Below are 68735 nucleotides of genomic sequence, written 5' to 3' on the forward strand. Positions count from 1 at the left end.
GGACGACAAGGGCCGCTCGTGTCACTTCTTGGGGTGACGCCCAAGCTGCCGGGGAGCAAGGTCCTTGTAAAGGGGGATGGGCCTCCTGGGAGCTGGGCTATGACCCGTTAGCCCTTCTATTGGGCCCACACAAAGCGTGCAAGGGAAAGGCGACCTTGAGAAGGACCGTACCGCTCCCAGCGGTTTCGGTAGACCCAGTACCCGCCCTGGTCCCGCATGCTTGCCCTGCTTCTGCCCACAGCCTCCACGGAGCCACCGCGGGGTGAGCGCTGGTGAGGGGGGTCCGGTTCGTCCGTGTGCGGGCTCCCCGAACCTCACACACGCCGGAGGGGAGCCCCTGTTGTCTCATCTTGCAGACGAGGAACATCCCAAGGTGGCCCGTGAGACGCTGACCCCCGGCCCCCACCCCCTGCTCCCCGTGTCTGTGGGTTCGCCTCCTCTGCATCCTTCACATGTTTGGAATGGAAGCCGACTTATTTCGCTCAGCGCCGTGTTGAACCTCCTCCCAAGGCTCATCCACGTGGTTCCGTGGCACAGTGACGTTCCGTGGCGTGGACGGACGACGTGGGACTGATCGGTCACCCGCCACAGGACACCGGATGGCGTCTACCTTCTCGCTGGTGCGAACCCTGCGGCTGAGAACGTGAGTGTGCCAGGGTCTGCTCGTGACGCTGCCACGACTCTGCTGGGGACACTCCCAGTTGGGGACACTCCTGGACGCAGGATGACAGGCCCGTGTGATGGCAGTTCTGCTGCTCTGAGGGAGCCCGGTGCTGATCTCCAGAGCGGCCGCAGCGCACGGGCCAGGTGCCCCGGGTCCTTGCCACCTCCTTTTCCTGCCTCTGTGTGTGTGTGTGTGACAACAGCTCTCCCGCCGTCCCGGGTGGCCTTCTGGACATTGTCCCTTTGTTTGGCAGGTGTCCCGTCTGCGGGCGAGGACACTTGGGTCAGAGGGGCTAGGAGCGTCCCATGTCACGCGGCCAGTGAGCTCCCGGTGGGCCCCAAGCCAGGCCCCAGCCTCCGGCCCAGCGGGGACCCTTCAATTTCCCCCCAAGAACACCCTCAGTATTGTCTTGTCCGATGAGCACGGCCGTGAACAGATGAATGAATCGTGGATGAGTGAGCACCACAGCGTGTGTGGGACCAGCCAGTGGCCACCACCGAGGGTGGCCTGGGTCTGCCCGGGGGAGGTCAGGCTGATAAGATGGGACAGCCAGCGGCGGGGGCTCGGGGGGCACCCTCAGGCGTGGAGCCCCGGGAAGGCAGGGTGCAGACAGAGGGAAGGAGGGGCGAGAACGCACGTCCGGGCTGCGGGCCGTCAGATCGAGGCCCCAGCAAGGCGGGTGAGGAGCCCGGGCAGAGGCCAGGGGATCGAGCCCCAGGTCGGCGAGGGCCAGTGGGCAGCGTGGAAACCCATTTCCCCAGAGACCCTGGCGGACATTTTAGGGCCAAGAAAGGGAAGGATCTTTGAGGAGAAGGAGAGGGAAAGGCAGTTCTCCGGTCAATGAACGAGTTAGCGACCTCCATCTGCAAGCCACTCAGCCTGCCCGCGCCTGGCCTACCTTGGCGAGCTGGCGGCTGTGTCCGGAACTCGTCAGCGCGGCCCGGGTCAGGGTGAGGTGTCGCTGGGGGGACCGTGGGACGTCTCCCGTCCCTGGAGCGGGGTGTGCCCCCAAGCCGTGCACGTGCACCCCTGTGTCTGGGGGAGGCCAGCCCAGGAAGGAGCATTTGGGGCCCACGCGTTGGGCAACCTGTCCTGGCCAAAATAGTCATCACAGGAGCCTCAGCTGGCCAGGGACTTGCCAGGAGGGGGGCCGGTTTCCAGGGGAAGGACGGTGGGAGGGAACCTCTGTGGCTAAGAGCTTGGTTCACCCGTCCCGAGTGTCAGGCATCACCTGGGGGTCTGTCCCACCGACCTCGGGAAAGGATGGGGTGAGAGGGGCCAGAGGATCTCAAGCTGATCCCAGCGCCTGAGCCAACCCCTCCCTGGCTGCACTGCCAGCAAGGCTTCGGGCCGGAGTGGCGTCCCACACCCTCCTCTGTCCCTGGGGAGACGTGCACTTACATATCCAGGCGTGTCCTTGCACACGGACACACACACACATCTTGAATCCCCTCCCTGGGCCCCAATAGCACCTGCCTTGAAACCCTCAGGGCTGACGGTCCTACGCCCTCTGAGGCCGGCCAGTCTTCGGCGGCCCAGATACATGACTGCCGCTTCCCCCGAAAAACGAGACCCCACAAGACTTCCCGTCACGTCTTGTCATGCCCGTGCATGGACCCCTGGGCCCGGGAAGTGCTGCGTCCCCTTCAGGGGAAGCCCACGGGGCGGGAGGCAGGACGCTGAGGACAGGGTTCTAGCCGCGGGGAGAAGGGGTCTGCTGACCAGCTTCCTCCCCGCCCCAGGCCACACTGTGCAGATGGCATCTGCTTGGGGTCCCGGGGGGCCCAGGCCGGGGAGGGGACGGGCGGGAGGCAGTCAGGGTTGTGCACGCGTGGCCCAGGCACCTGGTCTGTGCTAGAGTCTCAGAGGGTAGTCCTCGGCGAGCCCGCCTCTGTGCCAGCAACGGCTCCAGGTGCTTTGTTAGCCTTAAGTCACCAAGAAGCTGGAGACGAGCTCTGGATACTCAGGTGGTGTCGCCCCTCGAGGCCACGGAACGGTCAGTGGTCGGGATTTGGAGTCAGAGCTGCTGGAAAGGGAAGGGGCCTCTGCTGTCCGCCGCGTTGGAGGGGGAACCCAGGACGGGCCAGCTCACAGGGGCTCCGCGCACGGCTGGGCGTCCAACCCCCACAGCCATCTGATTGACGGTGCTCACGTTGACCGTGGTTTCCGAACCTTCTCTGCAGCGCGCGAGCTTGAATTAGGCTCCGAAGCCCACACAACTGCCACTTGTCGGCAGGTTTCCCGGGGGCTCCTTCAGCCCACAGGAGTTCCAGGCGGACCGTTCGTGCCCCCCCCCACCTGATTCGTATACTGAAGCCCCGGCCCCCGACGTGATGGCGTTAGGAGGTGGGACCCTGGGAGGTGATTAGTGTTTGATGAGGTCCTGAGGGCGGGGCCCCCGTGATGGGATCCGTGCCCTCATGAGAAGAGACGCCAGAGAACTCGCTCTCTCGCTTACTGTCCTCCAGGTGCGGACACGGGCCCAGAGGACACGCCGCACGCTGCCGTTCAGGCCGCCCCCGGCCAGCGGTGTCCCCGCCCCACGCCGGGTAGCATTCTCGCCTTTCTCTTGGGTCAGAGGAATGGGATCTCTTGTCCCCGGGGGTCCCCCACAGTCCAGAGTCTGCCGACCGCATCTTAGGCACCTCTGTCCCCGTCCTCCCTGTGGCGTCCTCTGACCTGAGTCTTGACGAGAGCCCTCTGCCACGGCTGTCATCCTCCGGCACCGTCCCCAGGAGGCTCCGTCCCCACAGGAAAGGCCAGAGGGACGTGTGGCTCTCCCCGGTGCTCCCGCGTGTCCAGAAGGACCGGGATGGCCTTCCTGAGCTGAGTTCTGAGCTCATAGATGCCCACGTACTTGGTGTGTTTCAGTCTTACTACAGCTGTTATTTTGGGGCCCAAATGTCTCATCACCCACGTAGTGGGTGTACCTACAAGCTGTGTCCTTTTCAAAAAAGGTTTTCTTTGTTTAAAAAAAGCCCGTACCACTCTCTTACAAATGACTTTCCAGTTTGCACAAAGCCAGCGTCGAGGGGGACGCACGGCTCTTGATTCCCGCGGTCCCTCTGCCTCTTCCGCATCTCCAACCCGATCCGTGGACGCCGCGTCCCCCTGAACGTCTCTGGCTCCTCGGTGCTTCCCCCGTTTGCCGGGGACCCGGCCTTCACCACCTTCTCAAGGGCTGAGCTGAGACGATCTGAGCCAGGCTGTCCCAGGAGCGGCTCCACGGTCCCCAGGACGTGGCCTCTGGGCGATATGCAAGGCCCAGCGGTTATGGTTAAGCCGGGTCTCACAAGAAGGATATAACACAACCTCTCCTGGGGTTTCGTTAACAGAACAAGATATGGGACATCTACTCGGCTTTGTAAACATCTGCTCATATCAGGAGAGTCCCGGGTGTCCGTCCCCTTGCTGACCTTTGTCCCCCTGAGGGGATTGGGGTCAACCTGCAGGGACTGTAGCTTTCTTGGGACAGGTCTTCAGAGGCTCCGCAGACCCACCTTCCTCTGGGGCCCCCGGGCAGAGGAGGGGACGACGCAGATCGCCAGCATGGACACAAGAATGTTCACTGATGGGGCCACGCCACTGCCACCCCAAGGCCACGGCCCGGCAGCGTCCCGCCTGCGGCTTCCGGTTCCCACGGAGAACAGGAACGGCTGGGAGATGACAGTGACTTCACTCCCCGTCAGACTCACAACCCAGAGCCAAGGTTGGAAGGTTCTAGAAAAGCGGTTGAAGACATGGAGTTTCCCCATACACCCTGCAGCCCGTCCCGCTTCTGCTTCCCCAGGTGGCAGCCGGAGGCCAAGGGCAGGGAACTCAGGACACCCGGTGCACAGGTGCACGTCTCAGGGTCCAGCTGCACACCGGACACGCCCTGCAACGTGCCACAGGTCAGCGGGCAGCATATGGAAGCCGCCAGCCATAACTGAACGCCACGTGCCCGGGGACACACGCTAGGCCCGGGCGTGATCACTTTTCCTTTTTTTTTTAATTTTTTTATTTATTTTTTTAATTTTTTTTTTTAATATTTATTTATTTTTGAGACAGAGAGAGACAGAGCATGAGTGGGGGAGGGGCAGAGAGAGAGGGAGACACAGAATCGGAAGCAGGCTCCAGGCTCTGAGCCATCGGCCCAGAGCCCGACGCGGGGCTCGAACTCACGGAGTGTGAGATCGTGACCCGAGCTGAAGTCGGACGCTTAACCGACTGAGCCACCCAGGCGCCCCCACTTTTCTTTTTAAATGTTTGCTTTTGTTTAGTTTTGGGAGAGAGCGTGAGCACGCGAGCAGGGGAGGGGCAGAGAGCGGGAGAGAGACTCTCGAGCAGGCTCCGCACGGTGAGCACAGAGCCCGACGTGAGGCTTGACCTCACAAACTGAGATCATGACCTGAGCCAAAATCTAGAGTCCCGAATGCTTAACCGACTGAGCCCCCCGCACGCCCCCAGGCGTTGTCACTTTGACCCGGACCACCAGCCTCTGGGCCAAGCTGAGGGGTCCTCGACAGTCCCTGAGTTCGGGGGGGGAGGGTCTCACCTTCCAGGCCCAGCCCTGCACGCCTTTGCCTTGAGCCCTCCCCCCCCCCCCCCCCCCACTCAGGCAGCCAGCTCCACGGGGATCTGGAACCCACGCCAACCTCTTATTTAGAAAGCTGAGATCCCGTCTTCCACCCGCTCCTCCCCACGCCCCCCCCGCCTCCCTTGTTTGCATTTCTAGCAAAAATCCGATCAAAATAGCAGTGACAGGCTTGCTGGCCGGTGGTTTTCGGGGGCACCCATTCACCCATCACCCAAAATTCCACTCAGCCCCTGCTCCGTGCAGAAGTCTGGGTCCTGAAGCCAGCAGGAGGGACATACACACGCCAGTTAGCTTTCTTCCCTCGTAGATGAAAAGCACCGAGTTATTTCCTTTCATTTGCAGCACAGGATTTTATTTTAAGCGTGGTGAACAATATATCAAAAAGGGAACTACGAAGATGCCTATATTTTAAATTCTGTAGCACATACCAAGATTATAAAAAGAGGAGAGACCAGAAAGTATTTTCATTACATAAAACTGAAGACCTCGGCATTAATCATTCATAGGAACTTCCTGTCCCCCAAAACGTCTGCCTGTATGACACAAAGTCACAGAAACGTCAGGGTCGCGTTCTCCCGGCCTGTGCAGTGCAAGGTGGGGAGTGGGTTCCTGGTCGGTATCCTCGTATGCAGTGAAGGGAGAGGGAACCCGCTGGGGTCCTGGGCTCCCCCTTCGCTGGGGCTCTGTCCTGTTCCCTCCCCTTCACCACGTCGCTCCCGGCCCCCCGGATGGAGGGGCGCCAACGCCGAGCAGGTCCCTGGCAGCACGCCGGGAAATTGCATGGGCTCCATGGACTCCTCCCTTGTCTATCTGGGCAGCCCCTTTTCTCCCAGCCCCTTCCCCTAAAGGCACAAGTCCGCGCTCTCTCAGGGTCGCGTGTGCCTGTGGTTCCCCAACAGGATGGTGGGTCCACATGCTCCCCACAGAGCCTTCATCAAGAAAGGACACTTGCAGTTTTAAAATGTCCTCTTCTCTACGGGGCGCCTGGGTGGCTCAGTGGGTTGAGCGTCCGACTTCAGCTCAGGTCACCATCTTGCGGTCTGTGGGCTCGAGCCCCGCGTCGGGCTCTGTGCTGACGGCTCAGAGCCTGGAGCCTGCTTGTGGATTCGGTGTCTCCCTCTCTCTCTATCTCTGCCCCTCCCTGACTTATGTGCCCTCTCTGTCTCAAAAATAAATAAGCAGTAATGGGGCGCCTGGGTGGCTCAGTCGGTTAAGCGGCCGACTTCAGCTCAGGTCACGATCTCGCGGTCCGTGAGTTCGAGCCCCGCGTCGGGCTCTGGGCTGATGGCTCAGAGCCTGGAGCCTGCTTCCGATTCTGTGTCTCCCTCTCTCTCTGCCCCTCCCCCGTTCATGCTCTGTCTCTCTCTGTCTCAAAAATAAATAAAACGTTAAAAAAAAATTAAAAAAAAATAAATAAGCAGTAAAAAAAAAAAAAGAAAAGAAAAGAAAGAAAGAAAGAAAAAAAGAAATTATAGAAAAAAATCATGAAAAATTTCAGAACTCGGGCCACAGAGCCTGAAGCCAAGTGCAGGGCCCGGGGGCCCGCCCAGTTTGCACGCTCATGAGGCCGGCCTGGGGGGTGGGCAGCGGTGGAAGAAGCCAGATGGACACACGTATTGTGACGGGAGCATCACTGGGGTCTGCTCATGGATTGGATGTGGGAAGAGAAGCTTCTAGAACAACTCCAAGGTTTGCACTCAAACACCTGGAGGGGTGGAGCCAGTGCTCTCTGCAGGGCGTGGGGGGTGCGGCTGAGCTGGACGTCCCGCTGGGAGGGGTCACCGTGCCGGCGGTGCTGGAGGCCTGGATCGGATGGGGTGGGGGCTCAGGGGGAGGGGAAGGACAGGGAGGGGCGGGCCGGGGGCGCCCCTTGTTGGGGACGAGAGCCAGGGAGGTACGTCCCGAGGGGCCACCTCAGCGACACCGGCAGGAGACTGACCAAAGCAAAGAGTCAGTGGGCGCAGGGTCTCGGAGGGGACCCGTGAGAAGAGAGGAGGGGGCGGAGTAAGTCTTTGGACTCGGTTTGGGGTAGAAAAGGGGCAGAGGGGTAGTCTGGAGGGACAGGCTGTGGGCGGTTCCGTTTGGGATTCTCCCGGCTGGCTTTGTGACCCGGGACACTCAGCATCCTTCCGGTGCTGTGGACGGAGTAGTGGAGGCCGGGAGGGGGCATTTGCCTGCAGCCGCCTACCCTGCGCTGCCGTGAGGACCCAAGTACGTGCAGCATCGGGCGGCTGCCATCAAGGGCCACCGTAATGAGCCGATTGTCCTGTGATGTGTACGCGTGGGGTCACCTGTGTGATTCTGATCCCTGGCTCGCACGGACCCGGTGCGGGCGGGACCCTCACCACCAGAGTGCTGGTGACAACACACCCTCTTGGGCAGGACCCCGGCGGAAGGGCGTGGGCTGAGGGACCGTCCCTGCTGTCCCTCGGGTGTCCCCACCCGGGCGCTGGGCTGGCCGGCCGGACGTGCTGAAGACGAGCTGGTGCACCCGCGGCCACGCAGTGCCCGCCATCCCTGCCTGCCGCGCGGTGACGGGCAGGAGCACGCGGTCCCCACGGGTGCCCAGAGGCGCTCCTGTCCAAGCCAGACCCTCCTCTGCTGCCTGTAGGTCATCTCTGAGAAGTCCACACTCTCTTTTGAACGGAGATTTTCAGGTCACCCGAGGGCCTGGAATGTGGGACGGGCAGGCATTGAGATGGATCAAGGGTCACACCTGAGCGGAGTGGGGGACCCCGTGCCGGGCCGGAGAGCCCAGGGGACCTCGCGTGCTGGAGCTCCTCGGCGCCCACCGAGGGGCTGCGGAGGCACCTGGCTGCCCGGGGCCGGTGCCCGAGTGCGGGGTGCACAGAGCCAGGGCGCCAAGGGTGGGGCACGGCATTGGGAAGTCCTCCAAGGCAGGGGACAGTTGAGCCACGGACAACTGCCTCCTCTTTGCAGACTGATGCTGGACAGCCCAGGCAGGGGACAGAGGCGCGTCCCCTCATGCCGGGTGGACACACGGGCTGGGGATCACACAGTCACCTCCAGAGCACAGCCACATCTGTATCATGACCTTGGAGGGCAGACACCCTGAAAACCGGAGCCTGAGAAGAAAAGACGCATAAACATGCTGTCCCCAGAATGTGGTCTTTTCACACATCAAGAAAGGTCCCACGGCACCTGGTAAACTGAGAATAATGTGTCTTCAACACACGGCAAAGGGTTACTACCCGAGCGTTCAAGGCCTCTTACAAATCCATTGGGGAAGGACCAAGAAGCCCACAGAAGAAATTGGAAAAGTGCACGAATAAAGACTCAACACAAAGGACGCACAAATGGCGTTTCAATGCCAAGAAAATGATCACGAATTATATCAGAAATGTACATCAGCCACACCACGTGCTGACCGGAGCCTCGCCCGTGGAACTTTGGAGCTGGTGTGGCCCGGACGGCATTGGGTGGCTGGACAGCGGCCCTCAGAATAAGGAGGCATGAGCTTGGGGGGGGCGTGACGGGTTGGGTCCCTCCCTTCCCTGCTTCCGGGTGCCTTTCTATCTGCATCAAGGCTGGGGGAACAGGTTGAGCACCTCTGAAGGCTGGGTGGAGGCCCCACTGGAGTTTGGAGGGGGGACAGTCAGCCCCGCGGAGGGGACCCGGCCCTGTGAGTGCTGTCCCAGCCCCGGATGGGCCATGTGGCACGTCCGCAGCAAAGGGATTAACTCATGCGGGTCCCCAAAGCAGATGCCCCGGGAGTACCCCTGCTGGCCCGGGGAAGATGCCCCAACACGGGTCCTCCCTGAGAAGGGCCCTTGGCCCGGGACACCAGCTTGGGCGAGGCCCTCGCATCCCTGACCCCGCGTGACGGCTCCCGGCTCCGCGCTCCTCTCCGAAGACTCGATTTCAAGAGGAACTTGGCTGAGTGACGAATGTCTGTCTCCCCTCCTCTCTCCACACCCCCCAATGTGCCCGGGTGGGCAGTTCACACATCAATTTTCTCCGCCATTTGCAGGGCAGGGGGCTCCGAGGGGCAGGACAGGGAGGAGAGGCCTCCGACCTACAAACGCGGCGGCCGTTTAGACAGCGCCGTCCGCCGAGGGAATGAATCCTCCGTGTTGCAGAAAATGGGGCTAGATTGAGCCGCACCTGCTGGGACGATTCAGCTGTTCAATCGATACGACTCCTCCGTGACCGGACACAGTCTGTTGCAGAAGCCAGCTGTCCGCCGTGGACGTGGGCCCGGGAACGGTCGGGGTGGTGGGGGTGGGGGGGTCCTGGAACCAGAAGGGAGCCTGGGCGGCCCCACCTCGGCTGCCCTCAGGCCTGGGCGGAATCACGGTGGGGGGGTCCTGCTAATTCTGCCCCCTTTTCCAGGAATAAGTCATTCCCCGCCCCAAACCCCGCCTCCACATCACGTCCGTAACAGATCCTCCCCACGACGCAATACTCAAGGGGCGCCGCAGTCCGCCGCGGTCCTTGCGGCCTCACTGCCGGGCGCCGTGTGGCCCCGCCATCTGCAGTCCCCACCCCCCCCACCCCCCCCACCCCCCCCACCCCACTTCCCGGCTCAGGCGCAAAGCCAAAAGCTGAGCTGGGGCCCCGAGACCAGAAAGCGGGAAGCCCTCCGTCCCGGATCAGCAGTCACGGTGCGGCGGGCGATGCGGGCGTGATGCGCGGAGGGGTGGCCGCCAGACCCCGCGGGACATCCTTCCGCAGGCACGTTTGTTGACAGAGCCCCGGCCACGGAGCCAATCCCTTCCCCGCGGGGGAAGGGGGTGTCTCTCATTCACTCCGGGACACCGGCGGCGATCGGGTCCGGGTGTGGAGGGTGACCCTGACCTCGGGCGCACGGAGCGCGGGCCGGGGTTCTGAAGTAACGAGCAAGCTGTGCAAACCGGTGTGGAAGGAAGACCCTTTCCAGGCGGCCACACACCGGGGCGGGGGACAGAGAGGGGTGCAGGGAGCCGCAGGGGCTCCGGTGACCGTGCCCGGTGACCGAGGACTCCGCCCGGGTCTCGGTCTCTGGACGGGCAGGATGAGACAGACGGTGCTCCCGGTCGGCGCTGACCCAGCCCCTGCCGCGTGGGAGGAGCCTGTGGGACCATCACAGACGTCCCCCCACGCCTGCTTGGCGGTTGGGCACCTGCTCCGGACCCCAGGCACTGGCCCGCACTGAGCGCGCGGAAACAAACTGCCCTCCCGTCGCTGCGGACACGAGAAGACCCAGGTCTCTCTGGTTCTGGTCCAGAGCAGGATACAGATCCGGAAAGAATCGTCCAGACACGTTCAGCTAAATGCCCCTCCCACCCGACTCCCTTGCTCTGCCTTGCCACGGACCCTGTTCTGCCTGCCCTGAGCCCTCGCCTCCCACGGCAGATTTAAGACAGGCCTTCCCTCGGACCGTCCCCGGCTCCGGCCGTGATCTGGGCCTGGCGTACTGGGTCCTGCACACTTTGGGTCATCAGCTCGCCAGGGGTGCAGACCCTCAGGACCGCGAGGGAAAAGGAGCGTGGTGACCCAGACGCCGGCGCCGGGAAGAAGGATCCCTAGTGACGTGTGGTCGCCCATCGCCTGCCGCACGATGTGCAGACGTCACCCGCGGACCGAACGTGTGGTCCTCAGAAGGCACAGGACTAGACGAGGGAACACCCGTAAAACCCTCTCGAGGGGCCTGGCCCGCAAGGATCGCGATGCAAGCCCTGTGTCATGTAAGGACGGGTTGCTACTGGCCGTTGGAGACCAGGAACCTTGAGGGGCGCCTGGCGGACGCTGCAAATAGATTTGTTCGGACAAATGAGTGTTTTTGCACAGTCCACCCTGAGCTCTTGAAAGTGGCAGACGGGAGAGCTACTTATTCATCAATAATTATTAACATTCCCTCACTCATCAGAGAATCTCTGTGGCTGATGCTCTGCCGGATGTGATCACCTCCTACATCCCATCTCCTGTGCTCTTTCCAGACTGAGACGGCGGCCGTGCAATCGTCTCGTGGCCAGGCCGGTGTCCCCTGTCCTCAGACCCAGCACGCGTCGTGCCACCTCAACCGAGAAGGCGCAGAGGACGCGGGGCCAGGCCACGAACATGCCACGCCCTTCCTCCCACCTTCTTCTCTGGGGTGGCCTCCCCTGACACTTGCCGCCATACTGGGAGGAAGCAGCCACACGGGGAGGCCACGCGCGGGGGCTCCGGCAGACAGCCAGCATCAGTGGCCCGCGTGCGAGGGACGAGGGCTCCGGTGAGTCCGGCCCCGGGCGCTCGCGTCTTCCCCGGCCCTCAGGCCACCCCAGCCGACACTCTCTGGGGCAGACGCAAGCTGTCCCTCCGGAGCCCTGCTAAAATGGCAGCTGTGTGCGCAGAGTAAACAACGATGCTGTGCAAGCCCCGGGTCGGGGTGACGTCACGCACGGTAAGCGTGGGGCAGAGTGTGGCTCACGGACGGGGCGGCCAAAACTCAGACCTGACACATAGGAGGTCGGCTTTGGTACCAGGTGGCAAGAGGGGGCTGCAGGGGCGGGAAGCACGCGAGAACCTCGTGGGCCATAGAGTGCCGGCGGCCAGGGCGTGGGAGGTCAGTGGATGCCACGCGGTCTTTGTGACGCCCGGGCAGAAGTCTGCTACCAGTGCAGTGCCCGTGGCTCGGTGGAAAATCAGAAATACGCTCAACGACCTCCAGGAGTCTCCAGACAATACATTCCAAGTGCCACCTGGTCACTCATGCGGGCCAGCGACAAAATGCCAGAGGAGAGGGGAGAGGGGAGAGGCGAAGGTGGGCCCGTTCCACATAAGGGCCCGGGACGAGCTACATCTAAGCACACGATGAACTCTCCTTCCTGCCCCTCTGGCTGGTAAACACGTCGACAAGTAAAAAGTGGCTTCCAGGGTTCCATTTCCGGTGTAGATTACCTAACAAACCAATCTTGTCCCCCAAAGCTTCCGTGAACGCTGGCGCCCTGGGTGGGCCCCCGAAGCCACGTGCACCGGGCAGAGGGGAAGCTGATGGAGCAGAGATTTGCACCCCTGCCATTCGCGGGTGTGGCAGCCTGTGCTGCCCGCGTCCATCCAGGTAAGCTGGAGTGACGTCACAGAATCCAGAGTCTCATAAGAAAGCAGTGGTTTCCAGAAGTGTCGCACAACCGAGTCGTGAGGAGAGTGACACCCTTGCAAGGGAGAAGAACCTGAGATAAACCCAACGCTACTATGCTCCACGAAGGAAGGGAAGACAGCCTCACCGTCAATGGAGAGGCAGAAAATCAAGCAGAAAACGTCAAAAGCATCCACATGGAAACTCTAGCACTGAAAAATAAAGTATCATGAATGAAAAAATTTACCTGTGGGGCTTAATTAGCAGATTGGAGATGACGGAGGAGAGACGCAGTGAAGTAGAATACAGACTGAAAGATAGAAATCGGGGCGCCTGGGTGGCGCAGTCGGTTGGGCGTCCGACTTCAGCCAGGTCACGATCTCGCGGTCCGTGAGTTCGAGCCCCGCGTCGGGCTCTGGGCCGCCGGCTCGGAGCCCGGAGCCTGCTTCCGATTCTGTGTCTCCCTCTCTCTCTGCCCCTCCCCCGTTCGTGCTCTGTCTCTCTCTGTCCCAAAAAATAAATAAAAAGCGTTGAAAAAAAAATTAAAAAAAAAAAAGAAAAAAGATAGAAATCACCCGACGTGAAGAAGAGGGAGAAAACCCCCATGAGAAAGAGTAGCACCTTAGCAATTTGAAAGCGCTGAGGGAAAGCCTTCTCGGCCAAGAATTTTACGTCCAACGAAAGCAGTCTCCTCAACAACGAATAAACATGTTCCCGCTGAAGGAGAACCGAGAGAATCCTCCTCTAGGACCCTATGGCGCAAGAACTGTAAAGGAGGGGCTCCCTCAGGCCGAGGAGAATGATACCACGTGGAAATGTGGGTCTTCAAGAATGAGCAAAGAGCATCAGAAGTGGAAAGTACATGGATAAATACAACATGAGCATTTCCCCTCTAATTTCTTGCAAACACCTAAGACTGCCTACAGCAAAAAGTAGACGTTGTCTTGGGGGCTTATCACGCATGTGAAGTAACACATTTGATGACGATCCCACGAAGGATCAGGGTGTGAACACCCTTCTGGGCTGAAGGGACACAGCATTGACCAGGTGGACTGAAAGACTGGGGAGTGTATGCCGTATCCCGAGAATAAGCCCCAAAATAACGACGCAAGGATGTGTCACCTAAAAGTCAAGACATAGATCATGGCGGAATTAGTTGTAAAAATAGTCACGTAATCCAAAAGGAGGAGCAGTAACAGACAAAAAGAGGAAAAACTAAATACAAAACAACACACCTAAACATCGATAGAATAAGTAATGCAACTAAAAAGGCAGAGGTCATCGAATGGATAAAATGCAAAACGAGACCCGACTTCATACCGTCTGCAACAGAAGCACCTTAAGTACGAGGACAAAACAGGTTGAAAGTGGATGGATGGAACGCCTACACCATGCAGACAGTAAGGATAAGAAGTTAAGGTGGCTTTGGGGCGCCCGGGTGGCTCAGTCGGTTGAGCGTCCGACTTCGGCTCAGGTCACGATCTCACCGCTGGTGAGTCCGAGCCCCGCGTCGGGCTCTGTGCTGGCGGCTCGGAGCCTGCATCCGATTCTGTGTCTCCCTCTCTCTCTCTCTCTCTCTCTCTCTCTCTGCCCCTCCCCTGCTCATGCTCCGTCTCTGTCTCTCTCTGAAAAAGAAATAAACATTAAAATAGTTTAAAAAAAAAAAAGAAGCTAAGGTGGATTTACTCACATCAAATACAATAACTTCCAAGACACAGAATGTTGCCAAAGATAAAGACGTACATTTCATGAAGATAAGAGGGTCCATTCGCCAGGACAAGGAAACAAGCACGAACAGAGCCTCGGGGTACATGAAACGCTGGGTAGAACTGGGAGAAGAAAGCAAGTCCATAGTTGTAACAGCAAAAGGGCTGGAGAGAGAAGTCAATAGAAACATAGAGGACCTGAAAAACACCATCCATCACCTTGACAAAATTGATATCGAACACTAAACCCAGCAACTAAAAGATGCACATTCTTCCCAAGTGCAGATGGTCTGCTCACCAGACGGACCCCATTCTGAGCCACGGAGCAAATACACTAAGTGTAAAAGAATGGAAGTCAGACAGAGTGTGCTCTCTGGCCACAGAGCAATTAAACCAGAAATCAACAGTGAGAGACCTAGGAAACTCTCAAACGTACGGATGCCAACAACATCTAAGTAACGCGTGCTCAGGGAGGACATCACCATGGAAATTAGAGACTACTTCACCCCGAGGGGATAACGGAAACACAACAGGTGACAGTTTATGGGGTGCAGTTAAAGCCAGGTGCAGAGGGAAATCCGTAGCTTTAAGTGGCTTCTGTCAGAAATGAATAAAGTTCCAAAATCAAACACCAAAGTTTCTAACTCAAGATTAAAAAAAAAAAACATCAACTCAAACCAGAGAAAAGAATAAAGATAAGAAAAGATACCAGAGAAACAGGGAACCAACAAAAACCAGAAAATGGGGACAAAGCCAGACACTGATTCTTTGAAAAGATCACACAGTTGACCAAATCGGAGCCAGACTGACCGAGGGGGAAAAAAAAAAACAAAAAACAAGAAAAACACAAACGATCAATATCAGCAGTTAAAAAATTGCTATTTCAGGGGCGCCTGGGTGGCTCAGTCGGTTGAGCGTCCGACTTCGGCTCAGGTCATGATCTCATAGTCCGTGAGTTCGAGCCCCACGTCGGGCTGTGTGATGACAGCTCAGATCCTGGAGCTTGCTTCGAGTTCCGTGTCTCCCTCTCTCTCTGCCCCTCCCCCATTCATGCTCCGTCTCCAAAATAACTAAATTTTTAAAAACTTTTTTAAAAATTGCTATTTCACCACCCGTGAAATGCTTTTTTCTCAGGTTCCACTGGACTAGTGCTGTTTTCAGGCGCAATCATTTCACGGGCGGTGCCCCTCAATCCGCTGATGAGCGATCCAGTGAGTTGCCAGATCCCACAGTACCTGTGAGAGCTAAAGGCACAGAGCTTCTTTATGAAGCTTTACCTAGTTCTTGCACGGACCAGCAGCCCAAAGCCGATATGTGGCACAACTTTGCAAGAGACATTCTTACCGTCTATTTAAAGAACCTCAAAAAATACAAAACTTGTGTTAGAAGCAAAGTCACCAATCTGAAGAACCCCCCCCCCCAAAAAATTCTCACTTACAACAAAGCTTGCTCTCTGGGACCATGTCGCCGAGAGAATTTGCCGAAACGACTGTCATGGAAATGGCACATGAGGACCTGAAGCAGCTGAGAGCCGCATACACGGAATCTCGCATCCAGGAACACCACTTGCCCCGAGTGGTGGGGGGCGCACAGACAAAATAAAATGCGGAAGCTGTGAGAAGTTCAACTGCAAGGTCACCGTAATCACCAGAGGAGCACCTTTCCTTGCAGGCTGGGTGTGGAACTCAAATCCAGACGAAGACACGATGACCTCTGTGATCCGTAATGAGTGTGGGGAGCAGTGGTACCACAGCAGGTGGGTGTGCCTGTAATTGCAAATAAATGTTCTCTTCACAAAAATAAATAAATAAATAAATGAAAATTGCTATTTCAGATCTTAAGAACACAAGAAAGTGTTACAAATATCTTCATGCCAATACATTCAACAACGTTAAAAATTTGACGAGAGTTTCACTCATAACTTTACGCTGATGCTTTGACAACTCTGGTTCACGGGACAAATCTCTTGGAAGATACCAGATGCCGAAATTCACACTAGAGGAAAGAGAAAGTCTGTGTATCTCTACAGCTTTTTTTTTTTTTTTAATGAGCTTTTAAATTAAAAACAAACAAACCTTCCCACTGGGAAAATTCAAGGCCCTGACGGTCTCACTGGTGAATTCTATCAAACTGTCGAAGAAGTGACGTCAGATTTCACAAACCCTGTCGGTAACAGAGAAGAGGGCACTTCCCAACTTGTACGAGGCCAGCAAAACAAAACAAACAGCAACTGAAAACCAACATTCCTCAGGGACATGGATGCATAAGAACAGCTCAGAAAAGCCAGCAACACGGAGAAGGGGCGATGCGTTACGACCAAGGAGGGCTTCTCTCGGAAAGCAAGGACGGTTTAACATTTGAAAATCAGTTCATGCAGTTGACCCGTATTAACGGTATAAAGGAGAAAAACCAGATGCTCTTTTCAGTGGACACAGAAAAAAATTCCTGGACAGAATTAAATTTCCAATCATAATAAGACCCTCGGCCAACGAAGGATAAAGAGAACCGAGAGGGAGGCTCTGTGAACCTGCGGAAAACCTCTGCGCGCGTGAGGCTCTAGGGCCAGAGGCCTCTGCCTCGGTGGCCACAGGCCTCGCGGACCCTGGCCGCACCTCTCCTGCGCCCTCCAAGCACGCTCCTGCGGCGAGGCTGTGCTGTGCACGATCCGGTCCAGCACGGGTGGGACAGGAGCTCCCCGGTGGAAGGCCGCTCGTTTGCCCTTCCTGGAGACAGAGAGCGGCCCCAGGGTGGTCCCCGGAGCCCCGGCTGGACTGGGGGAGGGGCTCTGCTGAGAGACAGTGACAAGGGCAGGAGCATCACACCCCCACGAGGCCCCGGGGATTCCGTGGCAGGCACACTGAAGGCCTTAGCACAGGCCAGACACCCAGCAGGGCCAGGGATGGTGGCGGCAGTGTGGTCTGTGCTGCCGTGACCGGCGTCTTCCCGGTGACAGGACACCCAGTCCAGGAGGGAAGCCGGGTGGTCCTGAAGGGCCAGCCCCCTTCCCTCCCCAAAGGCCAGCAACTGGCGAGGGAAGCTGGCCCTGGGTGGTGGGTGAGAGCCCGTCACCGTGGCTCAGGGACCACACCCCGGGGAGGCCGTGGGTCTGGCCCGCCTGTCACATAGCGGGCTCTCGGTCAACACCTGTCACTCCCCGGAGTCAGATGAGGCAAAGCCATCGAGGGCCCGGAGGGGCTGGGAAGGAACGGTGGGCCCTCAGCTCCGTGCCCGGATGAAGGCGAAGCCGGGCGGCCTGCCCGCTCTGAGCACAGGCGGCCGACACCTTGCGTGGGTGCAGCCCCATTTGCTAGGAAATTCGCAGAGAGGAGAGGGGAGAGTTAGTGCCGTTGCCTTGGCAACCACTCGGTCACATTGTAATGAGCAGAAGGAGGCTTGTCTTAAAGGAGCGTGAAGCATATCGATTCGCCTTCCCGAGGGGGTCTCGGCAGGAGCTCGGGGGGCTCTCGCTGGCGGCGACAGCTCCATGGGGAGGACAGCAGCGGAGGGGGAGGTACCCGGATCCCACCGCACCCGCCAAGGAGCAGAGTGGCGCCCCCACGGCACCACAGCCCCTGGGCTCCCGGCTGGTGTGAAGGGGCAGGGCCCTCGGCGCCAGGCTCCGCCCCCACCTCCACCTGGAGCCATGGCTCTGAGGCTCCCCGCGATTCCCAAGTGGGTTGGAGGGAAGACTAGAGTCTACGCTTAGTCGGCATAGAGACGTGTGACAGCGCCGCTGGCCGTGGCCACCCTGCACCTGACTTCAGCCCCAAAGGGGAGAGTCAAAGGGAGAAGCCCAGGGGGCGCCTGGGTGGCTCGGTCGGTTACGTGTCGACTCTTCGTTTCAGCTCAGGTTCGTGGGTCCGAGCTCCAGGTCTGGCTCTGCACTGACAGCACAGAGCCTGCTTGGGATTCTCTCTCCCTCTCTCTCTGTCCCTCTCCCAGGCACATGCGATCTCTCCCCCCCCCCCCCCAATAAAATAAGTAAATATTAAAAACAAAAACCAGAGCTAGGACCAGGTCACAAGGGGACTTTGATGCAAGAGTCAACAGAAATATTATAAAACCAGGATGTGTCCGATGGGGTCACAATGGCAACGTGGGATAGAAACATGTCCAACCCAACAGCTAACAGGGATCTCTCTCTCTCTCTCTCTCTCTCTCTCTTTCTCTCTCTCTCCCGATGAGCAGGTCCTTCTGGGACACGTGTACTCGGACGGTGATGAGCGAGCTGCCAGTTCCCAGTTTCTTCTGTTCCACTTTGGTCTCCCAGCCTTCTATCAAGTTCAGGTCCGATCTGATACCTCCAGGCTGCAGAGCATGTGGGGGATGATCTCATCCTTACACATCGGTGCCTGCGTATCCCTCCTGCTTGTGTCTAGCCGCTGAGCGTGTGCGCGTGTGCCCGGCACGGTCCCGGGCGTTTCCCTCGCTGTGGCCCGCACCCTGCTGGCCGGTCGGCGCTTGGCGTTGGCACACCCGCACAGGCGGACGGCCGCCCCCGGGGACGACACTAGCGGTTCTGGGCACTGGCTTCTTGTTGTTCTGATCAGCGTGTCATCTTAAAAAAACCTGCTTTACCAACATGTACTTCCCGTAGTGTACAATTCACCCAGGGAAGCATGTGATTCGACGGGTTTTTGGTAGATTGCATCATTATTTTCAAAGCCGTGCGTGTGTCGACCTTCACCATCTTCGAGTGTCCAACTCGGTGGCGTTAATCCCATACATGATGTCGCACAGCCGTTACCTTTTTCCAATTCTGGAACTTGTTCATCACCCCACACAGAAATTCTGTCCCCATGAGTCATTACTCCCCGCCGTCCATCCCCCGGCCCCTGGCGGCCCCTGCTCTGCCTTCTGTCTCTACGGCCTGATTCCTCTTGGGCCTCGTGGGAGTGGATCCCACAGGGTCGTCCTTCTGGGTCTGGCTTGCCTCTCTTGGCACTGTGTCCTCTGGGCTCACCCGCAAGCCCGGGTCAGAATCCCCTCCCTTTTAAAAATTTTTGTTTGAGGGACAGAGAGAGAGAGAGAGAGAAGCTCAAGGAGGCTTCATGCTCAGCACGGAGCCAGACACAGGGCTCGATCCCATGACCCTGGGATCATGACCCGAGTCGCACACTGGACACTGGACCAACTGAGCCACCCAGGCGCTCCCCCTCCCTTTGAAAAGCCGATTAATATGCCAGCACCCAATATACTACCTTGTTGATCCACCCTCTGTCGCTGAGTTGTTTCCATTTCTTGGCCATTGTGCATAATGCCGTGGTGAGCTTGGGTGTAGACATATCTGTTCCAGACTCAGCTTTCCCATCCCTTTGAGTGCACCCCACGGTGGACTTGCTGGGTCATTAGAGTTGTGTCGTTTTGAAAATAAAAACAATTCCTGCTCAAGTCAGACCTTAGGTCTCAGTCTACTTGAGGAAATCGACACAGACTAGCCTCTCTGTTCCACAGGAAGAAAAGCCCCAGGACTGGAGCCCACATCCCTGACGCGCGACCGTGTCCTGAGCCCCTGACCTCTTCCGCACATGAGGCCACTGGCAGCAGCCCCAGGGCATTGACACGGAGGTTGAAGGGGACGCTCAGGCAGTATGCCCAGGGCACGGAGGGTGCTGAGTGAACTCTCAGAGCCTCCCCCTAGTCCTTCCGAGTTTACAAAAGGTTTTGTTTTGTTTTTTTAATGTTTATTAACTTTTGAGAGGGAGAGAGAGAGAGAGAGAGAGAGAGCATGAGCAGGCGAGGGGCAGACAGAGAGGGAGACACAGAATCTGAAGCAGGCTCCAGGCTCTGAGCTCATGAACCGTGAGATCATGACCTGAGCCAAAGTCAGACGCTTAACTGACTGTGCTTAGGAGGCCCTGGTACGAGCATCTTTCATTGCCATTCTACAGAAGTGGAAACTGAGGCTCGGAGAGCCACCCCCTGGAAGGGCCAGGACAAGACACCGGCCCCTCCAGCTCCCCGAGCAGCCTTCTCTCCAACTCCCCCCCCCGCCGCCCCCCGCAGCCTCTCTCAGCCTTCCAGGGAGCGGAGGGGCCAGAGGCTCACAAACAGCTCGCTTTCACTCTCAGGCCCATGAAAGCCGAAGAGGGGCTGAGAGAACAAAGAGCCCCCAGGGCCTCACCTCGCTTCGAATCTTCTCCCAGGGCCACCTCCTCTGGGCACTCAGGCCCACCCTGCCAGACGACCTATACCCCAGGAGCTCTCACCAGGGCCCAGGGGACACAGCCCCTCCCCCACCTTCTCTTCCCAAGGTGCAGGAGCCCAGCTCCTGAGCCGGTGCCCACAGGGTGCCTCCTCCGTCAGGGGGCTGCACAGGGACAGGCTGGGAGTCCCCGCTCGTCCCTGCTCACCCCTGCTCTGGACCTTGCTGGGTGACACATCAGTTGCCCCCCACCACTGTCTCCCTCTGCGATGTGGGAAGATCGGACCGGACCACCCCCAGCCGCTCTGTATTCTGGGATTCTCGGGCCTGGAGCCTCCTTCACAGAGTTTATTTCCAAAAGGCTGACCACTAAACAACGGGACAGAGACCAGACAGATGCCTCTAAATTCCTGTGGCCACCTTCACTTCCCAGAAAACAGGTGCCTGGGGACTCTCCTCCCCAGAAGGGAGCGTTTAAATGGAAAATGTGGCCCCCAGGACCAGCCACCCTGGTCTGGGACTCATAAATTCCGCGGGAACACATGTAAAAGGACAAGGAGGAACACAAGGCAGACCCCCGGGGACCCTTACAGGGCGTATGCCCCCCACTCCCCTGCCCCGCACACAACCGTGAACACAAGGACACGTCCTCACCCCCACACCCAATGGGACAGGGGCCCCAGCACAGGTTCTGTTCCCCTTGCACCCACACACTGATCACCCCGGGCCGACAGGCCTGAGCCCTGGTCGCCCTGCTTGCAGGCTCTGTCCCCAACCCGCACTCCCCCGCGCCCCCCCCCCACATCCTTCCTGGGTGTGAGCGTTGCTCTGTCTCATTAAAAGGTGACCCCCAAGGGCATGTTCAGCTGCCATCTCTGTCCCTCCCGGAGATGTGAAGCCCGCCTGCAGATCCTCCCCCAGCGGCCAAGCCCCCCACCCCCACTCTGCCTTTCCCATCCCAACCCCAGGGGGTCCGGGGCCTCCCGCAGCTGCCGCCAGCCAGGATGGACTCTTCGTCCGAGTTAAATTTCCCCCGCCTTTTTGATGTCACATCCTGTCCCAGCCTGCTTCCCCACCGCCGCCGCCCTCCCCACTCCCGCGCGCGAGCGTGGCGCGCGGGTCCCTCTGCGCCACCCGGCCGCCTTCCTCGCAAACTTTTGGCACCCCCCGCCCAGGCGCGCCCGTGCGGGGGGGGGGGGGGAGCGCGGGAGGAGGGGCCGCGGAGGGCCGCGCCCCGCCCGCCCGGGGACAGCGGGGACAGCGCGCAGGACGCGCTCGCCATGCAGAGCGGAGGCTCCGGGTGCTGAAGGCGCGGGGCCAGCAGAGCCGGGAGCGCGTCCGCGTCCGCGTCCACGCAGCGCCGGCGCCAGCACCGGGGCTCCTGCATATGCCAGGACGGCGGCCGTGGCAGCCAGACATGCAACCGGCCCGGAAGCTCCTCAGCCTCCTCTTCCTCGTCCTGATGGGCACCGAACTCACTCAAGTACGTGCGTCCAACGCCATTTTCCTCCTTGCGAGCGAGGGAGCGCGGCGTCCGCCCAGCGCCGGGCCGGCCAAGTCGGGGAGCGGCTCGCAGCTCCGCACCCGGGTGGGGAGGGGGCCGGAGCGCCACGCACCCGGCTGGGAGGGAGGGGTGCAGGCCGACGGAGACCGCCGCCGTGCGCCCCCACCCGCGGAACCCCCAGCGCCGGCCCAGCGCCGCGGGGGGAGGGGGTGCCCCTCTCGCCTAGGACCCCCCTCTCGCCTAGGACCCCCAGCCCCCCACCGCCCCGAGAAGTTCAGAGGGCGGCATGGTGGCACCCGGGGCGGGGGAGACAGAGCAGGGTGTCCGAGCTCCTGGCATTTCCAGCCGAAGCTCTGAGTCCCACCCCCCACCCCCCACCCCCTACTCTGGAGCCTCCTGTGTCTCTGCCTTTGCTGTAATGCTGCCCTTGGGGCTCCCCCGAGCAGGGGGTGGCAATTGTGCCTGGGAGGCCAGACCGGGAAGGACTGGCGGCGGGAGCAGGGCTGGGCGCATTGTGCACTCAGTGTGGAGGCTTGGGGGGTTGTGGCCACATGCGCGGCATGAAGCGTGAGTGCCAAGCGAGGGCCGTGTGCGCGTGTGGGGACCGCTGGGCGTTTGAAGCGGGCTCGCTTGCCACCCCCTGAGCAACGTATCAATAGAAAGCCCGTCTCTGGCTGGTATTCTCCATCTTAAAAATCCGTTTCGGAGCTGGCAGGTCTGGGAGGAGGAGAGGGCTGTCTGGGAGCGCTGGAATGGGGGTGTCTCCTTGGCAGCGGGGTGCTGGGAAGACACTGCCAGCTTCAGGAGCCAGGCTGCTCGGGGGTGACATTAAAATGCCCTTTCGATGGTGCCACCGTGCCACGCTCGGGCTGGAGACACTGGCCCTTTGGAGCTGCGGGTCTAGGGGGCGGACGGGGCCGCCAGCACCTTGCTGCAAGCCCCCAGCGGCCCCTGACCCTCCCTCCCTCCCTCCACCTCCCTCCATCTCAGGAGAAAAGAGGAAACAAAGAGAGAAGAGAGGGCAAGAGGAGGATCACGGAAGAGAAGGCTCTGGAACAGTCTTCCCTTGTTCTGCCTTGAAGCCCTTGCCGGCTCCCTGGCTCTGCCCGGGAGACGCAGCCCCCACCCCGGCGTCGCGAGGGTCCTGTCCCAGCCGCCCTCAAAGACCCCTGCCCTGGGGCCATCGGGCGGTCGGGTCCCCTAGAGAGGTGCCGCGTGGTCTCCGGGAGAGAAGTTTCCTCGGCGGTGGGGAGAGCCTGGCCGAGGCCGGGCTGGTGTAGCGTTGATGGACAGTTGCACACGTGCACGCACGTGCACACTCACACATTCACACTCCACAGACGGGAGCACACGTGGGCAGCAAGGAGCCAGGCAGGTAGTGAGTAGTGTGTGCCTTATTTAGACGTTTTGGGAGAGAGAATGCTGGTTGTCCGTGGCCCTGGACGTGGCCGACCCAGCGCCCTCCGAGCCTTAACGGCCTCCTCGCTTCCAGGCACCCCGAGTCTCCATTCCCAGACCACGCAGGCTTTTCCTCGAGAGGTCTCCTCCTCAGGTCTGTGTAAAGATCCCCTGTTCTTGGAAGAAACTTTCGGTCCGACTTCAGCTGGAAGCTCTGTCTCGGTGGCGAAGGCGTCTGCCCGGCCACGCTGCCGGTTCCGGCCCCCGGGGGGGTGTCCCCCAAGCCCTGTGCACGCACACCTGCCTCCTCCTCCTCCTGCTTCCGGGTCCCCTTCAGGACCCAGGTCAGCGCCCCACGACCGCACCCTTCCCTGGGCCAGCCAGGGGGGCTGATGTTTTCTGAGGCTGAGCTGTGGGGTGTCTCAGGGGACTGTGTCCCTCGGTGCAGCCAGGAGGCCCGGCCCCTCCCTCCCTGGGAGGTTCGAGAGTCCTCTGTGGGAGGCCGATTGTCCCGAATCCCGGCGGCGGGATCTTAGAACAAAGGCTCAACCAGGTAAGCTCTCTCCCGGTTGTTCCCAGCCTGTGAAGGGTCAGAGAGTGGCCACCAGTAACCTGTGAGGTGGGGAGTGGAGTGGGGAGCAGGTGTGGGCCAGGGCTGGGCTGCAGTCAGTCTGAGAGCTACTGGCACAACCACGCTCCGAAGTCTTGCTCTCTTGATCCCCAAGTAATCCAGCCCTAGGCAGCCAGATGTCATGAGCAAAGCCAAGTGCACTCGTCAGTGGCTGAGATAAGCAAACAGAGGGCGGGCCGAGCACCGGTGGCTGAGCCGCGAGGTGTCTGTCTCCCCCCCACACCCCCCTCCGTTTCTCTCCCACTTTCTGTAAGTGGCCCCCATGGCCACACACACCCCCCTTCGAGGCCTTTCTGGGGACGTGCCCACAGGGCTCCAGGGCCGCTGCGTTCGCGGGTTAGCCCGCGTTGAAGCGGGAGCGAGTCAGGAACGTGGGGCTGGTACCTGTCGCGGCCGGGCAGGGGAGAGGAGCGTGTGGCTGAGCCACCTGTTTTCCCGACAGCTCGCGGACGATGAGCCGCGCCACTGAATGCCAACCAGTGACGGACGGCCTACTATGTGCCAGGCTGGTGGGCCCAGGTGAAGCTTGTCCTCAGACAGACAGGCCTTTCTTGGCCTTATTCCGTGATTTCCAAAGAAAGGCTGGTGCTTCACGCTTCCTGGGAAGGATTTGGAGAGTGTCCCAGCGGGACACGGGGGAGCCGCCCCCTCCCTCTTGGGGGAGTCAGGCTGTGGGGCCTCCTGGGCTCCAGGCCTACCTGGTCCACCGATAGAAGCATGCTGCCTGCATATGAAGGTGTGACATGAGGGGGGGCTCTGTAGCGACGACCTTGACCCCAGCTGCCCGCGCTCGTACCCCAATCCCACCAGGCACCATCGAGGTGACCTTGAGGGAAGCTCTTAACCTCTCAGCCTGCACGTCCGCCTTTTCATAACCGGATGACTCTGGAAGAGGTGGCTTCACACAGACCCTGTCCTGCTCGGCCGCTCACTCGCCCTCCCTGTCTCGTGCTGTTCTCGGACGCCAGCTGGTCGGGTTTAGCGCAGTCAGACCTGGGCTCAGGGTGCGGACGCGTCTGAGCCCTGTGGTCTGGCGTCTGGGCCGACAGGCTTTGTGGGACCCGAGGCTTTGCAAGGGGCAGGAGACCGCGTGGGCCCAGGGCTCTGGGGTCGGAGCGGGGCTGAGCGTCGGGGAAGGTGGCGGCATCGGTCCTGAGGCTGCTCGAGCGCCCGGCCGTGAGCAGGCAGGGAGGGGGGCGGAGGGGCTACACGGAGGCCGGCCGAGACAGGAGGGAGGGCGTGTGGAGGAATGGGATTTGTTGCAACAGAGACGCAGAGCTTCTGTTGTTACCGCGAGCCCCAGGCCGGGCTTGGCCTTTCTTAAGGACGTGAGCCCCCCACGCGCACACCCGTGACGGCCTTCCGGCCGTGAACAATGAGCAGAGTGCCCTTGCGGCCTGCTGTCGTTGTGGCTGGCACGGCCGGGCCGGGAGCCGGAGCCCAGATGAGAGCAAACCCCGGCCCCCTTTGGGGAGGGGTGGGGGTGCTGTGGACGGACAGGGCAGTGTCACAGAGCAGCTGGCGTGGGGGTTAGCCCCCAGAATCCCACCGGGACCCATCACCTCAAGTCTGTCCTCTCCTCCTGAGATCCCGCCAGTCCCGCTGTAGAAAACCCAGCCCGCTCCCTGAGCCAATGTAACTAGACTGCAACAGCCCCGTTGTGTGGCCTGCTCTAGACTAACCTTGGGCCGATGACCCCACTCACCTGGACTCCCCCACGGGTGCCCTGCACGCTGGAGTGCGAGCAGAGGCGGGGTGGGGGTTCAGGAGCACCGGGGTCTCGTCCCAAACCGGTCAGTTCACGACACACGGCATGTAAGGCGGCTGGCGGGTTGGTAGGCCACCGGAGAGGGCCCTTCCGGCCCTCCGGAAGTGGCCGCCTTCCGGGCAGGAGAGTGCCGTGACACCCGGGGAGGGTGGGGGGGGGGGCATCAAGCTGTAGATCGTCCTCGCTGACGGCTGCTTCAAGTCCAAAAGCAATGTGCTCCTCCCCGCGCTGACTTCAGCCTTCCCCGATAAAAAGAAAGGTAATTTTCTGCCTTGGGTTGTATTTATTACTAAAGTTATCAGGCCCTGTAATCAGTATTAACATCACCGTGTAAAGTAATACAAAACTAATTACAAGCTAAACTGAATTAGACACATATGGCAACCGTGAGCCGGGCTGACAGGGACGCGAACCGATTTTCGGCGGTGGAGAAAAGCCCCGAGGACACCCCGCGTACCCCGAAACCGGCAGCCTGAGGGTCCTTGCCACGGCAGGGCCGCTTCCGCTGGCCAGTGCGGCTCCCACTGGGGCTGAGGGAGGGGGCAGCAGGTGGGACCCGAAAACACCCATCCCTTCACCTCTCGGGCGACCCCCCCCACACACACACACGAGGAACAGGGGCTGACACCAGCAAGGGGGGTTCTTGCGCCACGCTGCCCGCCAGGAGCGTCGTCTGGAGCAGGAGGCGGCGAGGCCAGCAGCCCCGTGCCGTATCCCCACCCTCAGAGTTAGGAAACCGAGGCTGGGGGAGAGGAAGCAGCCCCTCTGGCGGCCCAGCGCATAAGTGACAGACCCCTCCGTGTGCTCCCAGGTCCGTCTGACGCCTGAGACACCCGAGCTCGTGTCTCTGTTAAGACGGAGTGAACACATGAACAGCAGAGGGGAGGCTCGGTGCCACTGAGCAGCCAGCAGGGAGGCGCCTGGGGCCAACGCGCCAGACCCCCGAGCTTCGCGGAGCGCCCCTGGGCAGCCCGTCGTCTCGCGCGTCTCCCGCGGCGGGGGCCCCGTGTGCTGCCTGCTCCCACCTGCCGGCTCGGCTTTTAGAAGGGGGGGCAGCAGGGCACGGGAGCGTCTGGCATGACCCTGACCTTGCGGAGCCCTTCCCACCGCGAAGGGCGGGTGGCCTCGAACAAGTCCCCGTGTCCACCCGCCGGGCGTTGGAGAGCGGACACTCTCAGGAACAAAATGGGGGTCCGGGAGGGATCTCTACGTCTGCTTGACGGCTGAGCCCAGGAAGCGGGCAGGGACACACACACACACACACACACACACACACACTCAGCTCCGTGCGGCTTTGGGCGTGATTCAGACAGCGCTGGGGAGGAGGGACCAGGCCCCGCTCGGGGTCTTCTGGCAAACGCAGCTCCCCCTTCCTCTGTGCCCAGGTTCCATCCTGGGACACCTGCCAAGTGACTGGGGTGAAGCTGCCCTCTTAGCTCTCGGGCAGTGTTGGAAGACATGAGCTTTCCAACCCGCTTGCTCTGATCCTGGCCACAGGGGTTTGGCCTGTGTGCTCCTTGTGCGCGGTTTAACGACATCTACAATCAGGCGGCCAGGAGGAGAGTGGGTGGCCGCACCGAGGCGCATCTCCTGGCTCCGTCCCCATTCAGATGTGCGGGGCGTGGCGTTCCCAGAGAGCCTCTTGCTCCGGTCCTGCGGGTTTAGGGAGCGGGCGCGACGCCCACCGGGAGCTTGGCCTTCACGGCAGCGACTCCTCCAGTGTGCAAAATGGCTCTCATGGGTGGTTCCGGAAGGACACGAAGTTACTCCCTCTGGCTCTCAGTGATGGTTTGGGTGTCTGAGGGTCGGAGAGGAAGCCGAGGTATATTTATAAATATTATCAGTAGCGGACTCAGCACCCCAGGGTGTTGGTGCTAAATCTGACAGCGAACAAGGTCCCGGAGAAGAAACAGAGGCAGGCTTTCAGAAATAATCCGCGGCTCTCAGACGTGAGTCCCCGAGCGCCGGCCCCGCCAGGTGCAGGAAAGTTCCCGTTCCCTGCCTAGGGGTGGAGTCAGACGCGAGCGAGCAGGGACGTGGCATCCAGGTACTCGATTTCCCCAGACACGACACCTCCCTTTGGTAGAGCTGGCTGGGAAGGTTTCTGAGGCGGAGTCCGCCCCCCATCAGGCAGAGTCCTAATCTGTTGGAGGCGGGGCTGGGGGCGGAGCGTGTGCTCTGGGAGGGAGGGGCATCGGGCAGCACCCTGGTCCTGCAGACCTGGCCTTCTGAGCCATGTTGGAATCCGTGAACCCGTGTCCGGATCAATGACTTAAATTCAGCAGAAACCAGACTGCTCTCCTCAGTCAATTATGGTGACTTCCCTTAATGGGCGACAGGAAGCAGTAATGTCTGGGGGGCCCCCAAAACCCACGAGCTCAGCTCAGAGGGCGACCTGCCTGCAGGGCCGTCCCGTCCAGGGTCTCCAAAGTGCCACTCCCAGAAGCAGACCCCATTTCCGCTGGGCAGCTGAGAGGACACACGGCCGTGGCCTCCTGGTCTGGATGCAAGCCAGTCTGAGGCAACGTTTATGAAAGCAGCATGGAACTTTCCAGAGGAGGAGCAGAGGGTGTGGGGGGCCGCGGGGAGGGGCCACAAACGGTCAGCTCTCTGAAGCACAAAGAATCGGGACTGAGGGCTAGAAGGGGGCTTCGTGGCTGAGGGAAGAAGCGGCCCTGGTGACAGCTGCGGGTCACAGAGAACTGTCCCATGGGGAAGTGGCTGCTCTTTCCCGGGGGGTTGGAATAGACACCGTGAGTCCCAGCTCCACAGAACCTCGAGCCCGCATGCATGGACGGCGGAAGGAAGGGACCCGGGAGGAGGCTTCGCAGCAGGATGGGTCAGCTCTCCGCTCTGCAGCCGGGCTAGCAAACGTCCCAAGGTGGCCGGCTCCAGACCAGACCTTTCGCTTTTGCGGAAATGTTCTTCCCCAGCAGGAGAGTGATGGAAAGGGCACACACAGGGTGAGGGAGCAGAGTAGCCCCACGTGGCCCCCCTAACCCTCTCCCATTTCCGTCTGCCCTCCCTCTCTCCCCCAACCCGGCTATGTGCGGATAGCTTCAGAAAAATATGCATGCTTCTTCAAAAAACTTTATCTATAGGGGCGCCTGGGGGGCTCAGTCAGTTGAGCGTCCGACTTCGGCTCAGGTCATGATCTCACGGTTGGTGAGTTCGAGCCCCGCGTCAGGCTCTGTGCTGATAGCTCGGAGCCTGGAGCTGCTTCGGATTCTGTGTCTCCCTCTCTCTCTGTCCCTCCCCTGCTCATGCTCTGTCTCTGTTTCTCGAGAATAAATAAACATTAAAAAAAATTTTTTTTTTAATGTTTATTTATTTTGAGCTAGAGCAGGTGCAAGCTGGGGAAGGTCAGAGAGACAGAGGGAAAGAGAATCCCAAGCAGGCTCCTCACTGTGCAGAGCCGGACACGGGGGCTCGATCCCATGAACCGTGAGATGATGACCTGAGCCAAAACCAGGAGTCCACCACTTAACTGAGCCACCCAGGCTCCCTGGGAAAATGTGCCTGCTTTTCCACAGCAAAAGGGCATCCAAACTTTGCTCTTTGGGGCTGTCCCTTTGCCAAGGCCCAGACCCGAGCGAGTCCCTACTCGGGGGACCTGTGCTCTGTCTGTAGAACGGAGATGCTCTGACGTCGTGCCTCCTCGCGGGCCACAAGCCGGGAGGCAGGACCTCCCAGGGCTGGACCATACCACAAGCGGCAAATGCCTGCCGTCATAAGCTGCCAGTCGGCGGTGTTTTGTCATAGCGGCCGGAGCAGACGGACCCCGTGACGTCTGACAGGCAGAGGTGTGCCACGTTTTTGAGCTCGGTCCTGGGAATGGCCGGCTCCCCACATGACCTTGAAGGTCTTGCCGTCTTCCTGAGCCTGACGCAGCAAGAGCATCGCCCATGGGCGGCCGCGAGGATCAAGGGACATGGTGCAGCTGGTGTGAGGGCGTCTGGGGCACAGCAGCTGCTCAGTTAGTGTTACGGTGGCTATTGAGAGTGGTGAGCCTAAGTGAGCCCTTGCTTCCAGGGAAGCCGTGTGGAAATTGGGATTTAAATTCCTCCTCAGGAACATTTGGGGCTGGCCGACGCCAAGGATCCTTTAATCCAAATGCCTCATTCTTCAACAATGCACAGTTTGCTTTCGGAAATACTGTGTGGCCTCCTAAATCAAATTACACTTGCTCAAGGCTTCTCGGATGACCCTTTCAAATGCATTAAAAGCAAGAGTCTCTCCTACTGACTCATGGATTCCAGTCCCTGGAGAGGACTTTGGTTTGGGATTAGAGGAGTCAGAAGTGACTTACCTCCAACCTCCAGCTTGTCAGAGCAGCGGTGCAGAAAGGGCATAGGGATGCAGGGCAGGGCACAGGGGTGCAGCGCAGGGCATAGGGGTGCAGGGCAGGGCATAGGGGTGTGGGGCAGGGTCGCAGGGGTGCAGGACGAGGTGGCAATGGTGCAGGGCAGGGCATGGGGTGTAGGAAAGGGCATGGCATCAGTGGTGCAGGGCGGCAGGGGTTCAGGGCAGGGTGGAAGGGATGCAGGGTAGGGCATAGGGGTGCAGGGCAACAGGGCTGTAGGGCAGGTCATGGGGTGTAGGGCAGGGCAGGGCCTCGATGGTGCAGGGCAGGGCAGCAGGGGTGCAGGCTCACTGTGGGTCAGGAGCAGGGCTATACCCACCACACACCCCTGTTCTGTCTACACACGCCCTCTGGGAGGGGGGGATGTGAATGGTGCCCGTTTGCTCCTTTGTAAACACAGAAAGGGATGCAGAGGTGGCGAGGAGGGACTGACAGGCGTCAGGCTGGGTGGGAGCCAGCTGTCGCCCCAAGTCCCGCTCAAATTCTCTGACCTCCCAGCGTCGGCTCGGCTCCCAGGCAGCTGTAGCAGTTCCGAGGCGCCGTCCACAGCTGGCAAACCCCGTGGGAGTCACCCAGGGCCCGATGTTTACAAAGACGGCCTCCCAGCCGCGCCTCAGGGGACGCCACAAACGCTCCCAGCTCCCCAGCATGGCTGCAGGGCTCACGTCCCCAGGCCTGCCCCCAGTGCCCGTGCGCGGAGGGTCGAGGAGGGTCGAGGGTCGGAGGGGGTCCCAGGCGGGTGGAGCCGAAGCAGCTCGTGGGTCCCGGGGGTCCTCCCGCCTCCCGAGTTCCCCGGAGCAGCGTGGGCCCCGTCGTCGCAAACTACCTGGTCTTGGGTTTCTCAGTTGGGGAGCCTGACGGACGTGGCGCCCTTCAAATCTCCTTTGTTTCCTTGTTTTCATTCTTTCTATCTGCCCATCTGGACCCTCATCCTCCTCGAATGGGGCTCTGGTCGGGGGGGATTACTTTCGTGTCCAGCAATACCTTCTGAGCACTTGTGCATCCGTATCAACAGCAGCAGCGGTCACGAGGGGCGGCAGGGGTCCCCGGGGGCACGAGTCCCAGCCCTGCCATGCCCTTGAGCCCTGGTCACTCAGCGGAGGGGCCTCCCGAGTGCGTGCTGTCTCCCGCCAAGCGGGGTGACCGGGAAAGGCACCGTTACTGGGCGCCAAACCCGCTCCCGCGCTAACGCGCTCCGTCTTCACGGTACCCCGGAGAGAGAGGTTACCGTTATTAGCGAGCCCGTTTCCCAGATGGGCAAACTGAGGCACAGCAGGCCCAATCCCTCACAGCTAGTGGCAGAGCCAGGGCTCAAACCCAGGCCGCCTGCCCTGAGTCTGCGTTCTCCGTGCTGAGCGGCTCGTCCGAGACGCCTCTCTCTGGCAGCGGCGTGTTGGCCACTGATAAGAGAGTTTTCGTTCACGCTCGCTGCCCGGCCATGGCGAGTGTCCAGGAATCGGGCCCCCGTGCTGGTGTTGCTCCTGTCCCGGGCTGCACGGCAGGCTGTATCCAAGCCCCTGCCGCTTCTAGATGTGCGGCCCGAGAGTTCTGTAGACGGGCTTGGGCTCGGCCGGAGAGTCTTTCCGCCAAGGAAGCGGCCACTGCCCGCAGTGGGATTTGAGCGTGAGTGATCCGGGCCAGCGTGGCTTGCGGCCCTGAATCTGCTGGTCACGCGCTGGCAGGGGAAGGAGGCTGAGCTCCGGTAGTCGCGTGAATGCTGCCTCTCGCACCCGGCCTGCGCGCGTGTGGCCTGGTGTGGCCTGCACGGGCGGGCGGGCTCGCCGCGGAGCCTGCAGTACCGGCTCACACTGGGAGGTGGCGCCCTTCCCCAACGGTTGGAACCTGCCACCTGCGCTCCCTTGTGCCCCTCGGGAAGACAAATCAGGAAACCCTTCGTTGGGGTCTCACACCGGACACCCGACACTCGGGCCAGGACCATCCTGGCGGTCATCGTCCCCTCTCCCAAAGGGCATGGAACAGAGACAGACGCCCTGGGAAGGTGGTGTCCATCTTCGCCGGCCCCGGGAAGGCCGGATCCTTCCAGTCCCGGTTCAGGAAGGGAGATTTATTTTCACCCAGGCAGAAAACAGTGTGGTGAGTGATCTGGGGAATGCTTCCCAAACTTCCGGGGACGCTTAGTGGGAGGGACTGAGGACGGACGGACCCTTCATCCCCTAAAGGCTCCTGCAAATGCTAAAGCCGCGTTCAGGTGTTCGACCCAGTCAGCCCCGTGCCTCGGAGACGTGCGCGTGTCCTGCCGTGATGCCGCAGAGGGCTGGGGACTTACGCCAGGCTGCCCTGACCCTCCACTTGGGCCCCAGGACTCGGGCTCCTCTCTTGCCCCCAACCACACACCCCAAGGCCCCGCCCAGCTCCACACTCCTCATGGGCCGGGCACCTTCAGCTCTCCTGCCCAGATGCCTGAGCCCAAACCTAAACGCAGCTCCTGCCCTGCCCTCGGACCCCTCCCACCCCAACCCAGGGGCCCACGCTGGTGGGTGCTGCACCTGCCAGGAGGCTCCTTTCCTCCCAGAGGCCTTAGAGCACCTGCCCCACCTCCCACCCCCCCATCCCCGGGGATTCCAGAAAGCAATCCCCTTTCCACCCTTTTCCTCGCCCCTCCCCTCCCCGCGCTGGGGCTGGAGACCCCTTCCCGGCTGGGCTCCAGTGCGGGGGCGGCAGGGTTGGCGGGCAGCGTGGAGCCTCCACCCCCCAAGTAGGTCCAGGGCAGCGAGGGCGAGGGCTGAGCACGCGATGGGGTGGCCAGGGGGGTCCCAAAGGGGTGCCCAGGCCTCGCTCAGTCCTTCCGGCCGCCGGGAGGAAGCAGCGGCACCACCAGTCTGGACGCTAAGGCCGCCGCGATTTTAGGACTTGGGGGCGGTGGTCGGCTCTCCTCCTTGAACACCCATCTCAACCCCTTGGCGACTGGGGTTTGCAGGCCTCGCTGCCAGCAGCCAGGGGGCGGCGGGGAGCCGGAGCGGAGAGGAAAAATCCACCCATTTCCTGGGCAGATTGCGTCGGCCGCCGCCCGGCCGTGTCCCCGCCTCCCGGCCGCGGCCCCCGCGCGCAGCCCGCGCGGCGCTCAGAGCCCGAGCCGGAGCCGGAGCCCGAGCCGGCGGCGAGGCGCGGAGCGCGGAGGGGCGGCGGCACCGCGGACACCGGGCAGCGGGCAGCGGGCAGCGGCCACCGTCCCCGGCGCCCGGGGCGGCGCAGCCATGGCCGGGGCGCGCGGGGCGGCGGCGGCGGGCGGGCGGCGGCGGCGGGCCGAAGGGGCGCGGGGACTCGGCCGGGCGCCCCTGCCCGCCGCGGTGCCCGCCGCCTGAAGGCTGCCCGGGGGCGCGGAGCCGGCGCCGGCGCGCGCGGGCGCAGGAGGCGACTCGAGGCGCGATGTCGGTGCCGCTGCTCAAGATCGGGGTTGTGCTGAGCACCATGGCCATGATCACCAACTGGATGTCCCAGACGCTGCCCTCGCTGGTGGGCCTCAACACCACCAAGCTCTCGGCGGCCAGCGGCGGGACGCTCGACCGCAGCACCGGCGTAAGTCCCCGCCGCCACCCCGCGGGCCCTCCCGCCCGCTCCCTCCGACCCCGACCCCTGGCTGGGCGGCGCCGAGCGGGGGCGCGGGGGCGCGGGGCCAAGGGCACGGGCAGGGGTCCCCGGTGGCGGCTCCCCCACGCTACCGCCGGCGGGGGTGACCGTGCCCCCCCGCGCTTGCCCCGCCGGCCGGCACCCCGCCCCGGTCCCCCAGGGGCGCGCCTCCTTCCTTTGCCGGGGTTTCCTCTCGGGGCAGGGGGCCTCAGGGACTCGGAGGCCTGGAGTCCGCATCAACTAATATTAAGTCCCTCGCGGACAAGGTCAGGAAACTGAGGCAGGGGACTTGGGGACTTGTCCAAGGTCACTCAGCAAGTAAGGGGTGGGGACGCGGTGCTCCACCCTGTCAGGGCTGGTCCAGCCAGGGCTGGAGCGGAGCCCGCCCTACTTTGTCAAAGCCAGACGGACTGCCGGAGTGGGCCAGCGGCCGTTGGGGGAGCTGGCGGCTGCGAGTCCCCAAGCCAGGTCCCTGACGGTCCCGGCCCTGGTGGCCAGGGAGGGTGCAGTGGCCCTGGGGGGCACTGCCTGTGGAGCTGGCCCCTCCTGTCCCCTCTGCCCCTCTGCCTTGCCTCCCAGGTGGCTTTTCCTCCCTCATCAAGGCCTTGGTGGGGAGGGGGGGGCGGGTGGCGAGTGGCCGGGGCGCCTGTGGGCAGGCCTGAGTCGGATGTTGGCTGGAGCCACTGGGAGGCAGGCCGAGCGGGCAGCAGCCCTGAGCGGAGGGGAACGGAGGAAGGAAGGACCCCAGGCGGGCCCCTCCTGGTGGGGAATGAAGGGGGGGCGGGCAGGAGGCTCCTCTCCCACCTGGTTTTTGCTGCCCTGGGCACAGGTCTCCGTGTGAGCCCCTCCTGAGACCCTTGTCACGTTCACCTGCGTTTCAAGTGCTTCCTTCCAGTGCTCTCATAATGACTTTGCTCCCGGGTCTGGGTCCTGAGCCTCTGGGGTTGGCAATGAATGAAACAAATGTATGACTACTATAGGTTCTCCTCCCGGCCGGGCTAAAAATAGCAGGGAGGTGACCTGAGGCGCCCGGGCAGGCTGCCGGGGAGGGTCTGCGCTCAGGGAGTGTTTTCCCACAGCAGCATCCACCCTGTGCCCCTGGCGCTCGGGACCGGAGCCGGGCGGCAAGGTGACACCGGCCACACACGGCTCCGGTTCCTTGGTGGGTCCTTGGGCATACCCCGGGACCGAGGCTGGGTGTGAACGCCATGCCGCCAGAAACTTGGTGACATCCACTGAAGGACCGCGCGTGGCAGCCGGGTCGGAAGCCTGGCGCTTCCTCCGGCGGCCTCTGCCGGGGTGCCGGGGACGGTCGGGGCTCGGGGCGTTGCGGCTCTGGGCTGACGGGCGGCTGGATCCCGGGTTCTGCCGCGGGTGCCACATCCCTTCGCGTCAGGGACGGCGGAGCGAGGCTGCGCCAGCCACCCCTGCTTGCCTTGTGGGGAGGAGATCTTCTTTCTGAATTACGTGCTGCGAGTGAACCAGCCACTTGCTCTCCTCCCTGGCTCCTCGCCGGCTTGCGGCCTCTTCCCTCCCGTCCTCCTAACCTATCAATTTGGTCAGATGCCAGAACTCCAAACATCCCTGGAATTTAAAAATGCCCTGGATTTGAAAAAAAGAATTAAGAGTCGTGTCTGTTTCACTTCCTTCTGGCCCTGGGGACCCTGATAGGAGATCGCCCCTTTGTTCTCGGGGGCCCCTTTCCCTCCCCGTGGTCAGAACCAACGCGTCTTTGGACCGTTTCTGCCCTTTTTTCCTGGAGGCTGGACTCTGACAGTCCTCCCCGGGTGTCTTTCCTGCTGCACTGCCTTACGGTCTGACCTCTCTCTCCTTCTCGCTCCCTCACCACCCCCTCTCCAGGTGTTGCCCACCAACCCCGAGGAGAGCTGGCAGGTTTATAGTTCTGCCCAAGACAGCGAGGGCAGGTGTATCTGCACAGTGGTCGCCCCCCAGCAGACCATGTGTTCACGGGACGCCCGCACGAAACAGCTCAGGCAGCTGCTGGAGAAGGTGAGTCCGTGTGGGGCGTGTGTGTGTGTGTGTGTGTGTGTGTGTGTGCGCGCGCACCCACACCAGCACCAAGCCTCGGCCAGCCTGCAGGGTCTGTCCTGCTTCAAGACCTCCCTCTTTCTTGGCACGTCCACACTCAGAATGTTTGTGAACGAGTGACTGAGTGAATGGATGGGTGCAGAACCCCCAGGGATGGCCCAGGAGGAGACGAGTAGACCCCGCCGGTCGCTGCAGGCTCCCCTGAGGAGCCACGTGGGAGCGGGGTGCGGGGACGCGGGGTGCTTTCTTTCGCTGCCACCACCTCTCGGTCCCTCCTGGCGATGCCCTAAACCCGCAGTCCAGGGGGCTGGGGGCTGACGCGGAGCAGCTCCGCGGGGGGCGTCCTTGCAGCCCTTTGGATTTTGCCCCTGGGGCTCTCCCCCTGCCCCCACCCCCCACAGCAGGCCTTCGGGAGCAAAATCACACTGGGTCCTCACCTTTGCACCCACTGCGAGCGGCACCGTGTGGCTCAAATACACACTCGGAAGCCATCGTTCCAAATAATCTCCACGAGGATCATGTAAACTTGGTGAGATTTTTCACCCCGTTTCAAGAGTGGAAGTCAGAGGGTGGACCACCTGTCCCGAGCCAAGCAGCTGGCTCTAGGGGGGAGGGGAGGGCCGGCACTCAAACCGCGGAGCGGCGCCCCCGCCTGGCGTCCTCTGCCCCCTCCCCCCAAGAGCTGTGCACGCACACACACCACCCACGGACACACATGGACACAACACGCACACGCCATGCACAGGGCCACCTACACACCCCCCCCCACACCACACATACCCCGTGGACATCCCACGTACACAGTCACACACACCCACACCCCACATACACATCACACACACGCCAGTAAAACTGTACATTGGCCGTTGTTGACGACACGAGGGGAGGCGCCGGCCGAGCCGCGAGGGTCTTGGGGCAGGTCAGGTCGCTGGCAGGGGGACCTCCTTGTGGTGCTAGGTCAGGACCTTTTCGCTTAGGCCCCGCCCAACCACCACCCCTCACACGACCAGGTCCCAGTTTGCCCTCAGTTTCCCGGAAGTGTGGAGGGAAGGGGGCGGGGAGCGACTCGGGGCGGGGAGCGCTCCCAGCTCCGCTCATGGGGAGGAAGAAGGGAGGCCGAGGCTCTGGGCGGCGCTGGGCTGTGGCTCCCGCTCCCCTTTAAGGACAGTGTGGTCTCTGTTCTCATCTCTAGCCCACCCAGTACGTCACTTGCAAAGAATTAATGTAAAACGCGTTTAGCAGATTCCACAAACGTTCATTAACACCAAACTAGACCAAAGCCTAATTGGGCCTTTAATTATTCAGAATTGCAGAGGCAGGAGGTGGAGCTTGAAGGGGCCTCTGGGACAGCTGAGGCCGGGCTGGGGGGCGGGGATGGGGGCGGGGCCGAGATGGGCCGAGGGGGGCGGGGCAGGGGGGGTCGGGCGGAGGGCTGGGCTGGGGTGGGGGGGCCCTGTCTGGGGGCCGGGCTTGGGGGCCTGTCTGGCGTCGCGGCTGGGGGTCCGGGCTGAGGGGCGGGGCTGGGGGGGGGCGTGCTCTGGCTGGGGGGCGGGGCTGAGGGCCTGGCTGGGGGCGGGGCTGGGGGCCCGTGAGGAAGAACCCCGAGCTCTTGGGGGAGGTGCTTTCTGAATTCTAGAAAGCTCTCAGAGCCGGTAGAGCTCCGGCCTGGGAGCCCTCTTTTCTGCCTACAGACGCCACCGCGCCACGGCTTAACGATTTAAGGCCCTATTTTACACCCCGGTGGGCACCGTGTTTTCAGAGGGCAGCAGCTTTTGTTGTAAAAGAGGGGGCTTCAGCGTTCTCGTCGTGGGGCCTCCCTCCGGTCGCCGCCCCCCCTTCTCTTGCCGTGGGGAGCGTGCACCGAGCTGTGCGGGTCTGATCGTGCGTGCCGTCGGTGGGGCCGGGGTCCCAGCCGGCCACCTCGCGTCTAGTTCTGTCTCCCAGGCCTGGCTTCACGTGAAACCACCCGGGGGGCTTCCCGCGGTGGAGTCGTGGGCCGCACGCCCGGGGCTCTGACTGTCACTGGCCCGGAGCCCTTGGGAGGGGCCCTGGCGGCAGCAGGCAGTGCCCGACCGCTAGCTAGCCCGGTTCTGACGCGGGGCCGGGGGCGGGGGGATGAGGGCCCCTGGAAACCCACAGAGTGGAAAAGGCCTGCGGGGGGCCGGGGGCTCTGTTTCTGTTCCCCTCGAGGAAGCCACCTGCCCTGAATTTGGAAGCGTGGGTTTTGGAGTCAGCCCAGGCCTTGAATCGTGGCTGGCCGCCGTGTGGCGGCAGACAGTCTGCTCGACCTCTCTGAGCCTGGCTCTCCTTATGCAGAAAGTGGGACCGGAAATAGTGTTCGCCAACCGGGGTTTCATCGAGCTTGAACGGAGTAGTGACGTGATGGGCTTAGCCCACTGCCTGGAACACTGAAGACATTCAGTAAATAATTAGCGGTTCGCTAATCCCTGGAGGCCGGGTGTGTCTGTTGCTTGTCGCTGCCCCTCCCCCGCTTTCCCAGCTCCTGCTCCCGCGCTGGGCAGAGCGTGGGGGGGGGGGGGTCGGTGTCATTTAGCAGCTGCGTGACCTTGAGCTCCTAGGTCTGCTTCTCAGGGACACATCCAGCGGGAGAGAGGGTGGGTGGCCCCGGGCGGGGTCTTCCCGCGCTCCTGGGAGTGGTTGTGCCCTTCCGCTTTGTGACCCGCCAGAGAGGAGGGTCCACCCTCCCTCGAGGTGGGAGAGGCAGAGGGAGAGTCGCGTTTTGTGTTAAGGCAGCTGGATAGCTTGGCATCCTTAAATTTTGTTTTCTAAATCTTAAATTTGATCTTATTTAAAATTGGTTACAAGCCTTCCTTCCCTGGCAAATGAAAAGCCCGTTGTGCAGCGTGTGGCCCCTGTTGGCAGTTCGAGACTGGAGCCGGCGGACCCAGTGGCTTCTGCTCTGCCCACGGAGGCCCTTGCTCCTGGGGAATCGGATGTCCCAGGAGAGGAGGGGAGAGGGGTCTGGACTGGAGGCGCCATTTGTGTTCCTGCTCCCAGCATTGTGGCTGCTGGGGGGACACTCCCCACGTTATGATGTGTGGGCCTCGGGCTGTGGTTACAGGAGCGAATGAGGCCCAGCCCCCTCCCACCCCCTGGCTGTTGAAGCAGATGAGTGGGTTACTGCCCTGCAGGCATGGCACCGACAAGGTAGTGCTGTTTCCAAGCAGTGCGCAGCCACTCCTGGCTTGGCGTATCCTGGAAGCCTCCCCGGAGGAGGTGGTGTTTGGGCTGGGCTTTAAGGTAACCAAAACTCACGAGTCTTCTCAAAGGGAGTGCTGTAGTTCTCAGTGTGAGGAGGTAAGACAGCTGGTTATTCAGTGCGAGGAGGGCAGGGAGAGAGAAGGTAAGAGAGCAAATATATTCCAGGTCCCGTGAAACGTCTAAAGAGAAAGGATCAGAGAGAGTCAGAGTCACCCACGTATTGTATTTTACAAACGTGAATTTTTAAACTGAGTTTGTGTGTTACTTTTAAATAACTAACCGTAAAATTCCGGGCATTTCAAAGTGCTGCAATGAGTAATGTCAATTTTTCTCCCACTGAGAAGCCTTCTAGATGTGCTCTTTTATTTTATTTTATTTGTGGGGGTGGAGGATGCACAGGAGGCACAGAAACCAAACCACTACCAGCTTTCCACTGGCCAAGTCCGGCTACGTGTCATACCCAAATGATTCTGTTTCTAAAAGGGAGAGAGTTTTTCAAAGGCAGCGGAATAGCAGAGCTGAAAGTTCGCGGTTGTAAAGGTGTCGTCCTCCCTCGTAATTGGATTGGACTCTGGGGAAAATGACCCAAACTCCGCTGCAGCAACCCTGAGCTCCGTTCTGCCTCCCCACCGCCCCAAATGCCTGTGCCCAGGAGCACGAGCCACTTTCCCGAAAATAAAACGCTCTGGCAGGTGGCGGCACTGAAACTGTTTTCTTTTAAGCTCCCTGGAATCCTGTTGAATATTAAAGTTCCATCTTGAGGCGAGACTCAATTCTGATCTGCCTGCAAAGATGTAAAACAGTGATTATTCATTTGCTGGGTGATCGATTCCTGACTGTATGTTCGGAATGTACATGTTTGCGGAGCAGTCATCTACCTGTGATACCGCGGGGCGTGATGGATGGTGTGCAGGATGGGGAAAGGGGTTGATAGAGAGTCAGGGAGAACAGTTCTCTTGTTCCTTGGTTCCACGCTCCTGCCATCAGCCTTGGCAACAGGACGGCTGGGAGATTTAGGAAGAGAGAGAGGCTCTTCCTGGGGTGGGGGCAGCCCAAAGGCACTATTCGTCTTTCTTGGTATGCGTGCCTGCCTAACTGGTTTCGTCCTGCAGAGTAGAGAGACTTAAACACAATCCCTGACACAGGGAAGAAAAAGAGTCACCCAGAGCCATGTGCCTGGAGCTGTGCGTGACCAGGGAGGACCTGACGCTCCTGAACCCCTGATTGGCAGCCCTGGCTGCAAGGAAAAGCATTCCGGAACGTGGCAGGCGAAATGTTTACCAAAGCAATTTGCTCTGTTTGGGGAGTCCTTGGTCATAACACTCCCCGGTGTTGGTGATTAACTAGTAAATGATGTGTGGGCCGCTTCCGGTTCCCTGTGTGTTGGCCATGTGGAAAAGGTCGCGGTCGTGTATTAGAAGGCAAATACGATGGGCGGGCACCTGCTACGGCTCCTTCCTTGAACCTGTTGCCTTTTTGATAGGTGCAGAACATGTCTCAGTCCATAGAGGTCCTGGACAGGCGGACTCAGAGAGACTTACAGTACGTGGAAAAGATGGAGAACCAGATGAAGGGGCTGGAGTCCAAGTTCAGACAGGTGGAGGAGAGCCACAGGCAGCACCTGGCCAGGCAGTTCAAGGTAAGTGTGTCCCTCCTCCTCCGAGACCAGGCTTGGTTTCCCTTCAGGCTTCACCCCTTCCCTCTGGAAATAGAAACCGGGAGCCCAGGGAGGAGCCCAGCGAGAATCGCCCTTTGCAAGGGGGCTGCTGTCCTTGGAAATAGACAGGCAGCCTGTCCCCGCCCTGGTTTGGCGAATGACACCTTGAAAGGGGTGGGTTGAGGAATGGCTTTCAGACCCCCGTGAGCTTCTGAGGTGGGGGGGGGGAGTGCGGGGGGATCCCCAGACCTGGCTTCTCGAGCCAGGTCACAGATTAGCCGGGAAGGGACATGATTGGTCATTGTCATTCTCAAGCTGCTGCAGGTAAATCACATTAGCCAAGGATTAGCTTCATTGATTAGAGCCGTTTCTGAGCGGGGATCACTCAGGGCAATTTTTCACATCTGACCTAATTTAGCTATGACAAGGCACACTGTAGATTTGCAGGGAAGAAGGAGAGAGACACCAACATCTTTCTCACTTCCTGGTAAGTGTTTCTCCCCCCCCCCCCCACCCCCCCCCCCCGGGTAACTCTGGACATTAAAGCCAGAGTTGGCCCTAAAATTATATATACATATGTAGAAATATGTATATATACGTTTCTACTTTAGTCAGCTTCAAAACGTTCAAATTGAAAAATTATACGCACCTCAATTAAGGTATACATGCATGTTAATTAGCAATCTAGCCCAGATATAAACGAACAGGTCAAATTACACAACCCTGCTTGACTAGAAATTGCTGATGCTCTGTCTTCCTGTCCTTTTTATGCTAATGTTTTCCTTTGATGTGCTCCCTGCATGAAGCAAGAACTAATCCGCTTTTAAGAGCGATACATTATATAGGCAAAATGGCAGGCTAACGAAGTCATAAATCTATATTATAAATAAAACGATAGCAGGCCTGAGCCTGTTGGGGAGAAATGAAGCGATTGCGCACGTGGGAGGCAGGTGAACACGTCCTTGCTCCTGACACGTCATTGCGAATTATCTCAGAGAGAGATTTTGACCTGCTTGACCAAAAAGAGTTTGTGTCTCTCCCTGAAAGGGCAGCATTCATTCCCTTCTCCGTGGTAGACTCAGATTCCCCTAAAGAAGAGGGTGCCTTTAGCCGCCGAGGGCTAGCCGCGCCGTGCTGGTACTGTGCACGCAGGCATCCCCCTCCCGGTTCCAAAACTGGGGGCAGTATGGCCCCGGGGGAGGAGAAGCAGCCCCTTGCCTTTTACCATGCTTTAATTGCACTGAGAATTTCAACAGGAATTGCGAGGGAAGCTCTGTAACTGTTAAAGCAGTTGGTTTGGACGAAATCTAGCATCGCAGTGTGATTTTTTTTTTTTTTAAGTGACCATGAAAATATTTGTCTATTAATGGCTGTCTGTTTAAGGCAAGCTAGTGAGGCAGCTCTTCAACAGTATTTCATTTTCTTGCTTGCAGGGCTAACTTAAAAGCGTTTTTTCAATGCTGCACTGACTGAAGAGGCAGTCCACTCCCATGTAACCATGAAAGAGGGTCAGAGAGCTTGGGCACCATGCAGTTTTGCTATTATTTTCCAATACTTAGCACCATATCACTAAGGAACCTTGAATACAACCAGGATCCTCTTTTGCATGTGACTGTAGATGCATTTCATGGATAGTTTGAACCCTTGTCAATGCATTTTTTGAAAAAGAAAAAAAAAAAAAAAAGAAACTTTGTGTGTGTGACTAAAAGCATGTAACCTTAAGATGTTGCATTCTAAACTGACAATAAAGACTTTCCCAAATATGTTGGTGTTCTGGAGACTGTTTAATATGCTTTTCTACCCCGTTTGGACCAGAATACATAAACCTATAAAGAAAGCAGGAAGGTGCACACCCTCCCTCACCCAGGGAGAGAAGCCAGGCCAAGGCAGGGTGTGGCAAGTTTTTGCACGCAGAGCACTGAACCCAGCTTATTTTAACCTTGCAGGCGATAAAAGCGAAAATGGATGAACTTAGGCCTTTGATACCTGTGTTGGAGGAGTACAAGGCCGATGCCAAATTGGTATTGCAGTTTAAAGAGGAGGTCCAGAACCTGACGTCAGTGCTTAACGAGCTGCAAGAGGAGATTGGCGCCTATGACTACGATGAACTGCAGAGCAGAGTGTCCAATCTTGAAGAAAGGCTCCGTGCATGCATGCAAAAACTAGGTAGGACCAGAACCCTGCGGGGGCGCGGCTCTGCTCCGCCCACCTCCGCTCCCACACAGGCTTAGGGAGTGGTGCTGAAGCGGACAGCGCCCGCCTGGCTTCAGAGAGGCCCCGGGCAGGGCTCCCGCCTAGGCTCCCCGGTAGGCGGCACTCAGGCTAGGGCACTGTCCCACCCTGTGCAGAGAAGGCCAGCTCACAGACCCCGTGGAGTCGCACATCTGGAGAAGGCATCAGATGCCACACACCATCTGAAGGATGTGTACGAGCGTGTGCGTGTGTGTGCGCGCGCGTGTGTCCCGGGTGAGTTTAGGACACAAGGTCGATAGGGCTGGAAACGTACATCTCAGATTGTCTCCGGGTTGGGGACAGGGGCTGAGGAAACTCCCAAGAGAACGCATCGGGCGTAGTTTGAATAAAAGACAAGAGAAACTCCAGTCACACCACGGTAGAGGACTTGCCGTTCACGGGGAGTAAAGGCACGAGTCCCTCCTAACAGCCTGGATAGAGCAGCTCCTCTGAGCCCACCGGCCCCTCCACCCCGTTGTCCTATTCCGGGAAGGACCCCCGCCGCTGGGGGAACCCCTTCAGGTTCTTGGGATCGAATACCCGCTCGCCTTGTCAACTCTCCCGTGGATTGCTTCCACAAGTCGTGGCTCGTTAGCGTCTGGGTCCGCTCTTCTAGCACGTTTCAGTTTTTCCAATTAATTCTTGGGTTTTCTTACCGAGACTCGCTGGCCCTTCTCACCTACCGTTTTTTGACACCAAGGTGGTTCGTGTCCCTGCCGTGTACTTCTTAGGGTGACGGAGGGTCATTTTGATTTATGAAGAAGCTTCCCTTAGGTTTTTATCTGATATTCTAACTTGATTCCCTTTTTGTTCCCTCTCCCCCCCACACACAAAAACACACCCCAAATGCCTCTTTATAAACTTACAACGTCCCGAAGGTCACAAATACTTTTTAAAATCCCTAGTGCTGTGAGGTGAAAGGGAATGTCCAGAGAGCGAGGAAGGAGTCGGCAGGGCCCCCTCCCCCGCCCCCCGCACCCGTTTGAGCCGGTCCGAACATCCAGATTATCTCAAATGCCGTTCTAGGCACCTCAGCAAAGGCAGACGCTTGTTACATACCTCAGCCCCGGAAGGGACAGCGAGAGGCGTTGGGAGTTTAATCTGGTTTACCGTGGGCGCTTACGCCATGTCACATGAGGGATCGTCTGCTGCGTTTTTCCAGTGACATGGTTCACCGCACCCCAGTGTCAGGGGCTGGGGGACCCGGGACCTGTTCTGACACTGCAGGGGTCCGTGTGGATGTTCGAATGTTCACAATGATGGGGCTATGTTTAAGACGATGGGCTGTGTGGTTCTTACCATTGGGCACAGGTTTGGGTTTCTAGCCACAATTACCCCACGCTGACCATCGCCTCTCTCTGGCCACACCCTGCCAACACCCCCACTGAGAGGTCTGTCCCAGCCTCTGAGGACTCTGGGGGTGGGGGAGGGCTCTTTGACTATGTTTTCCCCTCTCTGGGATACTGACTGTGTATACCAGTGAGAAATGGCGATGAAACCTCCATGCTTTCCCAGTCAGGGGTCAGGGAGCAAAACGGAAATTCAGAGTGGAAAGTTACCAAGGCAGAGAAGCCGCAGGCCTCTCCGAGGGGGATGCCACCCCCTAAAAACACTTGGCCTATTTTTAGAAGCTGCGTGAATTTTCCTTGCAACTTTGAACCTTGGGGCTTTCACGTGGTTCCCCTGGGGCCGCCAAAATGGTTGATTTGGGAGCGAAGAGAGAGGACCAGTCCCGGGGACCGCATTCTCTACGTGTTGGGAGTGCAGCCGTGTGGTCTCGCCTCTGCGTTTCTTTGTTCAGAAACACCTTGACTTGTAGATAGACCCACTGAATCGGAGTCTGCAGGTGGGGCCCAGGGATCTGCGTTTAACCAGCACCCGGGCGATTCAGGTAAACAACACCAAAGTGGGAGAACCCTCCGTCTGGGGCAGGCAGTGCGGTAAAGTGGTTAAGCGCTGCTCTGTGGCCGTGTGACTCTCCCAAGGCACTGCCACCTGCTTTATCTGTACGGTGAGGGTGTAGGAGTCCCCGTGCCCTGGGGTCGCGGTGGAAGTCCAGGGACACTGTTCCCATCATGGCTGCACACTGCATCTGGCACAGTAGGGGGTGACAGGTAGGCAAGCAGGCAGGGAGGGAGGGAGGGAGGGAGGTAGTAGGTGATAGGTAGGCAGCCAGTTAGGAAGTAGGTGATAGATAACTAGGTAGGCAGGCAGATAGCAGAGGATAGGTAAGTAGGTAGGGAGGCAGGAAGGTAGGCGGTCAGTCAGTCGATAGATGAACAACCAGGTGCGTGAGCAGGTGTGGGGTAGATGAACAGTGGATGATACAGTGAGCAGTAGCTGTCCCATCTCCCTGGGCTGTCACTTAGGCTCAGTAACTTAAGGACCACACTCCCGTCCTGCGGCTGCTGTTTTGGTCTTTATTTCCACCTTGCAAACGGGCCCCATCTTAGCGGGCTGTTTGCTTGCTTGGAGGTTCCGGTGAGCACGAAGCACAGAGCCCGCCTCCCGCTCCGTGGGGGCTGGTGGCTCTGTGGGGGCTGGTGGCTGGGGCTCCCGCAGCTCCCCGGCCCCCCCCCCCCCGCCCCGCCCCGCCCCGGCGCCTTGGTGCCTTGGTCTCCAGTCTGTCTCTTGGTCCTTGGCTTGCCAAACAGCACCTCGTTACCTGCCCGGTGTGACGGTGCAGCGCCTCTAATCAGGGTTCTCCTTGTGGCCGCCTTCTCTTTAAGTCCACGATGCTGGTGATCCCCGACCCCAAAACATACACAGGGAAAAACAAACAAACAAGGTTCCATTTGTTTTATCTCTGTTGGTAAAGATTGCTCTCTCAAGGGGATTGTATGTTTTTCCCGATGGCCCAGCCAGAAAAAAACGACTCTGAAACTCCTTTTCTAAAACTGGAGGGGGGCTCAGCGTCTCTGGGCATTCCTCTGCGCGGCGGGGGTGGGGTGGGGGGGGGGGGGAGGGGGGCACTTCCGGCCACACCCCTGCAGCTCCCCTCCTTCCCAGATAAGCGAGCACCACGGTTGCCCAGCGGCCCTGTCCCCCGAGCTGGGGCGTGAAACTTCACTGCCTCCCTGGGGGGAGCCTGCGGAGTCAGGTGACCCAGCAGCTACACCAGCCGAGCCAGAGACTCAGGATCCAGTGCAAAATGTTGTTCGTACATCAACACATCCTGAGCGTGTCGTGTGCCTGCTAGCTTCAGGCCTCAGTTTTCCTGTCTTTAAGAATGGGGGGAGGGATAGCTGATTTTAGGGCTTCCCGCATTATACCATCCTGGGTGGGAAAGAAGTGACCAGACACCCAGAGCACTACAATCTGTGGTGGCGGGGTGGGGGGGATTTTCTTGTCCCACGGAGAACACATCTGAATGAAGCCCCGGGGCATCACCGACCCCACCAGCCCAGCGTGCACGTTGCTAGCCATCAGACTGTAGACGTTTTTGCCAGTTTTGGGTGTCGGGCACGGCGCTTTGCCTCGGCACCGTTTCCTAGGCTCGCTCTCCTGGAGGAGGCAAGCCTGAAGCCTCCCTCCTGTTCTCTGGCCCTGGAGGTGTGGTGGGTTCAGGGAGGCAGAGGGATCAGCCCTGACCTGCTCCCTGGGGCCTGCAGGGGCCGGTGAGCGAGCTGCTGGCCCGAGGGTGCTGCGTCCCGTAGAGGCTTGAGAGCTGAGTGTGGGTGCCTCTGCCTGCAGGAGACCCCGAGGGGGTGGCGGGGAGGAAGCAGACCCGCATCCGAGGCCTTCCTCACGTCTTGGCCTGGGTGGGATCCTGGCAGGGCCGGCGTCGCCTTCTGGAGTCCTCCCAGGAAGCGCTCAGGATTATGCCTGCTGAGAGGTCTCCTGACGCCCGCCCTGCCCTGCCCTGCCCTGCCCGTGAGCGGAGGCGGGGTGAGCGGCCTTCTCCGGGTGCCCCTCCCAGGCTCCAGGGCTGTGTGCAGCCTGAGCTCTGTCCTCAGGCTGCTCTCCCTGCAAGGACACGGGTCTGCCCAAGCTCCCAGCTTTGCGAACTGTTCCCAGTCCTTGAGGGATGAAAGCTGGGACCAAGGGAGACCAAAAGCCCGAGGGGCCCTGCCTGCCTGCCGTGGGGCCGTCGACCCCACGGTCTGGTCTCTGGCCTGGTTCTTTGGCGGGCGTGTCGCCCCGGACCCGCTCAAGGCTCCTCGTGGAGACTGTCCAGGCTGTTGTCAGAAGTGAGTTCCTTCTAGGAATATGGCAAGAGGCAAATGACTTCGTCTGCAGGACACTGCCTCGCCCGTGCTCCCAGCTCTGCGGGCATCCTCCCTCCTGAGACCCGTCCTGGGCTCTCGAGGGTGGCTGTGCGGGCCCAGCAACTCCGCCCCCTCCAAGCTGCACCTGCGCAGGGGCGCTTCCCGAGCCTCCTCCCCACCTTACGCACATCCTGAGCCCTCGTGACAGAAAGGGACACCTTCCTGAACTGAATGTGCCAAGACTCTTCCGTGAGGCCCTGCCACGGGGCTCTCTGAGATCATGTCAGCTCCCGAGGTCATGGCAGAACCCGTCTGGACAGAGAACCAAAAATAACTCCCTGACTCAAGCAGGGCTGGCTGCCTCCAGCCCCATAGGCCCTGCTCCTCTGCTCTGCAGCCCAGGCCAGGAGGCTCACGGTGGGCAGGACGTGGTGCAGCGGTTCAGGGCAGCCGTGACCCCGACTCTGCTGGGGACGAACCCCGTCTTCTCCATAGCCGTAGTCTGAGTTCACAGCCATGATCGTGGCTGCTGCCTCCACTGAGTGCTGATTCACATCAGCTGCCCTCCTGGACTCTCCCCCCTGGTCAACCCCTTCAGTCTCCACTACTCCCCTCTGAGTTCGTGGAAAAGGAAGAAGGTCTGTGCCTCACTGGGGGGAGGGTGACCCTTGCTCCCTTGCCGTCCCCTGTGCTGGGCACATAGCAAAGCAGTAGACTCATGAGGATTTTCTGAGAGGAGTAATTTCACCTCTAAGTACCTGAGCGATCACTCACTCACTCACTCATTCACGGACAGCTCCCCGGGCTGGGCCTTGCGGAAAGAGCGTGAGTGCAACGGGCTTATTGCCTGGGGCGGTAAGACCGGGCCGCTTGGGTCCACGGCCCCAGGAAATGTGTGGTCGTGAGCATGAGTCAGTGGGGACAAGGTGGGCAGAGTTCAGAAGGCAGAGGTCTCGGGAAGAGGCGTGGGTTTGGGCCAAGCCACAGAGGACCGGTGGGAGGGTGCGTTCCAGGTGGAGGGAACAGCCCCAGCAAAGGTGTGGAGGCAGGAAGGGCCCGGCATCTGAGCCGAGCTGCGGCATTGGCCGGCTCTTTGCCTTCTGAGTATGGCGTGGGGGACAGACATCTGTTCTCCTTCGGGCAGTCATCGTCCAGCACGGGGGGGCAGGGGGGGGCGGGGTATGGCTGCACAGACTTGGCCGGAACTTCGGTGGGCGATTGGATAGAAACCCGCAGGCCCGCTGGGTTCCCCAAGCCATGACATCCTTGGGGGCGATGGCCCCTTTGGACTCCTCCTTCCAGGCAGGACCGCTGTCCCCTGGCTCAGCGGTGGGGAGGCTGGAGGGGTCCCTGGTCAGCATCTCCAGATTCCCACCCAGTTCAGAGAAGCTGCTGTCTCCTGGCAGCCCAGAGCCCCCAGGTCACAGGAACCCTACCGGGCAGGGGGACACCAGCCTTGGGTCCTGCTTCTCCCACGTTCCCCCTCCTCCAGACCAAACACTTAGGGAACCCCACCCTGAATCCTCAAGAGGCGCGTTAGGTGAAAAGTTGGTACGGGCTCTCCTGAGATTTCCGAGAACCCACCCACTTTTTCTTACTTCTAGTCCCTGTAGACGCTGGCTAACCTTGGACGGCCGTCCAGTCCCCTCGTCCACCCTCTCTCCTCCCACAGAGGGGGGACAGGGCCCGGCAAGCTTGCTGTGGTTCTCGGAGACCTGGCCCGCCTGCAGCCTGCGAGCCATGACTGCTGCCCGGAAGCTCGGTCTGTGAGGGGACAGTACTTACGTGGGAGAGCACACGATTGCTCCTGAAGGCGGAACAGACAGGAAATCTGGAGAAGGGGAAGGGATAGGCGGGTAAAAATAGGTGTGGACTCAAGGCAGCAGCCGGGAGCAGGGCGGCACCACCGATGGGAATTTGGAGGCGAAGCCAGCCCCGCTCCTGCCTGCTGGTGGCTCTTACCTATCCCGCCACGGCCTCCGTGCTCCTGCCAGGCACTGGGCCGCGATGTCAGGGGTCTGTCTCGGCAGTCTTGTGCGATGATGCTAATGTATATACTCACCCCGCTTTAAGTTTGTAGAGAGAGACTAGTCTCTCAGGCCTGGCCTGCCGTCCGCTTTGCCGGATTATCCTGGCTAAACTGTGTCCCCGGGTTAAGTCACTGACAATCTTCCGAAAACTCCCGGATCTTCTTGGGACCTTGCGGACCGCATGTCCGCGTGCTGATAGGCTCCTATGGGTCAGGAGTGCCCTGTGGCCAGGATTCTGGAAGGGCTGAGTGGCTGTGCACACAGGCTGGTGTTCGCCCGAGAGTGGAGTCTTTGCTGGGCCGACAGGTGCAGCCTGGGAGGCCCATGGGACTGTGGGAAGGGTGCTGGGTCCCAGCCTCAGCGGTGCCGAGTGGCTGTGTGGCCCTGAGTCCGTCCCGGCCCTCAGGCCACATCCGAGGGCCCCTCTGTCCCTCTGCCCTGCTCCATCAATGCCTCCAGGGTCCCTGCTCTCAGGCTGCAGGGCTCCCCCCAGGCAGAAGGGAGCTTCTCCCTCTGCGGGAGAGGCTCGCAGGCTGTCCGGCAGAGGAGGAGCTGGCCACTCCCCTAGTCTGGTTCTGACTGACAGAGGGGTGCAGAGCAGCGGGCTCCTCCCAGAGAGGCACCTCAGGGCCCAGGCGGCACCTTGCAGGGAGCCCTGGGGTGACCCTGCAGCACGGGGCCTTCGGATGCACCCTGCCATCTCTCCGGCCACGTTATGGGCTGGAGCTGTGGCTGAGCCCATTGCCCAGGAAAACAAGGGCAGCCGTTAGACCCAGAGGGGCGGAGGGGACCCGCGTCCTCCTGCGGTGGGAGGCTGGGGTCGGGCCGGGGGACTCACCCTTCTGCACTCTGCGCTGTCTTCCAGCTTGTGGCAAGCTGACGGGCATCAGTGACCCCGTGACCATCAAGACCTCTGGCTCGAGGTTCGGGTCCTGGATGACAGACCCTCTGGCCCCAGAAGGGGATAACAGGGTAAGTGCCCCCCTCCGTCGGGCCTGGGTGTGAGGTTGCTTGGACAAGAGTGCCCTCGTGGGCCAGGCGAGCCTGTCTCCGTCCCCCGTGTGTCTGGCCCTCGCTCCGATGCCTGGGTGCCCACCTACCCAGAAAACCACTCCAGCGGTTGTGGCTTGAGCACAGCTTGGGGCCCCTGGGGGTGTGTTCCTGGGCCCAGGCAGCTTTGCAGAGGGGCCCAGGTCCTTCGCTGAGGTCCCTGTGCTAACCCAGAGCCCCAGACCACAGGGATGGGTCACTGTATGAGGCCCTGAGATGGATTGCGGTGACTGTCAGAGCAGGTGGATCCGTGCATAGCCTCCGAGGAGGCTTGACTCTGTCTCTCTGGCCGGGGAGGGGGGTGATGGGCAGGGAAGAAGGGGCAGAGGAAGGGGATGGGGGGAGGGGCGGGGGAGGAGAGGGAGGGGGCAGCGATATGCAGGGAGAGGGGTTGGGGAGGGGGGAGGGGGCAGGGGTGCTTGGAGTCCTTCTCTGTGGCTGCAGCCGCCCCAGACATTTCCAGCCCCATCTCTGCTCCAGGAGAACTGTTTGGCCTTCCTTACTTTAATGACATCTCATTTGTATTTCATTTGTTATTCCTTTCAAGGCTGATGGAAACTCGTGTTCCTTTTTGATTTAGGGAAGAGGCTGTGTTCTTTTTTTTTTTCCTAGACTTTTCCCCTGGGTAAAAACGCAGAAAAGGAGAGAAACGCAGGGCCTAGGTTGTGGTGTTTGAGCCCCTTTGGGGTGTGGGTGCGAGGGCTGGCTGGCTGAGCCCAAGGAAGCCCGCACAGAGCTGTCGCTGTCCCGCGGCCATGCGCCCAGGCCCCGCGTGAACAGGCCAGACTCTGGGGCGGTTCCTGCCCTCCCTCCCCTTTGTTTTCAGGGGGTTGCGGGACATTTGGAAACTGATCACTTTCGTAAAAAGTCTCACCTCTTCCTTCAGGCAGGATTGAGAGCAGGGGGGGTTAGAAATCCGAGACCTTCTAAGGGCCTTGTCTGGGCGACTCTAATGGGAAGGGGTGGGTGGCTTTCTCTCCCCGAGATTCCTGATCCCCCCGGCTCCCCTCCCCCACTCGCACGCCTGCCGGGAAGCATGAGGCATCATCTCTTGTATTTGGGACAAGGGGTGGCTCCATGCTTCTGGCACACTTCCTCCTGGGGAAGGTGGGTGGGGGACAGTGACTGTGGGCTCTCTGGGAGCCTGAGACTTGTCTGCCCACCCTCCCGCCCCCGCCTGGGGCGCCTTCCTGCCTTCCTGGCGTTCTCCAGCCCCTGCCGCGGAGGACTCTGGGGGGGCCGGCCAGGGACTGACTGCAAACCCGGGATATGCGTGCAGACACGGGTCTGCCGGGCATTTCCGTTCTGTTTCCAGAGTCTGGACAGTCAGCTGGCGTTGGCAAGTTTTCTGATGGTTTGATTGGCTAGTTGTTATCTGGATGGGTTTTCTGGTCCACATCCCTCGTGGCGAACCCCAGCCCTGCTCTGGGGCGGCACTCGGGAAACAAAAGCGAGGCGCGCAGGCAGGGCCCCGAGAGAGCACCGCTCTCCGTGCCGGCACCGCTCACGCATTCAGGTGTGCGCGCAGGTCCGTCAACACAAGGGAAGGTAGCGGCTGGGCCTCGACACGCGTGCCTGCCCCGGTCGGGCCTCCTGCGACCCTCCAGCCACCCGCCAGTGTGGAGACCACCCTTACGTCTGCCGTTTGATGAGAAAACCCGGGTCCAGTCTCTTGCCTCAGGTCTCAGGAAAGGCCGGTCCGTGGGTTTATTAACGAACATGTGCAGCAGGCTGAGTCTCCCCAGACCACGCTCTCCCCACCTCCTGCCTGCAGCCCGCCTCCCCGCCCCCTACACACACACACACACACACACACACCCAGACAGGCCCTTGGGGAGCCTGGAGCCAGCCTCGGTCGCTGCGGAGAATGAACCCGAGTCCGGGGCACTGAGCCCGCGTCTGACGCTGCAGGCGTGCCTCTGGCCCCCGTTTTGATGTCGCTTTCCTTTGTTGTAAACAGCACCGGGCAGAGGATCTCTCTTCCCAGAGACACCACGTGTCGGGGCTCCTGGAGGCCCAGCTGTTTGCCCGCCCCGAACAGGGAGGATGGAGGTGTGCGGGGCTGTTGAGGGCTGATGCATGCTCTTGGTAATTAGACATCTATTTTCTGCTCGATGACTCAATCGCCCTCCAGGAGAGGAGGCCCTGGTGACGGACAGAGCGTGCCAGAGAGGGACGGCGGGAGGAGGCTTCGCGGGGAGCCGCCAGCAAGGGGAAGGGAGGAGCCGGGGCTGGCTGGTGGGGGCCGCTGGGCGCTGGGCATTCGGCAGCTCAGAGCCCGGCCCCCGTGTGGTTGGGGCTGCTCGGAGCCACCGCCAGCTCCCAGCCAGCCGGCTGCGCGACGCGTCCCCGGGCCCTGCCGTTGATGTGGAAGAGTGCCGTTTCGTGTGATCTGTTGCGTGTTCCCGTCTGGGGTGTCCCACACACGCGGGAGACCAGTAACGTGCTCCAAAGGGAAACAGGAATCCGTGTCAGTGTCGGGGGCGGGCGCAGCGAGGGGCGTGTGGCCAGAGGCCGGGGGCGGGGAAGTTGCGCGGGGGTCCTTGGCGGCCAGAGGGGGGACCCATGGGGGGCTGCAGAGTAGAAGCCACAGCTTGCTGCTTCCCGATGCCCTTGCGCTGAGCTGTTAGAACAAGGTTAGCTCAGGGCGCCTTTGTGTCCTTCCTTGACTCCTTTATTAAGCACCAGCTGTGTGCCAGGCACTATGCCGGCCTCTGGTGTCCTTCCACTGTGTCCAGATGCTGCCTTCTCTCGGCCGTGACGGGCCCACACGCCTGTGGTGGCACCGGGACTCCAGAAGCTCTTAACCCTGATGCCGGGCTGTGTCTGCCCCCCCACCCCCAGGAGACCCCTTGCCCCGATTCTGAGACCTGTTGCCCACTCTGTGGACCAACCTTCTAGAGTCCAGAACACCTTCCTTCCTGTTGGCTGGCTTCTGCCGTGGATGTCCCAGGTGTCAGTCCCTCTGTGTCTACGTCTCTTTTCTTAGGACAGAAGTCATGGGACTTAGGGCCCACCCTAACCCAGAGGCCCTCACCTGGAGATCCTTAACGATATCTGCAAAACTCCCTTTTCCAAATAAGGTCACATTTCGAGGTTCCTGAATGTGGACATATCTTTGGGAGGGCCACCATTCACCCCACTACAAAATTGAGAGCTCCCTGCCCCGGGGGGTTCCGGGGGAGCGTAGGAATCGGCCTCTGGGCGGTGAGCTTGATCAGTGGGGGCAGAGGGCATCGCGGTGGGAGCATCTCTCAGTCCCCGGGAGCCAGGGACTTGGCCTGGCAGGTGCAGAGGCAGGCGGAAGCTGGGGAGAGTGATGGTCTGGGGGTTCACTCGGCATCAGGCCCCGGAGCCAGCAGGGAGCTGATGGCATAACTGAGGGCACGGGGGCACAGGCCGCTGTTTCCATCGTGAGATGTGCTCTGAAGCAGCCTGCCGTGGCCACGGCCGCCTCTGAGCCTCTGACGTGGGAGGCCAGGGGAGAGCACTCGGGGTCACGTCATCCGTGCCGCGTTCTGTGAAGGGGAAACTGAGGCCAGGCAGAGACCGAGGGTCCGCGCCTGTATCTGGGACGGTCTCTCCAGGAGGACTGGTCGTCCACAGGGCCCTTCCTCAAGATCACGGGCGCCTACGAAGGTCAAGGTGGGTGTGTTTCTGAATCCGGCCTCGCCCGGGGAAAGACGTGTCTGCTTAGTCTCCTAAGCGGGAGCAAAAGAAACCTCGGGCCTGGGTGTCGCCCACCCCCGCTTGCCATGCACCACACAGGTGTGCGGCCCTCTTCCTAGGAGGGGAAGGGAGGGTTTCGGTGGTCTTCAGCCAGGGGCATTTCCGGGCTCCAGGGCAAGACCTTGCGCCCTGCGGGCATAATGCCCGGTTCCGGGCCGGGCCAGCACCCCCGTGGCTCGTCGGCCCCACCGGCTGACGCCGGGGACAGCATCACTCTGTACGGAGGAGGGTGGTCCACAGCCCCCTGGCCTCTACCCCCCGGATGTCAGGGGCACCCCCATCCCTGGGGGAGAGCCCCTCCTGGCTGGGAGCCCGGGGCCTGGCCACCTGGTGTGGGCATAGCTTCTGCCCACTGGCAGACCCACCAGACCCCTCTGGCCTCAGCTTTCTGTCTGAATGGGGGTAACAGCCCTCTCGGCACTCGGGTGGGCATGAGAACCAGAAGCGGCAGGGGGCCAGTCCCGGCCACAGAGTCCCGTGTGTGTGAAGACAGACCTGTGCCCGGGCTTCTAGACACGGCAGTGCTGACCTGGGCCTTTACCTGGGTGGCCGGCCTTGGGTCTCAGACGGAAGAGGAGTGCTTCCGGGAAGCACGAGTGCCCAGAGATGAAAAAGGTCTCCTGCCCCCACCCGGCTGTGAATGCCAAGTGCCCAAACATCTGGTAGGGTCTGGCCTCCAGCCGGGAGCTGGGGCCTGGGCCACCCTTTCGTGGCCGCCCCACACGTTCCAGAAGCTCAGCCTTGCGGGAGCCTTGGCCTTGGACCTGGGCCGGGAGCAAGAACTCTCGAACAGTCGGTTTGTCAAGGGGACCCCCCTGCTTATCTGCTCTGGGCCGGGCCCTGGGCTGCCCGGGAGGGGACACGGAGAGACAGAGACGGTCTGGCCCCACACTCGCCCTGTGTAGCTGGGGAAATGGTTTTCCACTTGGTTTGTCTAATCCAGAGATGGGTCTTAAAAATCTTGGTGCTGGGGCCAGGGCGGAAACCAGTCACGTGGGAGTGGTGGGGCCGGGAGGCCAGGAGCCCAGGCTGAGAGTCCCCGGAGGAGCCAGGCAGGGTCAGGTCCACAGTAAAGCAGCGGGGGCTCCAAGCCGGAGGGTCCGACCTCACCTGGGAGCTTTAACCAACATGCGTGCCTGGCTGCGTCCCTGGAGTCCGGTGTGATCTTTCTGGGGAGTGGGCGTGCCCCGGGGCTCAGAGGGCAGCCGGGTTCCAGGCTCTAGGGGCTCAGCTGTGGGGGTTCAGGACGAGGCCGGAGAGTCAGGATTCCGTGTGAGCCTGGGGACGTGGAAAGGAGGGAAAAGGCATTCCGGTCGGGAGAGGAGAGTGAGGAGAGGTGCCCTCTGTGAAGGCAGGGACCCCTCCTCTCGGGGCCCGTGGGGCTGTGATCATGTGCCTCTTTCTGCATAGAGTATCTTGTCTCTTTGTGGTTAAACATTTAGCCCCTTGTGCTGATGTTCCCTCCCAGCCTAAATTGCATTTTCCAAAAGCATGGTGCCCTGCATCCAATTTGCTAATTTCCGGAGAGAAAAGGCAGTTTACAAATCCCGAGCAATTCGATGCCCGTTTCACCCATCTCTGCCCACGGCAAGGAGGCACCGGACCCTGGGGGTCTCTAGGATCACAGGCCCACTCGTGGGGGAGGAGATGTCTGTGCTCATTCAGAGAGGGAGAGAGGCAGTTCCTGCAGGCACGGGTCAGGAGAGGGTTTGGGGGGGGTGTCATTGGAGCCTCATCTTGGAATCAGTAGTGAACTCCCCGTCTCAGGAGAGAGCCAGGCGGAGGCAGGAGGGCCACCCCTCGGCCGCGCAGTCACGGCCTCCGAAACCCCTCGATTCACGGCACTTGCCCGTTCTGATCCCAGACCCACATCACCGTGGGCTGGTCTGCCGGGGGGCTAAGGGCAATAAAAGCCTCCAGACGAGACCCGGGTTTTTTGGGGTGTGTGTGTGTGTGTTTATCTCGTTAAAAACAGAAAGCGCACCTGCCTCTAAGCATCCGAAGGGATGCCTCAGGAGCGAGGTTATGATTTTCTGTAAATTTTTTAACGCGTGTGTAATGCCATGTCTGAAAGCCCCACGCCCTTAATCTCTCCTGCAGCCAGCAGAGCCCTTGATGGATAAAGCAGCTGTCTCATTGCCAGACAGATGCACTGGGGATTGCACTAGCCCGGCAGACTTTCCTCTGACTAACTGCATTGCTTTCTAATTTGCTCCCGTATTGGTGGAAAATGACTAGAGCGTTTTGTACAAAGTCTAGGCCGTTTTCGAGTCAACTGGCATTTAAGCGATAATCGGAAATCTCTTCCACCGTGGCCCCAAATGGGGGCCACGACTGGGTTTGTTATCGTGGTGGCTTATGACACCGGGGGCCCTGCGCGAAGCCCACATTCTTCCTGGAGAAAAATCCCCCGCGTCGGGTGTGGCAGAGAGATCCCACGCGCGGCGCCCCAAACGCCAAATCGGTGCCTTCCTGCCCGGCAGGCAGGGCAGCCGTGACGGCCTGGAGGGGCGAGAGGTCCCGTGTTCGGCGGCCCCTGGCTCGCGGGGGCTGGCCCTCCCTGGCGCCCTTGGCGATGGGCCCCCACGCCACAGGAGCCGCTGGCGGCTGCGGGCGTTCTCATCCGGCGCCGTCTCGCTGGTTGGGGGTTCGTACCCTGATGGAGTCCCTTCCTTCCCCCCATGAGTGTGAGCACCTGCTGTGTACCCGGCTGGGGAGGGAGCAGTGGACACAGCCCGAGCAGAGGGCTCCATTTCGGGCCCGGCGGCCCCCAAGCCCCCTCTGCAGGGTGTGCTCCCCCAGCCCTTCTCTGAACCGGACCCTTCTCTCCAGGTGGGGAGCAGCCCTGGGCCCTTGGACATGCGCCCGCCCTGCGGGCTCGGAGGGGGGACACGATGGGACCCCGTGTGGCCTCCCTGGTTCTCTCGGTGCCGGCCCGATGCCCGGTAGATTGAGCCCGGAGTCGGGTGGGGGGGGGGGCGGGGAGGAGGGGGTTGGTCCGAGGGAGGAGCCCTCCCCCCACCCCACCCCCAGCGGCTGACGGGTGTGCCCTCTCCGCAGGTTTGGTACATGGACGGCTACCACAACAACCGCTTCGTCCGCGAGTACAAATCCATGGCCGACTTCATGACCACGGACAATTTCACGTCCCACCGCCTCCCGCACCCCTGGTCTGGCACGGGGCAGGTGGTCTACAACGGCTCCATCTACTTCAACAAGTTCCAAAGCCACATCGTCATCAGGTTCGACCTGAAGACGGAGGCCATCCTCAAGACACGCAGCCTGGACTACGCCGGCTACAACAACATGTACCACTACGCCTGGGGCGGCCACTCGGACATCGACCTCATGGTGGACGAGAACGGGCTGTGGGCCGTCTACGCCACCAACCAGAACGCCGGCAACATCGTGATCAGCAAGCTGGACCCCGTGTCCCTGCAGGTGCTACAGACCTGGAACACAAGCTACCCCAAGCGCAGTGCCGGCGAGGCCTTCATCATCTGCGGGACCCTCTACGTCACCAACGGCTACTCGGGGGGCACCAAGGTCCACTACGCGTACCAGACCAACGCCTCCACCTACGAGTACATCGACATCCCCTTCCAGAACAAGTACTCCCACATCTCCATGTTGGATTACAACCCCAAGGACCGCGCCCTGTACGCCTGGAACAACGGCCACCAGATCCTCTACAACGTCACCCTGTTCCACGTCATCCGGTCCGATGAGTTGTAGTCGCGCCCGCCCGGAGGCCGAGGGTCCGGGTCCTCACCCGCGTGGAAGTCTCTGCGAAGCAGCTGCCAAGATAAGCTCACGATGCTAATAATATTCTGACTTCGAAACGATCATCAGCAGCGTTCTCTCCGTGCACTTCTGGTCCGAGCAAGAGGGCGACACCCTTGGGAAGAGACCCCCCGTCTTTGCAGCTGGAACTGCAGTCCAGGGCTCCCTGACCCCCCACCCCCACCCCCAAGCGCCGCCCCCGCCCGGCCCCCGTTCCAGTCAAACAATCTCATACAGAAGCAAGGCAATGACTGTTGGCCGGCTCTCGGCCGAGAACAACCACCGTCAGGTCGCATGGACATCCCCCCTAGATCGTGCCCAGCTCCGGCGGACGTGACCGCCGTGTCCCGACCAGGGCTCCCCCCCCACCCCCGCCCCGGGCCACACGGGGCGTCCGCAGGGACCGAAGTAGGCTAGTGTAACTCATCCGTGACGGCTGCCGTCTCTCCACCGCGTGTCCTGTCTTAGCTGAGCTGAGGCTCGGCGTCCCCACGGACCCGCGTGGAGCGGACGGCCGCAGCGCCCACTTGTTTGAGCTCGTGTCCCCCGTAGATATATCGTGCCGCGTCCGTCTGTCCTTTCCTTGAGGCGGTAGCTCTGTGTGTTCAGTTGATGCTGTGAACGTTGTAAATGCCGTGCTGTAGTTTGGGTTAATAAGTGGATGGTTTTTGTTTCCAAAAAGAAAAAAAAAAAAAAATACTCAGTGTTCACCCTTAGAAAGAGGTAATCAAGTTCATGTTGATAGTAATCAAAGGAATTCTACTCCTCTTGTTAAATTATCTCAGTAATGTAACCATGGGTGGCAAGGGCTTGTCTGGGGAAACTCCGTTTCCAGTGGGAAAGGAACGTTCCTGAGGGTAACAGAACGCGGGACGTACAGGTTTTAAGTAGATATGAGGGGAACTTTGTACTGTCCAGTTATCTAAGGAACAATAAAGATAGTAGGAGATATTGTTCCCTTTGTCATTCCTGAGGCTTTGGAAGGGACGGAGACTCTGGCCCCTTGTGACATATTCCAGAGTCTGGGCGGTCCTCTCCCCGGAGGACACACGCTCTCCACGGGTCTCTAACCCCCATCGCCCCACCACCGCCACCAAAAGCCTGAGAACCAGCCTGGGGCTCCACGCCCCCTGGGGTGAATCTGAATGCGGGCTGCACCACGGGACCCCACCTCACCCCGCCCTGGGGTCTCCTCCAGGGACCTCTCTGGACGCAGTGAGGGACAGAGAACCTTGCGCATCCGAGGAGCCCAGGCCAACTCACAGGTGCCTGTCGATGCGGAGGGGGGGCCCGGCCACATCCCCCACCCCAAATCCTTTCCTGCTTTCTTGTTGCTGCCGGAACCCCAGCGTCCTTCTGCCAGGGAGCTCAGAGAGGCCCTGACCGGTGACATCAGGAGAGGAGGGGCGGGCAGAGGGATGCCAGCTCCTTAATTAGATCCTCGTCCCCACGAGCAAGACGGCTGTCACACCACTGCAGGACGAGCTTGCAGGGAAAGCTGGTCAAAGGGGGAGGCAGGGTCACACTTTCACGTTTTCACAGGTCTTCTGGGAGTGAGGCATCCAAACTCGTCCCCGTGACGGGTGGGAGCTGGTCATTCACATAAGAGCCCCAAGTTTCGGTCAAGCGGTAATTCAGCCTCCAAGGCCCCTGCCCGTTCCTGGTGTGACAGGAGCCCGTCCAAGCTCATCGGCCAGGGGCTGTTCCGTAATTACAGCTGCAATTATGGGCCAGCTTCTTGGGACTGTCCCCGAATGACAGAGGGGCCAGCAAATGTACAAATACCTGTTCTGAGTTCCAGGAACAAAATAATGACCTGAGAGGTCCAGAATGGATTTGCTGTCTCCGACTGAGTATTTGCTAGGGAAAATATTCCTCCAGGATATTAAATACGCAAGAAAAATGGTTCCATCCAGAGAGCAAATAAAACAACCGGCCAGCCACTAAATCTCCCAGATTCCAATAACTGAATATATTGGCTGATGGCAGGACATCTGTGGATGAATTTTCTTTATTAAAAGTCTGGCATGGAATCAAAACCCACGGCTCTTTGGGGGAACTCGAGGCCACGGCAGGAGACACCCAGTTCTGAGTGTGGCTGGGCCCGGGGCTTTCCCATTTCCGAAGTCCGTGATGGTTGACCCCACGCGCCTGTCCGTGGAATCTTCTGTGGCTCCCGTAGACCCACGGGGTCCTGTAGACCAGGTGGGGGGAGGACGCCCACTCTCTCGCAAGCCAGCTGGAAGGGGGTCGTGGCTGCGGGGGCAGAGGTCATCTCTGGCTCTTGGGAAGCACGGGGGCGCCATGCAGATGCCGGGTCACATCCATGAGCAGGGTCAGAAATGAAGGGCAGTGATGACTGCAGATCACTGAGCACACGGGACGGGGGTGGATGGTGGTCCTTTACTGGAACGTTCAACTGCATTCTATTCGGAGGTTCCAAGGGGAACTCGAGCACAGACCACATTGGAAGCTGATGTTGGCACCCGCCCCGCCCCCACGTGCCCCTCTGACCTCACACGCACCCTGGAGATGAGGTGACGCTCCCTGTCTCCAGATCGGGGGCCTCGGGCTCCAAGAGGCCCAGTTGTCTCAGGGCAGCTGACCTTCCAACCCCCAAAACGGTGTCCACGTGCACAAGACGATGAGGACCTACACGAAGGGAGGCATCTGAATGTTCCAGACTCTTACAGGTCCCTGGAGAGGCTGAGTGGACGCTGGGGCGGGGCTGAGCCGAGGTTTGGACGCCGAGTGGTTCCTCGGGGGGAAGTGAACCCCCCCCCCCACCCAGAGGCCGGAGGGGGATTTGGGTCAGATCCTTGCTCAGCCCCCTGTGCTGGTGTGGCTCCGAGAGAGTGGCAACTTTCACTGAAAGAATCAAGGCCAGGAGGAAGTGGCCGTGGGAACTTGGGCGCCACAGGGCGGGAGGCTGGATTCCCCGGGTGCACCGGAGGGGGCTTTCCGGGGCCTGAGGAGCCGGGAGCCCGACGGTCCATCCGATGCTGAGCGCGTTGGGCCTGGCGGAGCAGAGCTTTCTCAGTGTGAAGGGGCCACGGCAGATCCACTCACCATCGGGTAGGGTGTCCCTCCCTTGGTGGCCCAGACCTGCAGTACTGAGGAGACCGTCTGGAGAGAACAATCTCCATTTCCTGAATAAATTGTTTCCAGAAGGGTCTCCTGTAATTTCATTTTCATAAATCTACTGTTAGAGATTGTTTTCACAGGCTGTGAGGACAGGGAGTCCTTCGGAGCCAAAAACGAGGAGAGGCCTCACCCACACCCACTCTTCTTATACGAAAGGTGCCCTGCCTCTACATTCCCCTGCCCCCTTGCTGTCCTCATGTAGCAACTTCTCCTGAAGGCGACATTGGGAGCACGGGACTGTGCCCTGCTGCTTTGCACTGCCGTGTGACGTCCCATCGCGCAGAGGTGACACAAAGAGCTTAAATCCAGAGATTTTGCCAGGACTCTAAGAGCGTGGTGAGGTCCTGCCTCCTGAGGGATCCTTGGGAAACCCCCGTCCCGCGTGGTGCCGCACCACGTGCTTTTTGCAGACGCCGACCCCGGAGAGCAAGGAGCGGCCGGAACGCACTGCCGAGTGGCAGGCTGGCCCTGAACCCGGGGCCGCCGGGCCCTGCGCGCCACGCTCCCCGCCCTCGGCTTGCCCGCTGGCACGCACAGCATGTGTGAGTCACCGGAAGCTTGTTCATCACCCAGCAGGCAGCGGAAGGTGCCGGAACGGTGTGCCTGGTCCTCCAACCCCGGGGGCTGGTGAGTCACTGCTGCAGGGTGGCTGAGGGAGGGAAGGGACAGGGGTCTGTCCGGGGGGGAGGGGGGCGGCTGGCAAGTAGGGGAGCAGGACCTCCCTCTGGGTGCCCGTCGTCCTGCCGCCCCAGCACACGCGCCTCCACACACGTGTGCACGCATGGGTGTGCAAAGCACACGTATGCACACACATGCACACACACACGCGCACACTGGTTGATTCCAAGCCCCTGCAGGCTAGCGGGACCCGTCTCCGCCATGACGAAATGGGGGTGGTCACTCGCCCGGCCCCCTTCCAAGGGAGACTCCGCCCAAAGGACTTCGTCCACCGGCCCCGCCTTCCCAGCCTCCCGGCCCGCCCCAGCCCTGCGACATCGCATCCACGCATCCATGGAGGGGCTCCACCCTGCCTCCACCACCCTTCGGGGCCTGAGCTCCCTGGCCTGACGCGGGCCGCGTGGGAGGGGTGCCGGAGAGCGTCCCACGTGACGCTGGCACCCGGTCCCCGTTCTCAGGAGGCGGCCACGGCCCCACGGCACCCCTGCCCAGCTGGCCGGGGCACCAGGCGTCGGCAACGACTTCAGGGCGCGATCCCTCGCTCTCCGCTTCCCGGGAGGGGGTGTGCTGCAGCCAGGCCCCACGTGACCTCCAGGCCAGGGGCCCTCCGGCCTCCCTTTCCTGCTCCGGGAAGCTTGTGTCCTGGCAGGGGATCCCTTGCCTCGCCTCCAAGGCACCGCTGTCCTCACTAAGCAGGTGAAGACAGTGAGCCCCGGGGAGCCCAGCTGACGCCTGAACCTGTCAGCACCGCTGGTCGGAGGCTGACCCGGGATGCGCCTCTGCTGAAGGCACAGCTGTGCCTGGAGACGTTGGTGCCGTGTCATAGAGCCGTCCCCTAACGGCCAGACTTCCGGCTGCCGGCGCCCCGATCCCGACCCCGACCCCGGGCCACCTTCCTCCCCCAGTCAGGCCTGGCAGGGGGCTGACGCCGTGAAAATAAAAAAACCCAGTAGTTTCCTGATTGATCTCCCCCCGCTACCGGCTTGAAAATCAGGTCTCCGAGAGCGATGTCACTCCCCCACACTCTCATTGTTTCATTTCTGCTTATCGGATTCTGTGTCGTCCCGGGGGGACGTCCCCTCTGCCTCCCTCCAACAGCTTCTGCTACAAGGACATCGCTGGCCCTCGGCACGGGCGAGGAGGAGGTGCCCCTGCCCTCCACCCTCCACCCCCCACCCCCCCACCCCCCCACCCCCAGCGCTCCCAGGCCCGACCCTGCCGCCCCCTTTAATTAGCGGGACAGTCTCGGCTGTCAGCTCCCGGCTGCCTGTCTGGCTTAGGCCGGCGCCCGTTGTCCCGTTAAATCGGCTGTGGCAGGCCATAATAAAGAAGAAAAACAGCGGCTGCACCAGGTGAGCGGAGGGGCCGATGCTTGCCCAGGAAGGGCCCAGAAAGGAGACATTCAATTAAAGTTTTACTACAGCTCCAAGGCTCCAGGCCCGGCCCTCGCAACCAGGGGCTTCAGAAATGACTGAGGACGGGGGCACCCGGGGGGCTCAGTCAGTTACGCGTCCGACCTCGGCTCAGGTCATGATCTCACAGTTTGTGAGTTCGAGCCCCGCGTCGGGCTCTATGCGGACAGCTTGGAGCCTGGAGCCTGCTTCGGAGTCTGTGTCTCCCTCTCTCTCTGCCCCTCCCCTGCTTATATTCTGTCTCTGTCTCTCAAAAATAAATAAACATATTTTAAAAGTTTTTAAAAAGAGGAAAGAAAGAAATGACTGAGGACGGACAGGATGTGCTTCCTTGAGTCCGGCCTCCGGAAGGCTGTCTGTCCACGCGTGACCCCCGGGTGCCGAGGGGCTCTCCTTCTGGCCACGGAGATGAGACAGTCCCAGAAGGCGTTTGCCAGCCCCCAGTTCTCTGTTGCAAAACCAGCAGCTAATTTTGCCCGTAGAAGGGCAATAAAATAACAGAAAAATTCAGGCAGCCTCTTCGAGCCAGGCATGATTCCGTAGGTACAGGCTTAATGTAAGCTGAGAGGAGATTTTCTGGTAAGAAACACCCTGTTCTGAGACCCTCGCCTTCTCTGGCCCCAGGACGGGCTGTCAGGGCGTTTTGCAAAGGAAGCCACAGGGACACGTAGGCATCTAGCACTGGGAGGGGGTGCTGCCCACTGGAGGCCAGCGTCACCTGGTCAGACCCCTGCTCCAGGGCTGGCCGACGGGGCCCCGGGGGCCCCTCAACTGACCCTCCAGGGCTGCGGCTTCCAAAGGCACCGTGGAGAGGACCCCCCGAGCCCACCTTGCACAGCTTGGAGGCTGGGGCTTCGGGATGGGGATGCTGGGGCCTGGCCGGCGGTCCGTCGGTGCCCCTGACTCCAGAGCACAGCGTGCTGGGTGCCAGGAGAGCCCCTTGAGTTCATCCCACATTTCGTCTCGGCGGCCATCCCATCGCAGGGGCCGGGAAGCCCAGGCCGGGGCAGTCGGTGACCTCCAGCGGCCCTGGGGACGGGTTGGCCGTGCCCACCACCTTGCTGCACTCAGGGAGCAGCCTCTCCGACCATGGACAGATAGCCACAGTGACAAGCCCCCTCTTGGAGCCACAGGGCCACACGGTCTCGGGGAGACCGCAAACGTCGGGTCTGCTCGTCTCCGGCGTGGCATGGCAGGACCTTTGTGCCCTCTGCCCGGCACGTTTGCCCCAGAGGCCCAAGGGCGGACTTTCTCTCCACCTGAAGGTGAACCCCACCTGCAGGGGCACGTCCATCACCTGCATGCGAGTCTCTGGGTGTCCCCGGGGCCCAGCTCTGCCCCTGCATGATGTGTACACGTAGTCCCACCAGAGCATCGAGGAGGAAGGCTGGTTCAAGCTGGGCACGGGCCTTCGAAAGGCAAAGGAAACTCCAGCCGCGGTCAGTTCTCCGTTCCAATGGAGCAAACCTTTCCAGACGTCCTCGGAGGCGCCCGCCGTGCGTGGAGACGAGGTCGTTCGCGCCCTCCGGCATGCCGTCCCCGTGGGGTGCAGGACCTGGCCTGGCTCTGGTTCTTGTCCCCCCGACCCCCACCCCCGCCCCGTTCTGGCCTCTGCACACTTCCTCCCTGCTGCTCAAACCCGAGTCGGGTGTGACGCAAGAAGGACGAAAAGGGCCCGAGAGCCCCAGTGCCTTTGGGGCCGTGGAGGTCACACCTTCGGTGCCCCTGCTGTAGCTCGAAATCGCCCAGGCCCCACATCAGGGGAGGCTGCCCGCACCCCCAGCCCGCCTGACAGCGCAGCCTCCCCCTCCGATGTCTCGGCGGAAGGAGCTAGAAGCAGTTTGCTGTGTGTGAATTATTCAGAGCAGCCGAAATGAAATGAGGAAATGAGGCGACGGGTACAGATACAGAGAGTCAGAAAATAGATCCTACTCCAAAGAATGCGTAAGGTTGACGGTGAAAACCAATTAGCTCTGAGTTACAGAAACATTATTTGATGAGGTGCAGCCAGTTGTTTCGAGAACGGTGCCCATAAATTGCGTTTCTGCAAACAGGCTCACTCACGCTGTTCCGCGGCCTCTTCCGTGATGTTTGCTGACCTCTGCTGCTTTATCACGTGAGCTCCCGGGGGGCAGAGGGCCTTGGGGCTCGGCCACCGCCGGGGCCCCGGGCCGCACACCTGAGCCGGCACACAGCACGGGCCTGCGGCAGATTGCCAGGGAAGGGCAATCTGTTGCGCCTCCATTTCGCGGACTCGTCTCCACGTGCGCCCCTCGCATGCGTCCCCACCCTGGCCCCAGACAGTGTCCCTGAGCCGCGGCCTCCACCCACCTGGACTGGCCCCAACCACGGGTGTCACGGACGTGCCTCAAGGCGATCGCTCAAGCCAGCGGGACAGACGCCTCCTCGGAGCTGTGCGATCCCCCTCATGGTGAAATTATCCCAATCTGGGCTCTGCTGGCTCTGGGTCTGGGGCTCGCTCAGACCATCTCCAAACACGCCGCTCGTTTAAGCTTCTCTGTGAGACTTGTTTGCCCTGAGACAGGGCATCCCCTGTGGGAAAGTGGGAGCAGAGCTGCTGTGTGGACGTTAAGACCATCGGATAACAAATAAACCAGGCAAAAGCTTCAGGGCTCTAGAATTTTCCCTGATGGAGGCACATGGCCCTGGGGCTACTTGGTCTGGTCTAGAATTTTCCCTGACAGCAGGGGCACTGGGGCTGGCAGCCCTGGGGACTTGGACCATGACCTTGCTTGTCAAGGTCACCTGTGACATCGTGCCCAGGAGCCTCTCTCTGGGATTCCTGGTGGACGCACAGCATGAGAAGTGAGAGGCAGGTGTGTCCCCGATGCTGCAGCCACGGGTCAGGCTGACCTGCCAGGTTGGCTGGGTGAGGCCATGGCTCTCCCTACTCACCTCCCCCTCTGAGCTACCAGACCTCGATGCCCAAGGAGCTGAAGCTCTTCAAGCCTGATGTTTTGGGGTTCCCCGCACAGGCACCTGCTGTATGGAGGGCCCTGCAGCCGTGGGGAACACAGAGACCCATAAGCCCGGGTGTCTGCACAGAGGTGAGTGAGCTCAGGGCCTTGTAAATGGCCAGAGGGACCCTCCGTTTCTGGGGCTGCTTTGACGCATTGGTCGGTGTGGGACGTAACCATCTGCTTCTGAGCTCAGTTAACCAAACAACCGTTCATCCGTTCACCCATCCAGAATCTCCGAAGCACCTACTATGTGCCGGGTGGTGCTTTGGGCACTGGGGATGCGGTGGTGAAGGCAGGCTCTCCTCCGCAGGCCTACCATGTTGGGGGTGGAGGCAGAGGGGGCGGCTAGAAATCAGAAAGCCCACGGCCGCTGGCAGCAGGGGTGGAGAGGGATGGGAGAGAAGGTGCCTCTCCCGGGAGGCACCGTCCACGGGGATCCGAGTCCCCGGGACGGACGCACGCCTGGCGTATGGGAGGAAGAGCCAGCCAGCAGGTGTGGCTGGAGCCAGAGGGAGGAAGGACAGGGGCGCAGACGGGAGGAGGGGAGGGTCGCTGGAGAAGTTGGGGTGCCCGGTGCCGTAGCCCCTTCGAGAAGCTGGGAAAGAGGGGGGCAGCCGGGGAGGGGCCCGGGACCAAGGGCGGGTCTGCGCAGGTGGGGATGCCGGGCCGCAGGGGGGCCGTCAGGGGAACGGGCGGGCAATTGCAGGACGCAAATCCCCAGGGGTAGAAAGGGACTCACGGAAACAGGGGCCTGTGGTGGGTCCGGGCGCCCCACTCCTGGGAGCAGTAGAGCTTCGGCAGACGCACGGTGGGGGCCCTGGGGGGACGGCGGCCCCTTTCCGTTTGCCCCTGTGTTCTCAGTGCAGAGAGGGGAGGTCAGCGTCAGGTGAGGGGGGACTTGGGAGAGGGGGCGTAGGGTCTCGGGTTTCAAGGCAGTGCTGGGAGTCAAAGGCCCCTGGGCAGCCACAAGCACACAGAGCAACAGATCGATGGGTTAACCGCTCAGGGGCCCGGCCTGTCGACCGCAGTGAGAAGGTCACGTCTCACCGGCACAGGCAGCAAGTGGGAGCGAGCGGGAGCGGGGTGACCGGGAGGGGTCATAGACGCTGTGCAGGTCAGGCGGGGTGGCCATCTGTCGTGAGAGCACGGCCCCGTCTGAGGACTTACAACCCTGGAGGCTGGAGGGAGGGAGGCTGGAGCCAGGATTTGGGAGGAGGAGATACCCTGGGGTGACCAGGTCAAGGGCATGACCCACTGCCAGGGTGGCCAATGGAGCCAAAGGGCTGAGCGGCTGCTGGGGCAGGACCGAGCACAGAATACTGCCGGCAGGTTCCGCAGGAGACGGGCTGGGGCTTCACAGAGCGGGGAGACGACAGGGTTGGACCACTTGGAGAAAGAGCCCCCCACCGGGGGGGCTGCGGGGGGCCAGGTCCCAGCCCCAGGGGGACCAGCCGCCCGAGCAGGAGGGAGGAGGGAGGCGTGGGGCTGAGGCCAGGAGCAACGCGAGGGCACCTGGGTCTCAGAGCTTAAGGAGGCAGCTGGGAGCAATGGCCTGCCAAGCCGGGCTCTCTTGGGGCTGGCCACCTCCCTTCTGGATGAGAAGGGTCCAATCTTAACAGGTGGAGCCTCCAAGGGGGCGGGTCCAGGGAGGGGTTTTCAGCAGATGCAGAAAGAACTTTCCCTTGGTGGCGAGCTCCCCACCACTGGCCGTATGCAAGCTTAGGGGAGGAAAATCACCGGCGGGGTGCCTGCTGCGTGAAGGCAGGGCCGGATCTAGCGACCTCTGTTCTGTCCCCAGCCCCCATGGGGTGCGAGCCTGAGTCTCCCTGCAGCCTCTGCCCGCTGGGCCTCCTTGACGGGCCCTGGGCCATCCACCCGGCACCTCCAGGGCACCGCCCCGCCCGCCCGGGGCCATCTGCTTGTGCAGCCGGCCAGATGGGTTTTCTGCACACCAGCATCCGGCTCCACACGCCCCACCCGGCTCCCGCAGCCCGAGCGCACCCCCGGGATGACATCTCAAAGTCAGCAAAATGTGATTTTATTGATTGGAGATGCTGGGCGTGTCGATTTCCTGCGCAGGGAAAGGCATGCGCTGCCCGGTCGCTTTCTTAAGTCGTAAAATGCGTTGTGCGCGTAAAAGGGCCTCGTAAAACACCGGCCACCGCGCGCTGCTGGAACGGCTGACTTTCTAAATCAGGGAGATGAGCCTCAGACGAGCCTTGGTCTCCCTTCTGTTGTAAAACGGTCTCCCTTGAAACTGGGACGGGAGTCAGCCAACATGTCCCTGAGGCTGCCAGGGGGCACAGGACACGGCCCTGGGGGGGCCCGGTTCCCAAAAGGCGCCTGCCAAGGCGCAGGGCGGCGGCCACGTGTCGCCCTGAGCCTCCCCTCCCCTCCAGGGAGGACCCTCGCTTCTCCGGGGGGAGAACCTTCAGGGCCTGGTGCTGGCCCTCCCGAGCTCAGTCCCGGATGCTTCCACCCGCGGGCACGCTGGGCGCTCCGCACAGATGTAGAGAGAGACCCTCCCGAGTACCCCCAGGGTCTCTGGCCCGCGGTCTGATGGACGGGCCGTGTTCTCTCTGACACGTTGGATGAGCAGCAGCGAGCGAGCACCAGGTTCCCTCCTCTCCTTCCAGGCGGTGCGCGGGGACCCAGGGGCGTCCGGGGGCATCCGCGAGGATCCGGGGGGCTCGGTCCGTCCTGAGCCCCCAGCTCTTTGCCGAAAGGCATGTTGAGCAGGTGCCATTCCCAAGGCCAGAGTCGGTCTGTGACCCCCATCTGCGCGCAGGGGAGGCTGGGGGAGGTCGTTTCCCAGAGGCCGGGGAGCCAGGAAGCCGGTGAAGGGGACCAGATCTTGCCAAAGCGGTGGGGATAAAAAGCATACCTCCGGGGACCTCTTGGGCCACAGCTTCACGGAGGCTGGAGGTGCAGCGCTGGGTGATCCCGGGTAGGTGACTCAACCTCCCTGAGCCCATGGCCTTGGTCCCCAGAGGAGAGGCTCACCCAGGTTGGCAGGGCTGCGGGGACTGGACGCAACGTCAACACAGGGCGAGGCCGTGCTGCGTTTATGCTGAGGGTTCCTCTCACCCTGATCCTGCAGCCCCGTGGGCCGTCCCTTTCACCCCTTCATCCCTCAAGGACGGGGCCAGCCGGG

The 68735-nt window shown here is 60.8% G+C and overlaps 1 protein-coding gene and 1 pseudogene across 4 annotated transcripts; both read left to right on the forward strand.

Moving 5' to 3' along the window:
- Window positions 1-10912: 10912 nt before the first annotated feature.
- Window positions 10913-15815, forward strand: LOC131490941 (transcription elongation factor A N-terminal and central domain-containing protein-like; annotated as a pseudogene).
- Window positions 15816-21263: 5448 nt separating this feature from the next.
- OLFM1 (olfactomedin 1) lies at window positions 21264-58320 on the forward strand. Of its 4 annotated transcripts, none has more exons than XM_058693636.1 (6): window positions 21264-21637; window positions 35267-35416; window positions 40161-40316; window positions 42281-42500; window positions 49670-49776; window positions 56644-58320. In XM_058693636.1, exons 1-6 carry the CDS (start codon window positions 21542-21544, stop codon window positions 57316-57318), a joined length of 1404 nt encoding a protein of 467 aa, XP_058549619.1. In that variant the 5' UTR covers window positions 21264-21541; the 3' UTR covers window positions 57319-58320. The 4 variants fall into 4 exon arrangements, with proteins under 4 accessions (XP_058549619.1, XP_058549618.1, XP_058549620.1 ...); XM_058693635.1 differs by lacking the exon at window positions 21264-21637 and adding an exon at window positions 32874-33355; XM_058693637.1 differs by lacking the exons at window positions 21264-21637; window positions 35267-35416 and adding an exon at window positions 35861-35984.
- The last annotated feature ends 10415 nt before the right edge of the window (window positions 58321-68735 follow it).

This window comes from Neofelis nebulosa, chromosome 12, assembly GCF_028018385.1.
Source record: "Neofelis nebulosa isolate mNeoNeb1 chromosome 12, mNeoNeb1.pri, whole genome shotgun sequence".
Lineage (NCBI taxonomy): Eukaryota > Metazoa > Chordata > Mammalia > Carnivora > Felidae > Neofelis > Neofelis nebulosa.

What these genes read in the sequence shown, in the direction of transcription:
- OLFM1 (XM_058693635.1), top strand. Translation starts at nt 33,206, where the DNA reads ATGTCGGTGCCGCTGCTCAAGATCGGGGTTGTGCTGAGCACCATGGCC. An exon ending in CGCTCGACCGCAGCACCGGC is followed by an intron (nt 33,356 to 35,266) that starts GTAAGTCCCCGC and finishes CCCCCTCTCCAG; the next exon opens with GTGTTGCCCACCAACCCCGA. An exon ending in TCAGGCAGCTGCTGGAGAAG is followed by an intron (nt 35,417 to 40,160) that starts GTGAGTCCGTGT and finishes CCTTTTTGATAG; the next exon opens with GTGCAGAACATGTCTCAGTC.